Source organism: Oncorhynchus kisutch, linkage group LG7 (assembly GCF_002021735.2).
Source record: "Oncorhynchus kisutch isolate 150728-3 linkage group LG7, Okis_V2, whole genome shotgun sequence".
NCBI classification, from domain to species: domain Eukaryota; kingdom Metazoa; phylum Chordata; class Actinopteri; order Salmoniformes; family Salmonidae; genus Oncorhynchus; species Oncorhynchus kisutch.
Window position 1 is genome coordinate 13233624 of NC_034180.2, and position 71414 is coordinate 13305037.

Sequence of the window (71414 nt, forward strand, 5' to 3'; positions counted from 1 at the left end):
CATTTCACAGAGTAGGCGTTCCCTAATGGAAACTCGCAAATAAAGACTAGAATGCATTCATAGGATCTCACTAGCTCGTGCTTGGCTCTACCCACCTCCTTGCTTGTTCTTCCCACTATGATTAACTTACTCCCATTGGAAATGACAGGATCTGGTCTATCTTGGGATAGTTATAAAAATATTTGGTATTTTATGTAACCATACCAACGGTAACATATCACATTTACATTTACTATGTTACGTCTAGTCTATGAGACCAGTCTGCCTACACAGCTAGTCTATACTTCCATCGCCTGTCATTTGTCTGTCAAATATTTTTATGTTCACCTGTTGCAATACCCCGGTATGGAGCTCATCATGTTCAGAGGGTTGGCTGTAGGTGGAGTTACGGTCAAATATTTGGTGGTCCTGTTCCTCTTCGAATTGGCTTCTATCTTCTCAAAGAACCGAGGGGTTGAATGAGAATGGTATACACTAGGCTATGTGTCAGGCGTTTTACACAGAACAGAAGAAAGTGTATCCCAGTTTGGATTATTTATTCCTTTTTGGATGAATGCGGAGACGCGGTGCGCCCTCGTTGAATGGGAGGGAGGCTGCCTTTACGCACCAAATGAAGTCATGAACCGGCAGAACGATGAAGTCATCGCCTGCACTCTTGCAGCTATAATCTCTGTGCACTGATCGATCGATGTACACACACAGATGAGGGGTTCTCGCCGTCTTGGGAAGTGGGTCATGGAATAATCGGTTCACCTATTTTCTTTGAAAGGCCATATGTGAAAGCTTGGGTTTGAGAGTTAATTTGTCTGTTAAATTGGTATGCTACTGTCGCCTGATAAAAACGTTTGACATGTTGAGATTAGTTTTTGGACACAGATAGTGACAACATTTATTGTAAGAATAGGCTATAGCCTACATTTCCATTTTGCGTGATGCAGATCAAATGTGTGCTGTCAGGTTTGTGTGGTAGCCTACAGTTTTCAATAGACCTAAATCAAGATTGAAACATCAGAAAGATGTGCTCGTTTTGGAATTATATCAAAGTACGGAATAAAACATACTGTAAAACATGCTGCTCTGAGAAATTGGACGTTGTTGTTATTCATGGTGTAGCGGAAAACGAAGCAATTTGAGACATGGATAAGTTTCTGCAGATCGCGCCTCACTCCCTGGGCATAGTGCTGTCTCGGGTTGGCGCCGAGGAGTCGCCGGCGGTAACCGACAAGCTCCAGCAACATCACACGGGCTACGAGATATTTGCCGATTTCAAAGCCGTCAACATGCAGCACTTCTGGAATAAGAAAGTGACCGATGCGATATCGGAGACTTTCTTCCTAGGCTGGATTGACCAGGATGTCCTGCTAATCCAAGGGAAGGAACACCACCTCGAGGGGCTCAGAGAGGGATGGAGGAGGCGGGCCCTCAAACCGCCCGGAGGGTTCGAGATCAAGTGCATCGGTAAGACTGTACTTTAATGAATCTTAAAGGCTACCAGTGATTATCATCATAATACCATCCAGGCAGGTTGTCACTTGTTTGTTTGGTTTATTGAGTAGCTAAAGGTACATTTCAGGTCATCTGAATGAACACTGTGGTGATCCACTCTGCACAATAGGATAGTGCGGCTCAACTTTAATGGATAACAGTAGGCCTTTGTGACTGGGCACACACTGGTTGAATCAACGTTGTTTCCACGTAATTGTAGAATAAGGGTCGAATTGACATCTGTGCCCATTGGGATGTGATCAAATGGAATGTGCAAGACTCATGGCGCCTATGAGGGGTAATTGAGAACCCTGAGGCCAACAGAAGAGGAAAAATACATTTGAATTTATAGCCCTCCCTGTGGTTTGCTTAATTCCCACTTTCCTCACCATTGTTCAGCTAGTATGGGAAATATGTGTGATGGGACTTTGGAGTTTGTCTTGAAATTAGTGGGATATGTTTGTATTTCAGTTAAACAATCAGAGCAGTAGATATGCACAGTGGTGTGTGTGTATATGATGACGTTTGGGGACATGTGAAATTCAACCGCAGTTGTGTCTAGTCGCTCACTCATAAATGCTTTGAAAGTCTGAACAAAATCTGCTTTGTCACAATTGCTCCTAACTCAAATCAGGATTTGGGAAGAGACAAAGTTCAGGACCATGTAAACATCTCTCTCTCTCTTACTCACTCTCTCGACCACATCAACAATTTCAAAGGGATGGGAAAGTTGCCAAACAGTCAAATATTGATTGAGAAAAAGTGGGATATTCTGTGCTTATTTGTCCATGGACGGGATACCATGCCCTCCCTGACCTTACCATCGAAGCAGCAAGCATTGTTAAGCTTTGGAATGTTTCCCTGATAGCTAATAAATATCCACAGACAAATACAGTCTCTAATCTAATGAGGTCTCTATATTAATGCTCATGCAAGTTGCTAGTGCTAATAGTCTTGCTTGGCCGGCGCAGTGCTGAACATACTACGGATGGGGAAGACTGTGTGCTGACCCACCTTTCATCTGACAAAACACAGTCATACTGTATCAGGTTAATGTCTTACTGAGTGCTGGAAGTTGAATTCATATTCACAACAGTCAATAATCACACACACATTGACTTGACTTAAAGGTGAGGAAATAGAGCTTTTGAAATTGAAAACAATGGTTGGCTTTGGATAGCAAAGTTCAGAGTCACAAGTTGGTCTAACCTATTAAGTTTGTTTGGTTGGAGTAAGCTGGTCTAATACTCCCATGTCTGGAGAAACTAAGATGGGGCTTATAATCACTGACAGATTACAGAATTTTCAAAATATTTCTAATTCCAATGGTAAGTCATTCTATTTTGTATGTGGCTCTGTTGGACATTTTCTGATAGTGTTGTGTGTGTGGGCTGTACTTCAGCCCACAATACATATCACATTCAGTACTTTATTCTGCATAAACCTCTCCCATAGATGTGTGGGATGGCCATGGTTACTTAGACTAGTTAGAAGTCTAGGAAAGTTGTTTCTGTTTACTTGGGATACAGTGGGGCAAAAAAGTATTTACTCAGCCACCAATTGTGCAAGTTCTCTCACTTAAAAAGATGAGAGAGGCCTGTAATTTTCATCATAGGTACACTTCAACTATGACAGACAAAATGAGGAAAAAAATCCAGAAAATCTCAACAAGATCTCACCCCGTGGGGTCAAAATGATCACAAGAACGGTGAGCAAAAATCCCAGAACCACACGGGGGGACCTAGTGACCTAGCTGGGACCAAAGTAACAAAGCCTACCATCAGTAACACACTACGCCGCCAGGGACTCAAATCCTGCAGTGCCAGACGTGTCCCCCTGCTTAAGCCAGTACATGTCCAGGCCCGTCTGAAGTTTGCTAGAGAGCATTTGGATGATCCAGAAGAAGATTGGGAGAATGTCATATGGTCAGATGAAACCAAAATCTAACTTTTTGGTAAAAACTCAACTCGTCGTGTTTGGAGGACAAAGAATGCTGAGTTGCATCCAAAGAACACCATACCTACTGTGAAGTGTGGGGGTGGAAACATCATGCTTTGGGGCTGTTTTTCTGCAAAGGGACCAGGACGACTGATCCGTGTAAAGGAAAGAATGAATGGTGCCATGTATCGTGAGATTTTGAGTGAAAACCTCCTTCCATCAGCAAGGGCATTGAAGATGAAACGTGGCTGGGTCTTTCAGCATGACAATGATCCCAAACACACCGCACGGGCAACGAAGGAGTGGCTTCGTAAGAAGCATTTCAAGGTCCTGGAGTCGCCTAGCCAGTCTCCAGATCTCAACCCCATAGAAAATCTTTGGAGGGAGTTGAAAGTCCGTGTTGCCCAGCAACAGCCCCAAAACATCACTGCTCTAGAGGAGATCTGCATGGAGGAATGGGCCAAAATACCAGCAACAGTGTGTGAAAACCTTGTGAAGACTTACAGAAAACGTTTGACCTCTGTCATTGCCAACAAAGGGTATATAACAAAGTATTGAGAAACTTTTGTTATTGACCAAATACTTATTTTCCACCATAATTTGCAAATAAAATAATAAAAAATCCTACAATGTGATTTTCTGGATTTCTTTTCTCATTTTGTCTGTCATAGTTGAAGTGTACCTATGATGAAAATTACAGGCCTCTCTCATCTTTTTAAGTGGGAGAACTTGCACAATTGGTGGCTGACTAAATACTGTTTTGCCCCACTGTACATGTATATCTGAGGTCTGCTTGTTCCTCCCCCTTTCCATTCTGAACACACATAGCATGCTAGTAGATACCTACAGACTTCCAGTCATTGCACTAACGCTAGTTAGCATTGGCTCGCAAAACAGCCTATAACTACCTTCATACTGGACACAGAGATATAAAAATGGTATCCACAACACTCTTGAGAAGTAGATCATTTTTAATCATTGCCAAAATCCTGAAGTATCCCTTTAACGAGGGTTCTCTCACCTGCCAGAGTTTTTGTTTTTGTCAGTTTCTGTTAGGTGCAATTGTGAACAATAGTTGTGTCAGACATCAAATAAATCTAATAGGCCAATAATAATTAGATGCAGATCAAGGATAAATTGTCCTACCGGTGATGTGATTAGATGTCCATGCACTCGACATTTGAAGGCCTGAAAACCAAAGGGTTTAAGTTGATCAAGCCATGTGGGGTGGGCTTGCCATTTGTAGAAGATCGAAAATCACATCAATTATTGTTTTTACATTTTCGCTTTAACCAGACAAAACTTGAAATTTATATTTGATGCCAATTGTTTGTCATATGGTATTTGGCTGATTTATAAATTGCTGTAGGGTTGAGATGTCGTCAGCCCTGAACCATGTCTGGAATTGGTAAGCTACAGAACAACTACAGTGCCTTGCGAAAGTATTCGGCCCCCTTGAACTTTGCAACCTTTTGCCACATTTCAGCCTTCAAACATAAAGATATAAAACTGTATTTTTTTGTGAAGAATCAACAACAAGTGGGACACAATCATGAAGTGGAACGACATTTATTGGATATTTCAAACTTTTTTAACAAATCAAAAACTGAAAAATTGGGCGTGCAAAATTATTCAGCCCCCTTAAGTTAATACTTTGTAGCGCCACCTTTTGCTCCGATTACAGCTGTAAGTCGCTTGGGGTATGTCTCTATCAGTTTTGCACATCGAGAGACAGAATTTTTTTCCCATTCATCCTTGCAAAACAGCTCGAGCTCAGTGAGGTTGGATGGAGAGCATTTGTGAACAGCAGTTTTCAGTTCTTTCCACAGATACTCGATTGGATTCAGGTCTGGACTTTGACTTGGCCATTCTAACACCTGGATATGTTTATTTTTGAACCATTCCATTGTAGATTTTGCTTTATGTTTTGGATCATTGTCTTGTTGGAAGAGAAATCTCCGTCCCAGTCTCAGGTCTTTTGCAGACTCCATCAGGTTTTCTTCCAGAATGGTCCTGTATTTGGCTCCATCCATCTTCCCATCAATTTTAACCATCTTCCCTGTCCCTGCTGAAGAAAAGCAGGCCCAAACCATGATGCTGCCATCACCATGTTTGACAGTGGGGATAGTGTGTTCAGGGTGATGAGCTGTGTTTCTTTTACGCCAAACATAACGTTTTGCATTGTTGCCAAAAAGTTCGATTTTGGTTTCATCTGACCAGAGCACCTTCTTCCACATGTTTGGTGTGTCTCCCAGGTGGCTTGTGGCAAACTTTAAACGACACTTTTTATGGATATCTTTAAGAAATGGCTTTCTTCTTGCCACTCTTCCATAAAGGCCAGATTTGTGCAATATACGACTGATTGTTGTCCTATGGACAGTCTCCCACCTCAGCTGTAGATCTCTGCAGTTCATCCAGAGTGATCATGGGCCTCTTGGCTGCATCTCTGATCAGTCTTCTCCTTGTATGAGCTGAAAGTTTAGAGGGACGGCCAGGTCTTGGTAGATTTGCAGTGGTCTGATACTCCTTCCATTTCAATATTAGCGCTTGCACAGTGCTCCTTGGGATGTTTAAAGCTTGGGAAATATTTTTGTATCCAAATCCGGCTTTACACTTCTTCACAACAGTATCTCAGACCTGCCTGGTGTGTTCCTTGTTCTTCATGATGCTCTCTGCGCTTTTAATGGACCTCTGGGACTATCACAGTGCAGGTGCATTTATACGGAGACTTGATTACACACAGGTGGATTGTATTTATCATCATTAGTCATTTAGCTCAACATTGGATCATTCAGAGATCCTCACTGAACTTCTGGAGAGAGTTTGCTGCACTGAAAGTAAAGGGGCTGAATAATTTTGCACGCCCAATTTTTCAGTTTTTGATTTGTTAAAAAAGTTTGAAATATCCAATAAATGTCGTTCCACTTCATGATTGTGTCCCACTTGTTGTTGATTCTTCACAAAAAAATACAGTTTTATATCTTTATGTTTGAAGCCTGAAATGTGGCAAAAGGTCGCAAAGTTCAAGGGGGCCGAATACTTTCGCAAGGCACTGTAAATACCACCCAAGAGGACATTGTGTTTCTTTGAATGTCAAAGCTCTTGCATGTAATCTGATTTGTCGATTGCAGCATCCGGTAGCAAATGTTTTTTGCTATTATGTGCGTGCATCCGTTGACATGTCATTGTGGTAGTCACTGAGTAACGAGGAGCGTAGTTGATGCAGCTGCTCCATGTGCATACCCGCTGGGTACAGATGTAAATTCAACGTCTATTCCACATTGGTTCAACGTAATTTGATTGAAATTACTTGGAAACAACATTGATTCATCCAGTGTGTGCCCAGTGGGTAGGTACCCTTCGTTTCCGACTCTATTTATCTGGCCCAATTTGACAGAGATAGTGGAAGAATGTTGTCATTGGTTTTCTCAAGGTTAAAACCCACACACAACCGTTGAATTGAGGAAGGAAAGGTGCGTCCCACCTCAGCAGGAAAGCCCCTAGAAGCTGTGACTGTGGGCCCTATTCGATTAAACTTTTTAACTGGTTTCCAGGTCAAGTCAAAAAACAACATCCAAAACAAAATGTGCATTCCTGTACTCAAAGAAACAATGTTTTCAGATTGAAACCAAAAGAAAACTATTGTTAGTGGATTGAAACATGCTTTTTCTCGCTGTGTGGAAAGCCTGTTGTTTTTCAACATTTCAACTGGAAATCTGGTTACAAGTTTAATTGAATGAAAGCCCTTTGTTTCCATTTGCAGGCTTCTAACAGAGGGGCTACGAGAAGTGTCCCATGCAGGAAGGAAAGTCGAGTGTCTGTTCAGGAAAGGAACCATGCTAAACACTGAAGCACTCTCCCCGATGGAAGGAAGAGGAGGGGCCTGGAAGAGAGAATTGGGGGAAACGATAGACATCACAGAAATTATTCTGGCAGTATATCCCAAGTGGTAACAGGAATGACTCTGGCTGTATTTCCAAAAGGGTGACAGGAATTAGTCTGACAGATTTTCCCAAGAGGTGGGTTGGAGCCCCACTGATGCGTTGAGAGGAATTCCTCTCTAGGGTTGCAACTTAAGACTGGGTACCGTCCAGAAACATGCTTAATTATTTTTCCTTTATTTAGCCAGGTAGGCTAGTTGAGAACAAGTTCTCATTTAAAACTGCGACCTGGCCAAGATAAAGCAAAGCAGTTCGACACATGCAACAACACAGAGTTACACATGGAATAAACAAACATACAGTCAATAATACAGTAGAAAAAGCCTATATACAGTGTGCAAATGAGGTAGGATAAGGGACGTAAAGGCAATAAATAGGCCATGGTGACAAAGTAATTACAATATAGCAATTAAACACTGGAATGGTAGATGTGCAGAAGATGAATGTGCAAGTAGAGATACTGGGGTGCAAAGGAGCAAGATAAAAAAATAAATACAGTATGGGGATGAGGTAGTTGGATGGTGTCACACCCTGGCCATAGAGAGGCTTTTTATTCTCTATTTTGGTTAGGCCAGGTTGTGACTAGGGTGGGAGTTCTATGTTCTTTTTTCTATGTTTTTGTATTTCTTTGTTTTTGGCCGGGTATGGATCTCAATCAGGGACAGCTGTCTGTCGTTGTCTCTAATTGAGAACCATACTTAGGCAGCCTGTTTTCCCACTATGGGTTGTGGGTAGTTGTTTTCTGTTTTTATGTCTGCACCAGACAGAACTGTTTCGGTTTTGTTCATTCTCTTTGTTATTTTGTTTTGTGTTAAGTTTAAATAAAAATAACATGAACACTTACCACGCTGCGCTGTGGTCCACACCTTCTTCATACGACGACCGTTACAGATGGGCTATGTACAGGTGCAGTGATCTGTGAGCTGCTCTGACAGCTGGTGCTTAAAGCTAGTGAGGGAGATATGAGTCTCCAGCTTCAGTGATTTTTGCAATTCGTTCCAGTCATTGGCAGCAGAGAACTGGAAGGAAAGGCGGCCAAAAGAAGAATTGGCTTTGGGGGTGACAGTGCCTTGCGAAAGTATTCGGCCCCCTTGAACTTTGCGACCTTTTGCCACATTTCAGGCTTCAAACATAAAGATATAAAACTGTATTTTTTTGTGAAGAATCAACAACAAGTGGGACACAATCATGAAGTGGAACGACATTTATTGGATATTTCAAACTTTTTTAACAAATCAAAAACTGAAAAATTGGGCGTGCAAGATTATTCAGCCCCTTTACTTTCAGTGCAGCAAACTCTCTCCAGAAGTTCAGTGAGGATCTCTGAATGATCCAATGTTGACCTAAATGACTAATGATGATAAATACAATCCACCTGTGTGTAATCAAGTCTCCGTATAAATGCACCTGCACTGTGATAGTCTCAGAGGTCCGTTAAAAGCGCAGAGAGCATCATGAAGAACAAGGAACACACCAGGCAGGTCTGAGATACTGTTGTGAAGAAGTTTAAAGCCGGATTTGGATACAAAAAGATTTCCCAAGCTTTAAACATCCCAAGGAGCACTGTGCAAGCGCTAATATTGAAATGGAAGGAGTATCAGACCACTGCAAATCTACCAAGACCTGGCCGTCCCTCTAAACTTTCAGCTCATACAAGGAGAAGACTGATCAGAGATACAGCCAAGAGGCCCATGATCACTCTGGATGAACTGCAGAGATCTACAGCTGAGGTGGGAGACTCTGTCCATAGGACAACAATCAGTCGTATATTGCACAAATCTGGCCTTTATGGAAGAGTGGCAAGAAGAAAGCCATTTCTTAAAGATATCCATAAAAAGTGTTGTTTAAAGTTTGCCACAAGCCACCTGGGAGACACACCAAACATGTGGAAGAAGGTGCTCTGGTCAGATGAAACCAAAATTGAACTTTTTGGCAACAATGCAAAACGTTATGTTTGGCGTAAAAGCAACACAGCTCATCACCCTGAACACAACATCCCCACTGTCAAACATGGTGGTGGCAGCATCATGGTTTGGGCCTGCTTTTCTTCAGCAGGGACAGGGAAGATGGTTAAAATTGATGGGAAGATGGATGGAGCCAAATACAGGACCATTCTGAAAGAAAACCTGATGGAGTCTGCAAAAGACCTGAGACTGGGACGGAGATTTGTCTTCCAACAAGACAATGATCCAAAACATAAAGCAAAATCTACAATGGAATGGTTCAAAAATAAACATATCCAGGTGTTAGAATGGCCAAGTCAAAGTCCAGACCTGAATCCAATCGAGAATCTGTGGAAAGAACTGAAAACTGCTGTTCACAAATGCTCTCCATCCAACCTCACTGAGCTCGAGCTGTTTTGCAAGGAGGAATGGGAAAAATGTCAGTCTCTCGATGTGCAAAACTGATAGAGACATACCCCAAGCGACTTACAGCTTTAATCGCAGCAAAAGGTGGCGCTACAAAGTATTAACTTAAAGGGGCGTAATAATTTTGCACGCCCAATTTTTCAGGTTTTGATTTGTTAAAAAAGTTTGAAATATCCAATAAATGTCGTTCCACTTCATGATTGTGTCCCACTTGTTGTTGATTCTTCACAAAAAAATACAGTTTTATATCTTTATGTTTGAAGCCTGAAATGTGGCAAAAGGTCGCAAAGTTCAAGGGGGCCGAATACTTTCGCAAGGCACTGTACCTGCTGGAGAGCGTGCTACGGGTGGGTGCTGCTAGGGTGACCAGTGAGCTGAGATAATGCGGGGCTTTACCTAGCAGAGACTTGTAGATGACCTGGAGCCAGTGGGTTTGGTGACGAGTATGAAGCGAGGGCCAGCCAACGAGAGCGTACAGGTCGCAGTGGTGGGTAGTATATGGGGCTTTGGTGACAAAAAGCATGTCACTGTGATAGACTGCATCCAATTTGTTGAGTAGAGTGTTGGAGGCTATTTTGTAAATGACATTGCCGAAGTCGAGGATCGGTAGGATGGTCAGTTTTACGAGGGTATGTTTGGCAGCATGAGTGAAGGAGGCTTTGTTGCGAAGTAGGAAGCTGATTCTTCTATATTTAATTTTGGATTGGAGATGCTTAATGTATGTCTGGAAGGTGAGTTTACAGTCTAACCAGACACCTAGGTATTTGTAGTTGTCCACATATTCTAAGTCAGAACCGTCCAGAGTAGTGATGCTGGACGTGCGGGCAGGTGCGGCCAGCGATCGGTTGAAGAGTATGCATTTAGTTTTACTTGCATTTAAGAGCAGTTGGAGGTCACAGAAGGAGAGTTGTATGGCATTGAAGCTCGTCTGGAGGTTAGTTAGCACAGTGTCCAAAGAGGGGCCAGAGGTATACAGAATGGTGTCGTCTGCGTAGAGGTGGATCAGAGAATCACCCGCAGCAAGAGCGACATCATTGATGTATACAGAGAAGAGAGTCGGCCCGAGAATTTAACCCTGTGGCACCCCCATAGAGACTGCCAGAGGTCCGGACAACAGGTCCTTCGATTTGACACACTGAACTCTATCAGAGAAGTAGTTGGTGAACCAAGCGAGGCAATCATTTGAGAAACCAAGGCTGTTGAGTCAATATGAATGTGGTGATTGACAGAGTCGAAAGCCTTGGCCAGGTCGACTAATACGGCTGCACTCTTATCGATGGCGGTTATGATATCGTTTAGGACCTTGAGGGTGGCTGAGGTGCACCCATGACCAGCTCGGAAACCAGATTGCAAAGCGGAGAAGGTACAGTGGGATTCGAAATGGTCGGTAATCTGTTTGTTAACCTGGCTTTTGAAGACCTTAGAAAGGCAGGGTAGGATAGATATAGGTCTGTAGCAGTTTGGGTCTAGAGTGTCTCCCCCTTTGAAGAGGGGATGACCGCGGCAGCTTTCCAATCTTTGGGAATCTCAGACGATACGAAAGAGAGGTTGAACAGGCTAGTAGTAGGGGTTGCAACAATTTCTTCAGATAATTTTAGAAAGAGAGGGTCCAAATTGTCTAGCCCGGCTGATTTGTAGGGCTCTTTCAGAACATCAGCTATCTGGATTTGGGGGAAGGAGAAATGGGGGAGGCTTAGTCGAGTTGCTGTGGGGGGTGCAGGGCTGTTGACCGGGGTAGGGGTAGCCAGGTGTAAATCATGGCCAGCTGTAGAAGAATGCTTATTGAAATTCTCAATTATAGTGGATTTATCGTGGTGACAGTGTTTCCTAGCCTCAGTGCAGTGGGCAGCTGGGAGGAGATGCTCTTATTCTCAAAGGACTTTACAGTGTCCCAGAACGTTTTTGAGTTTGTACTACAGGATGCAAATTTCTGCTTGAAGAAGCTAGCCTTAGCTTTCCTAACTGCCTGTGTATATTGATTCCTAACTTCCCTGAAAAGTTGCATATCACGGGGGCTATTCAATGCTAATGCAAAACGCCACAGGATGTTTTTGTGCTGGTCAAGGGCAGTCAGGTCTGGAGAGAACCAAGGGCTATTTCTGTTCCTGGTTCTATTTTTTTTGTTGTTGAATGGGGCATGCTTATTTAAGATGGTGATGAAGGCACTTTTAAAGAATAACCAGGCATCCTCTACTGACGAGATGAGGTCAATATCCTTCCAGGATACCCGGGCCAGGTCGATTAGAAAGGCCTGCTCGCTGAAGTGTTTTAGGGAGCGTTTGACAGTGATGAGGGTTGGTCGTTTGACCGCAGACCCATTACGGATGCAGGCAATGAGGCAGTGATCGCTGAGATCTTGGATGAAAACAGCAGAGGTGTATTTGGAGAGCAGGTTGGTTAGGCTATCTATGAGGGTGCCCGTGTTTACAGATTTGGGGTTGTACCTGGTGGGTTTATTGATAATTTGTGTGAGATTGATAGCATCAAGCTTAGATTGTAGGATGGCCGGTGTGTTAAGCATGTCCCGGTTTAGGTCACTTAGCAGCATGAGCTCAGAAGATAGATGGGGGGCAATCAATTCACATATGTTGTCCCGGGCACAGCTGAGAGCAGAGGGTGGTCTATAGCAAGCGGCAACGGTGAGAGACTTGTTTCTGGAAAGGTGGATTTTGAGTCGATAGATTGCAACACCGCCCCCTTTGGTAGTTCTTTCTTGTCGTAAAATGTGATAGTTAGGGATGGAAATTTCAGGGTTTTTGGTGTTCTTCCTAAGCCAGGATTCAGACACGGCTCGGACATCTGGATTGGCAGATTGTGCTAAAGCAGTGAATAAAACAAACTTAGGGAGGAGGCTTCTAATTTTAACATGCATGAAACCAAGGATTTTACGGTTACAGAATTCAACAAATGCAAGCTCCTGGGGAGTAGGAGTGGAGCTAGACACTGCAGGGCCTGGATTAACCTCTACATCAGCAGAGGATCAGAGGAGGAGTAGGATAAGGGTATAGCTAAAGGCTATCAGAACTGGTCGTCTAGTACGTTCGGAACAGAGAGTTAAAGGAGCAGGTTTCTGGGCACCATAGAATAGATTCAAGGCATAATGTACAGCCAAAGGTATGGTAGGATGTGAGACACATTGGAGGTAAATCTAGGCATTGAGTATTGATGAGAGAGATATTGTCTCTAGAGATGTTTAAACCAGGTGATGTCACCGCATATGTGGGAGGTGGAACTCACTGATTGGTTAAGGCATATTGAGCAGGGCTACAGGCTCTACAGTGAAATAAGACAATAATCACTAACCAGGACAGTAATAGACAAGGCATATTGATATTAGAGAGAGGCATGTGTTGCCAAGTGATCATAGGGGTCCAGTGAGTGGTTGGGCTGTCTGGAGACACGGCGGTTCAGACAGCTAGCATGCTAGCAAGCTATGAGGAGGGCCTTAAGAGGGACGTCGCGACGGAGGAAAGTCTGTTTTAGCCTCCGCGTGTGGTGACGTTGATAGACCAGTCGTGATGGATTAGTAGGGTTCCGAGTAGCAGAGGGGTCCAAGTCAAATTGGAAAAATAGGTATAGTGGCCCAAGAAATTGGCCGATGGATCTATTCAGCTAACAGTCTAATATGCTCTAGACAGCTAGCGGGCCGCGGCTAGCAGGCTAGCAGATGGACATTCAGGGGACGTCGCGACTTAGGAGCCAGTTGAGTACCCCCTCTAGCAGATTGCGTCGGTAGTCTAGTCGTGAAGGATCAGCGGGGTTCTGTGCCCCGTACCGGCAGTAGAAGGGATCCGGGTATTGTAGCCCAGGAGTGGCTGATGGGCCTCTTCAGCTAGCCGGGAGATGGGCCTAGCATTGGCTAGCTTCAGGCTAATTGGTGCTTGCTTCGGGACAGAGACATTAGCCAAGAGTAGTCACTCAGATTGCAGCTAGCTAGCTGCGATGATCCAGGTGAAAAGGTTCAGAACTTGCGGTAGGAACCCGGGGATATGGAGAGAAAATAGGTCCGGTATGATTTGGTTTGAATCTGGCGAGAGCTTTCCGAGCTAAAGTTGATGACTGCTAGCAGTGGTTAGCTGACTACTAGCTAGTAGCTAGTGAGCTGGCTAGCTTCTGTTGGGGGATTCTGGTTCCGTGGTAGATAAAAATACTTTAGAAAAAAAACTATCCACACCACATTGGGTGAGGCGGGTTGCAGGAGAGTATTTTGAAGTTGCGGTTTAGAAAAATATTTTTTAAAAGATATGCGAAGAAAAATATATACAAATATATATACTTGGGATACGACAAGACGAGGATGAAGATGTCCGACTGCTACGCCATCTTGGATACTATTTGGTGGTCATGATGGGGGAAAAAAACGTTGAAATATACAGTATATTTTATGAAGGAAACTTTATTTAGCACGGTCTATTTCTACAGATGTGTGTTTACTTGGTGGATCACAATTATATAACAAAAGCTTTGGATGGGTCACACAATGCCAAGCTTTTTGTCGCCTGCTGCTCATTGCTCTATCATTTGTATTTGTATTTAAAAGGAATCCCTGTTAGCTGCTGCCAGCATCTTAAAACACTTACATTACACATAAAACAAAAGATAAAACACTACATCATATAATTTTTTTACACAACTACATGCATATCTACAATACAAAATGTACAATACAAAATGTATAATACCACCATACAACAATATTACAATGTGTGCATATGCGTGTGTCTGCACCTTTGAGTATGTCTCCTCAAAGACCCCACTGTTCCGTAAAGGTGTATTTTTCAGTGGTGGAAAAAGTATGCAATTGTCATACTTAGGGTTTCCCGAGTGGCACAGCGGTCTAAGGCACTGCATCTCAGTGCTAGAAGCGTTACTACAGACACCCTGGTTTGAATTCAGGCTGTATCACAACCGGCCGTGATTGGGAGTCCCATAGGGCGGCACACAATTGGCCCAGTGTCGTCCGGGTTTGGCCGGTGTAGGCTGTCATTGTAAATAAGAATTGTTTCTTAACTGACTTGCTTAGTTAAATAAAGATTCAATATTTTTATTTATTTAAAGTAAATATATCTTAATAGAAAATGACTCAAATAAAAGTGAAAGTCACCCAGTAAAATGCTACTTGAGTAAAAGTATTTGGTTTTAATTATACTATCAAAAGTAAAAAGTATCAAAAGTAAATTCCTTATATAATGCAAAACAGATGGCACAATTTTCTTGTTTTTGAAAAAATGTACAATAAATGTACAATAAGCAAGGGGCACACTCCAACACTCCAACACTTTACAAAGAAAGCTTTTGTGTTTAGTGTGTCCGCCAGATTAGAGGCAGTAGAGATGACCAGGGATGTTCTCTTGATAATGTGTGAATTGGACCCTTATCCTGCTTAGCATTCAAAATGTAACAAGTACTTTTGGGTGTCAGGGAAAATGTATGGAGTAAAAAGTACATTATTTTCTTTAGAAATGTAGTGAAGTAAAAGTTGTCAAAAATATAAATAGTAAAGTACAGATACCCCAAAAAACAACTTAAGTAGTACTTTAAAGTCTTTTAACTTAAGTACTTCACACCACTGGTATTTTTTACCTGTTTTTCTAAATCTGATTATATTGCTTGCATCAGTTACCTGATGTGGAATAGAGTTCAATGTAGTCATGTCTCTATGTAGTACTGTGCACCTGTTCTGGACTTGGGGATTGTGAAGAGACCTCTGGTGGCATGTCTTGTGGGGTATGCATCATTGCTTTCTGGCTGTAAATACATTAGACATCACTCCCAGATCCCTTAGTTACCTCACAAGGGCAACAATCATAACCACATAACTTCATCTAAAGTTACTTTGAAATGATTTGTGCATGCATTTTTTAAAATAATATTCTCAAATTGTGTTTTAAAACAGACATTTAAAGTCAATTGAACACTTGGCTTGAACAAGGATTTGGAGAAAGTACTCAACAGAAAATACAGAGGTTAAATTATTTTTCACAGCTTTAATCCATTGTTATGATGAGCAGGTTACAGATGACTGAAGTTTCGATGTCAAGCTGATGTCTTCCTCAGAGTGACCCAACACTTGCACTCAACTCCTATTTAGAGCCTAATGCCCTATTGAGACACAACTACGTGAAAATAAACATAAGGTTTGGAGAAAATGTGGGCAATTTTACCCTGCGAGGGGCCAATGTGGGTGCAAGCTCCACCTGATTCTACTAAATCTAAGTTTTAATAGAAGACGATGAGCCTTCATGGAAGACAATGATTCATTGGATGATTCATAGAATCAGGTGTGTTACTGCTGGCTAGACCAAAAACCTTCACCCACAGATTGCCCACACCAAATCTATAGCGATCTATACAGTAGTGATGTGTGACATCTTGGAGCAAATGTAATTTCTCAGAGATGTAGTACCTTATGCCTCATGACATGTTGGCTTGCCCCCTGAGGTCAATGTGGAAACTGAGAATTATTTTGAAAATAAAGGTGTTGGAATTATGCTTTTAATTCGTAAGGCCTTCTCAACCCCTAACCTGTTTCTACTTGAACGTTCACTGTAGTTTTGAAAAACAACATTACAGACCTGTAAATAATAGTCTACACCCTGGATGTCTCTGATGTGGAATGGAAAGTGTTCTGTATTTACCCACATTAGAATACTTCCTTCACTATGATAATGCCTGCAAATGGGGATACTCAGAAAACAGGAAGTACTGCATTTGGAAATGTTTTTTAGTACATGTTTAAAAAAAAAATGTGTGTGGATGTTTGTTTGGAATAAAAACGGGCAAAAGTTTATTCGCTTGTCAAGGCAACAAAATGTGTTGAATTGTAATTGTTTTCTGCCCAGGCAACCCACATTGACAAAGCCATAGAGGGAAGTTGATGCTGCAGCTGCACTGACCTCATTGGCTTATATCCAAGTAGCAGTAGCTCTTCAGGTGTGTTTGCACATTGAATTAAGCATAATAAATAGTATTTTGTTTTCTCACACACATACTCTTTTTAATTTCGGCCCAACGGTACATTGGCCCCTAGCCTAATGCTTACCATATTTTGACCTATTGTGTATGTTTCATAGAAGTCTAGATATTCTCCATTGAACATGCTTCTTAGTCCAGGATAAGGCTTAATCTGTGTCCTGTAAACTGGACAGATTAAGCCTAGTTCAGGACTGAAAAGCATTCTGAATGGAGAATCTCTGTCTGGAAAACAGGCCCCCTAGGCTATTCATTTAGCAGTGTGAGATAGCTAGTATTGCATTTTGTTGCTGCAGTCACCTTGCTTAAAACCTGAAGATGATTATCAAGGCCAAGTTTACAATGTTTCTTTTAAGACCTCGTCTAACACTGTACATGTACTTCTGATTCACCAGCTAAGGGGATGACTCAACTAAGGGGATCCCTGCCAGGGTCATGTTCATTAGGGCATAGCCCTGCAACGGAAAATGAAAACAAGAGTTTCTTATTTTTTTTACTGTATTTTTATTTAACTAGGCAAGTCAATATTGGAGAGATTCAGGTAGTAACTTCCTGTTTCACAGTTTTTCCCACTGTTTTGTGCCTACTGAACACCACCCGGGATGTATATATTCACTAGGAATCAAACGGAAGCCGAAGTGCGGAGGGACATAGCTGAATTTGTTCATTAAGAAACAAATTTTTCTTGCAAAACGTTTTTGCTACGGTTTGCTACAGTGTGCACTAATGTATTCACACCTTTGGGTTTGGTCAGCAGCCACCAGGGGGCTCAATACTTGGTTGCATATGAACAGTGGCCCATCTTTTGAGTTCTGTGTGACCAGATGCATATTTAAGTGAAAATACTAGGGACACTGTAAGGTGGACCAACTATCAAAGAGTTGGCCTGACCACCAATCAAAATGTAAACATTGCAAATGCGTCACACTACATTTTCACTTGCAAATAGGGCCCGATCTGTGCTCAATGAATGCCATTTCATAGAAATATAACTTTTTCTTGTGATTTAATAGTCATCTTCTGTTTGCAAACTGTTCAAGTGCTGTAAGACAACAAAAATACAAATAACTTTGGTTATCACCAGGTAAGAGAGTTGTATTAATTTATTAATTCATATTCTTTAAACAACTCTAGAGGTTTACAGTGTTTCCTCAATTGAAATTACGTGAAATTTAACACATTTAACACACAAATTTAACACACACTCACACCAATAGAAAGAGATCCCAAATGCTTTCAAAGTATGTATTTAATAGAATATTGTATGAAAGTACATTCCATATACACAACAAATGCTGTTTCAAATGAGTCATTACATGTAATTCAAATACAGCACATGTGTATTTGATCCATAGCTGGCTCACTGGTATGAAACTGAATTGATCTGAACATTGTTGTACTCTACAATGCCTGTGTTCTGTAGAACTCTACATATTTCCCATACAGCAGCTTCAAAGTGTCAGTTTTTGTATTGCTTTTCCTGTGCGTCTGCTGTGTGCTTGGCTCTGTCTGTGGTCTGTTCCGTGTCTATAGCTCCAACAACAACTCTTGGCTCTTTTTAAGGGATGGCACTTGGTAGCAGCTATGAGATCATCGGACTGGGTTGTCATGGCAACGGGGGCTGTTGCAGCGTGATTGAGAAATAAGATGGCTGGCTTGTTGCGTCTCCCCCTCCTCTCTTCCTCTCCTCTTTTCTCTTTGCTATGAATGAACTTCAGCAAACTTGACACTGTCCCCTCTATCCCCCTCCCTCCCTCATCTCCTCCTTCATCCCTCCTTCATTTCTCCCTCCATCTATACTCATGAGTCAGCAGGCTCTGCAGCAAGCAATGGCCGCCATGCTATAGAGACAATGACTGGGGGCTCCATTGTGAGCTGGCGTTTGCGTTCACACTCAAAAGAGCCCTTTGAGGGGTTTCAACAAAAACAAACATGCTTTAAGGAAGGCTCCGTTTCTGGAGTGGTTGGCTGATCAATGCACAGTCGCAGTGTCAGTCTGTGGAAACGTATTGTCGTTGGCCGTACAGAGGTATGATCTTACTTTGAGACAGTTTGCTACAGCAGGAAAATAATCCTGAAGCAACAGGAAATGTGAATTGTTATATGGATTATTGTAGGGGTTGATACATTTTTCGTTATGGGAAATCAAGTCTGAAACGTCACAAAGTGGAAATTTTAAAACTTTAAACGCCTTTTTAAAACTCATACGCTACAAGTTTGCATTTCCTACAAGAACTGGATGTGAATAAGTACACAGTAGCAATCAAGTTTGGACACCTACTCATTCAAGGGTTTTTCTTTATTTGTACTATTTTCTACATTCTAGAATAATAGTGAAGACATCAACTATGGAATCATATAGTAACCAAAAAACTGTTGTTGTTTTTTTTTTTATTGACTTGCCTCGTTAAATAAAGGTAAAAAAAAATATGAAGGTCACTCAATCCGGAATGTTTCTTCAAGTACAGTCGCAAAATCAATCAAGCGCTATGATGATGAGGACCGACACATGAAAGGAAGAAACAGAGTTACCTCTGCTACAGAGAATAACTTAGAGTTACCAGACTCCGATACTGCAGCCCAAATAAATGCTTCACAGAGTTCAAGTAACAGACACATCTCAACATCAATTGTTCAGAGGAGACCTTCAGGCCTTCATGGTCGAGTTGCTTCAAAGAAATCACTACTAAAGGACACCAATAAAAAGAAGAGACTTGCTTGGGCCAAGAAACAATGGACATTAGACCAGTGGAAATCTGTCCTTTGGTCTGATGAGTCCAAATGTGAGATTTTTGTTTAAAAATCTGCCATGTCTTTGTGAGATGTAGAGTAGGTGAATGGATGATCTTTGCATGTGCGGTTCCCACCGTGAAGCATGGAGGAGGAGGTGTGATGGTTTGTTGCTGGTGACACTGTCTGTGATTTATTTAGAATTCAAGGCACACTGAACGAGCATGGCTACCACAGCATTATGCAGCGATACGCCGTCCCATCTGGTTTGCACTGAGTGGGACAATCATTTGTTTTTCAACAGGACAATGACCCAACACACCTCCAGGCTGTGTAAGGGCTATTTGACCAAGAAGGAGAGTGATGGAGTGCTGCAGCAGATGACCTGGCCTCCACAATCACCCGACCTCAACCCAATTGAGAGGGTTTGGGCTGAGTTGAAAAGCATACAACAAGTGCTCAGCATATGTGGGAACTCCTTCAAGACTGTAGTAAAACAGAAAACTGTTAGCAGAAAACAGGATCCCCTATTATAGTGAATGGAAAAATGTACACTTTGTGTAAATAAAAAAGTGGTTTGAAGATTATCATGGCACCAATAATTGCTTTTAATACACCAAATGTATGTCCCTGAACCTATTATTTTAAAATTGCAAACAGAAAGAGTTATAAGGATAATTTAGTTGCTAGTCAATGAGAGGTGGCAGCACTGAGCTACCCTGCAACGTCACTTACTGGAGCTCAAACTGCACATGTTATTTCTCCATGAGATGCCATCTGAACCGACTTAATTTGGCTTCAATGCCTATTGAGTCTTCAGAAAGGAATGAATGGTGTCACGTGAACGATATCTTTGACCATTCATATATACAGTCATTGGGTCCTACCCTTAAGAAGATCAGATTGGTGAGTATCAAACTTTCCCGACAGGCAAAACTGGTTGTAACAGAGACTTGTTGGATCAGGTTATAGGATCAGGTTATAGGAACAGGTTATATGACGTCCTTTCAACAAGAACCGTTTAAAAACGAAAACGAAAAAATGTGCCATATTTTGCCAGCTGGGTCACCTGTTTGGTTGACTTACAATTCATTCATATCCAAAAGTGTGTTTAAAGTTGGGGCCACAAGATAAATATAATATATCCCTTTATGTACTGTATAACTAGCCAAAATATGGTTTAGTTTACTTACCCACAGCATAAGCGTCGTTGCTAAAGATTAATCTTTTTTCCTTTGAGAGTTATCCTATGTTGTGGACATGCGGGAGGATGCAAATTGGCAAGAGCCAAAAAGGGCAATCTTGGCAGATTTTTATTTACTTTATTTTTATTTTATTTCACCTTTATTTAACCAGGTAGGCTAGTTGAGAACAAGTTCTCATTTGCAACTGCGACCTGGCCAAGATAAAGAATGGCAGTGTGAACAGACAACAACACAGAGTTACACATGGAGTAAAATATAAACAATAAACAAGTCAATAACATATAGAAAAAAAATCTATATACATTGTCTGCAAAAGGCATGAGGAGGTAGGCAATAAATAGGCCATAGGAGTGAATAATTACAATTTAGCAGATTAACACTGGAGTGATAAATGATCAGATGAACATGTACAGGTAGAGATACTGGTGTGCAAAAGAGCAGAAAAGTAAATAAAATAAAAACAGTATGGAGATGAGGTAGGTAAATTGGGTGGGCTATATACCGATGGACTATGTACAGCTGCAGCAATCGGTTAGCTGCTCAGATAACAGATGTTTAAAGTTGGTGAGGGAGATAAAAGTCTCCAACTTCAGAGATTTTTGCGATCAGTGAGATACACCTGCTGGAGCGCGTGCTACGGGTGGATGTTGCCATCGTGACCAGTGAACTGAGATAAGGCGGAGCTTTACCTAGCATAGACTTGTAGGTGACCTGGAGCCAGAGGGTCTGGCGACGAACATGTAGCGAGGGCCAGCCGACTAGAGCGTACAGGTTGCAGTGGTGGGTGGTATAAGGTGCTTTAGTAACAAAACGGATGGCACTATGATAAACTGCATCCAGTTTGCTGAGTAGAGTATTGGAAGCTATTTTGTAGATGACATCGCCGAAGTCGAGGATCGGTAGGATAGTCAGTTTTACTAGGGTAAGTTTTGCAGCGTGAGTGAAGGGGGCTTTGTTGCGAAATAGAAAGCCTATTCTAGATTTGATTTTGGATTGGAGATGTTTGTCTGGAAGGAGAGTTTGCAGTCTAGCCAGACACCTAGGTAGTTATAGATGTCCACATATTCTAGGTCGGAACCATCCAGGGTGGTGATGCTTGTCGGGCGTGCGGGTGTAGGCAGTGAATGGTTGAAAAGCATGCATTGTTTACAAAACAATATCCCAAACAAAACACATTACAAAATTGCAACATTTCTGCAGACATGTCAGACCATAATAAATAATAAATGTACTTTGTATAGTGCTTTTCTTGACATTTATAAAAAAGAATGATGTACAATAAAAACAACATGCATAAAAAATGTATCATAGGTAAACTAACAATATTGTAGACTTGATGCTAAATACAGATTTTTTTTGCTTTTGTGTGTGTGTGTGTGTGTGTGTGTGTGTGTGTGTGTGTGTGTGTGTGTGTGTGTGTGTGTGTGTGTGTGTGTGTGTGTGTGTGTGTGTGTGTGTGTGTGTGTGTGTGTGTGTGTGTGTCCAACAACCACTTAGTTATGTTAGGAAGTTTGCCATCTTTATTCCCAAAACAGTAATTTAAGAACATAAGTGTTTCTCTGACATTTTTGGGAAACTTAACAGAAAATAAAAAATCCAGCCCTAGCAGAGCCCCAAGTCCCATGGGAACGTCCTCTAGGGCGTGTATGTTCGCCCCATCAAAGGCCAGCGGGATTTCACTCTCATGGTGAAATGGATTTCCGCCCATGTTAAATAAAGGACTGGGGAGCGGTGAAATCTGTGTCAACAAAAGTAAGAAAAGATGAATACACATGTTCAGCTGTAGTTTTATATAAGCATGCACACTTATGTTTATGAAGAGACAGATTATTTGTGCATAGTCATACCTTGTCACGGACGTAAGGCCACTTGGGTCATCATTGAAGAGGTAGGGCAAGAGCAGGATCGCTGCTGTGGTCTTGAGTCCTAGTAAAGTAAAGCACTTGCTAATTTTATTACAAAATACATTAGAGAAATGGAAGGAATAAGAGCAAATACCGCTTCTGTATTGTCCTTCAGGGACTGTTAAAATAGCAGGATCAAATCAAATCAAATGTATTTATATAGCCCTTCCTACATCAGCGGATATCTCAAAGTGCTGTACAGACACCCAGCCTAAAACCCCAAACAGCAACCAATGCAGGTGTAGAAGCACGGTGACTAGGAAAAACTCCCTAGAAAGGCCAAAACCTAGGAAGAAACCTAGAGAGGAACCAGGCTATGAGGGGTGGCCAGTCCTCTTCTGGCTGTGCCGGGTGGAGATTATAACAGAACATGGCCAAGATGTTCAAATGTTCATAAATGACCAGCATGGTCAAATAATAATAATCACAGTAGTTGTTGAGGGTACAGCAAGTCAGCACCTCAGGAGTAAATGTCAGTTGGCTTTTCATAGCCGATCATTAAGAGTATCTCTACCACTCCTGCTGTCTTTAGAGAGTTGAAAACAGCAGGTCTGGGACAGGTAGCACGTCCGGTGAACAGGTCAGGATTCCATAGCCGCAGGCAGAACAGTTGAAACTGGAGCAGCAGCACGGCCAGGTGGACTGGGGACAGCAAGGAGTCTTCATGCCAGGTAGTCCTGAGGCATGGTCCTTGTGCTCAGGTTCTCAGAGAGAGAGAAAGAAAGAGAGAAAGAGAGAATTAGAGAGAGCATGCTTAAATTCACACAGGACACCGGATAAGACAGGAGTAGTACTCCAGATATAACAAACTAACCCTAGGCACCCGACACATAAACTACTGCAGCAGAAATACTGGAGGCTGAGACAGGATGGGTCAGGAGACACTGTGGCCCCATTCGATGATACCCCCGGACAGGGCCAAACAGGCAGGATATAACCCCACCCACTTTGCCAAAGCACAGCCCCCACACCACTAGAGGGATATCTTCAACCACCAATTTACCATCCTGAGACAAGGCAGAGTATAGCCCACAAAGGATGATATCCTCACCCCTGCCTCGCCTCTCTACCTCCTTGAATTACATTACACTGAACCCAAACCGGCTGCGCGCGTGTGCTATCAAGTACATTTCTAAGTGACCCCAAAGTTTTGAATGCTAGTGTATATATTAAATAAATATTGAAAGATAAATGGCATCGACATACAATTTAATGCAAAATAGAACATATTGGAGAAAGCACTCGCCAATACAGTATTGCCATACAGTAAAAGTACTGCCATACAGGCCTAATATCAGATTTAAAGCGATCTTTGTACACATTGTTCAATATTTTATACATGTAACATTTCCAAAATGGGATAGTATTGTACATGTAATGTTATGCCCCCTTGTGAGTTAATAGTATTGCATGCTGTAGCAGGCTATATAAAGAGGAAGCCCTCCATTGACCGATTCAGTTCGTTGTAACATCTCGTCTGGACAGGTCACCGTCGTTAGTTAGTTAATGTTACTTAGTTGATTAGCCAGCTAACTTAGGTAGCTAACGTCAACGAAGCTAACATTAGCTAGTTCATTCTCACAAAAGTGAGAACTGCTCTAGATTGGAAATTTACGTTAATGAGTGTAAAGCCATGTTGGCTTTACGGAAACAATATACAATATATGAGACAGAATATAGTTCAGGAAATATGGGGGTTCCTCGATGAACCCCACCTCCTAAGAAGTTATTTGAAGAACTGTTTGGGGCTGTTTTTCATTGCGAAAGAACCCTAAGGTTCTTTGAGGATCTTTGAGGATTTTAGAAGAACTCCAGTTGAACCCATCATTTTATGAGCGCAGTTAGGTCAATCACTCTTAAGGACCACTCCCAGACAGTCCAAGCAAAATTCTTGCTTGCGAAATAGTTTTTTGTTGTTGTGTTTTTTGTTTATTTTTGACCATTTTAATGAGAAAAAAAACAGTAAAGCACATAATTGTTACCCAGAAATGATTTGATATTGAGATAAAAACGTCTGAATGCCATGTGTGCCCCTGACATTTGGAAAGGTAAAACCAAATTCATGCATGTTATTTTGAGTTTGTATTTTTTTTTTTGCATGAATAACATATTGGTTTACAATTGTGATTAAATAGAATCATTGATGCTGAATTAAGTTTATTGCAAGTCATTGCATGTGGTTTTAGTCCTATAATTTTCAGAATAGTCAAGAGTTCACGCTAGGAGTCATGGAGGATGATGCCTGGTAATAGCAATGTTACATTGAATTCGCCCCCCAAAAAGTTTCATCTAATTAGGTGTGTGTGTGTGTGTGTGTGTGTGTGTGTGTGTGTGTGTGTGTGTGTGTGTGTGTGTGTGTGTGTGTGTGTGTGTGTGTGTGTGTGTGTGTGTGTGTGTGTGTGTGTGTGTGTGTGTGTGTGTAGGAGCCTCTGTGATCTCATTAGTTCATCTCTGCCATAGCCCATATTAATTATTAACATCCTTGAAATACAAAAAAATGTCAATTTTGAGGGGAAAGGGATTAAAGACCTTTGGCTTTGTACATACTCAAGTTGTACAACTGATGTACAACACGTCTGGCACAACTGTTGTGATACAACAGAGTTTGTCTGATCTAATTACACAAGTGTTGTGGAGACACTGCACAATGGTTGCGTAAACATTTTGTGTGTAGACAAACTCTCCATTGTATCACAAAAATGTCAGTTGTACCTCAGTTGTTCAACCTGAGTGTGTATGGGGTCTTTGTGGGTGGGGGGAAGCTGCGTATCCTCATGCCTCTAATCCCTATCACCTCAAAGACACAAACCTCAGAGTTAAGGACTGACTGGTCTACCAAGTATTGTTGTTGAACTACGACATTTATTAAACACAAAAGTAGGCTAGATAAATGTAGATAAGGTCTTACTGTATGATCAAGATGGGACCCCTTTAAGTTGTCTTCAGTGTCACTTACGAGTGGGAATAGGGGAAAGAAGTCCTAAGCATGACTTTAGAAGGAATGTTCTGTGTAAGCCAAGTAAAACTATATGCATTTTTGAATAGAAATAAGAAATATGAAATTGCTGTGAATATGGATGAAGCAAATCCTTGATGGTGTTTCTGTTGTATTTTTTAATACCATTCATTGTTATACAGTGGTGATATAGAGGTGCTAACAATTTTAGCACTTTCTCTGTCAATCTAGTAGCAGAGCTTTCATAGGCTGGGCCAGAAGCTGGGGGTGGAGCCAAGCTTTGGGGGTTGTTCAGTTTGCATGTAATGCAGGACAGTTCTTCAATTAGCATGGGACATGTCTCAAGAGGGGATGAGAGGGAGAGGGTCTCATGCTTATCCTGCCCCCTTTCCTGCAGTGGCGCTGCACAGCTGAGAGAGAGAGAGTTAGAGAGGCAGCTGAGAGAAAGAGAGTTAGAGAGGGAGGGAGAGAACGAGAGAGGGGTTGGTTAAAAAACACATTCAACCAGAGGATTTCTCTTCATTAGTCCCTTTATCCAACTGGAATAAATTGCTTGCAGGACACATGTGGTTGCTGCATCTTTGTGTGTGTGAATGTTGTTATTTTCTTTCTTCTCCGCTATACGTCTGTCCTCGGTCTCTCACTCGCTCTCTCTACCCCTCCCATCATCTCAGTCACCCAGACACAGACACACGCACAATCTCGCGCAGTGGGCAGGCACGCGCGCGCACACACACACACTCTTTCTTGAGGTTCTGGGAGCAGCGGCAGCTGCGGTGGTTGGCGTTGAAATACATTGGCCGTTGACTGGAGTTAGCTGCAGCTCTGTTGGTTGAATGAATGGATGATATAACGAGCCTTTTAGGATTGGATTCTCGTATTGGATTTTCACGAGAGAGGAGGATATCTATTCTGGGATTTGTTTTATTTATATGCGCTCCATTCTATGCGCCTTTTTTTCTCTCCCCACCCTTTCCAGGTGTGGTGTCGTCGAGGACGAGCGGGTCTTGCGCGGTGGATTTGGCCTCCGCTACACTCTGCAATCTGTAGAGTTTTTCAGTGGAGGTCAGGGTAAAGGGCGCTATTATTTCTCTTTTTTTTCCCTCAAAGGGGGGCTCTTTTGTTTTCCGCCTATAGCTCCCATGGTGAATTGAGCTATTGTCGGAGAACAGCCTCTACAGCTAAACTGCCGATTCTCTACCCATCTATTCCCTCTCCACCCCCTCCCCCAATTCCCCCCCCCTCCCCCAATTCCCCTCCACCCCAAAAAAACTACATTCACCTGAACCAACCCCCTCCAACCTTCCTTTCCCACACCTCCATCTCTCCTCGCCATCCTCCCTCCTTGCTTCCCATGCCCCATTTTCTTCATCCTTACCCCTGCCACCCCCTCCCCTTCCGCAGCATAGCGGCTACGTAATGCGCCTCCCGACGCATGCGAACAGGGATGCTACAAATGGTGGTTCGGACTGATCGCTGACATAAAAAAAAGGGTGATGCCTGGCGCAACCACCACCGCCGCAATGGATCAGCCCGGGAAAACGCAGCAGATGCCAATCCACCGCAGTCTGGATTGAGAGGCGGCTGTAGTAGCTTGCCTGTGGATGTGAATGACTAAACGTGTGTGTGTGTGTGTGTATGCAAGCGTGCACGCTGGTCCTCCGTCATGTCTCTCGCCTGATCCATTGCACGGGGCGACCCTGCTGATGTGGGGGAGGCACTAAGCCTCAGGTTGGCCTCCCCCCGAACCCAGTAGTAGCCCCCGTAGCAGGCCGCTTGCCCCTGGGGTCACTATGAAGAATACCCGCAGCACCAACCTGCGGCGGGCCTGGCCCAGTTCGGACCTGTCCGAGCGGCTGCCGGAGCGCACCCGCTCCCGGAGCGAGAAGGACTTCCGTCTCCAGCAGAAACACCACCACACTCCCCCCCCTCCACCCCACATCTCACCAGGCCCCCCCCAGGGCTACCAAATGCCAGGTGAGTCTGACAGCAACCCCCACCACAACCACTACCATCCCTAACTCACCATTTTCTCCGATGTTGGCAAGCGTGTGTAAAGTTGTACGCGAGGGTTAGTAACGTCTTGGTTTCTTCCAAGACAACATGATACCAAGTCAACTAGGGGGTATCTATTGATATGGAATATGTGAGAACAAAGGGTAGTTTGTGAGTGTCTGTGTTCTGTAATGTGATTTTTAAAATTTATTTTTAAGTTGAAGTAACATAGTTAAAGGGTAAAGACAATATTGGAATTGAATAGTCCCAGGCAAGGATATTGCATCATGGCGGTTGATTATTTATAAATTAGAACGTTAATATTAGTATTTAGTACAACCAAGGGCTGAAAAGGGAAGCAATGGGATGTTGTTGGAGCTAAATCTTTGAACCCCCTCTTTCCCCTTGATTCATGGGTTGAGCCGTAAGGGATCTGCATATCCATATGTCATGCATGTTTCTGTGAGATGCTTGTCCATCTAGTATTGTTGTGTGAAGTGTCAGATAGGACTGTGATTTGGGGTATAAGTGAAAATGTAGTTTATGGTCTCTGTTTTTAATGACACCGTGGTACATTTTAAAGGGACATTTCAGCTAAATTGCATATTTAGATGTTTTGTTTCCTTACCTTAAAAGCAGTCTATGTACAAGGATTTACGATCCACATGTTGCTTTTGTTTATCCTCCCCCGTTTAGCATATTTTAAATTTAATATAGAAGTCATCCCAAAGTAATTTAAAACCAAATCATTGTTGTGCAATACAATTCATTTTTGAGATGTTTTGGCATGAAATATAAAATATTCTAAACGGGGAGTTTGATTTTCATTGGCGTGACTTGTTTAAGTTGTAATGTTTCATCACAGACTAACTAGCTACATGATCTTCTTGCTTGACAAGCTAGCTAATTTATTAGCCAACATCAGCGACCTATACTGAACAAAAATAAAAACACAACATGTGAAGTGTTGGTCCAATGTTTCATGAGCTGAATTAAAAGATCCCAGAAATGTTCCAAAAAGCTTATTTCTCTCAAATGTTCTGCACAAATGTGTTTACATCCCTGTTAGTGAGCATATCTCATTTGCCAAGATAATCCATGCACCTAACAGGTGTAGCATATCAAAAGGCTGATTAAACAACATGTGCTGGGGACAATAAAAGGCCACTCTAAAATGTGCAGTTTTGTCACACAACACAATGCCACAGATGTCTCAAGTTTTGAGGAAGCGTGCAATTGGCATGCTGACTGCATGAATGTCCACCAGAGCTGTTGCCAGAGAATTGAATGCTCATTTCTCTACCATAAGCTGCCTCTAATGTTGTTTTAGAGAATTTGGCAGTATGTCCAAACAGCCCCACAACCTCAGACCACATGTAATCACGCCAGCCCAAGAACTCCACATCCGGCTTCTTCACCTTCGGGATCGTCTGAGACCAGCCACCTGGACAGCTGATGAAACTGTGGGTTTGTACAATCAAATAATTTCTGCAGGGATTTCTAAGGGAAGCTCATCTGCGTGTTCATCGTCCTTACCAGAGTCTTGACCTGGCTGCAGTTTGGCATCGTAACCGACTTCAGTGGGCAAATGTTCACCTTCGATGGCCACTGGCACGTTGCAGATGAATCAAGGATGAATCCTGGTTTCAACTATACTGGGGAGATGGCAGACAGCATGTATGGCATCGTGTGGGTGAGCAGTTCGCTGATATCAACGTTGTGAACAGAGTGCCCCGTGTTGCTGTGGGATTATGGTATGAGCAGGCATGAACTACGAACTACGAACAACAAACAAAATAGCATTTTATCGATGTCAGTTTGAATGCACAGATACCGTGACGAGATCCTGAGGCCCATTGTCATGCCATTCATCCGCCGCCATCACATGTTTCAACATGATAATTTATGGCCTAATGTCGTAAGGATCTGTACACAATTCCTGGAAGCTGAAAATGTTCCACTTTTCCATGGCCTGCATACTCCCCAGACATGTCATCCATTGAACATGTTTGGGATGCTCTGGATTAATGACAACTGGAACCTGTATGAATACTTCGCTCCTACCGTCCTTGAAGTAATCACAGATCTGAATTGGTTGGATCTGTGAAAGTAATAGGATGGCACCTTATTTACGTATTTGTGTGTACTTTTAGAAAACAAGGAAGTAAGGATGCATTTCTAAAATATTCAAACAAGTTTCTGGTGGTTCCTGTCCTCTAAGCAAAATATAGTTGACAATACAATAAAAGTCATCTATGTCTGACATTTAAGTCACGTTCATTTTCAGTGTGAAAGTTTTAAATATGTATTTTACAGACGTTATAATGACAACTCGGCCAGACTTTCTATTGACATCCAGTTTAAGAATGAAGTGAACGTTTTAAAATTTCGACATTAGAGAGATTCAATTATGGAATTTGAATTATTGCACTTAAAAGCTTTTGAACTGACAGTGATCATGTTCAATGGGTCAAGTCAAGGCCAGTCCATTTGGGACTAAATGGACCAAACATAGACAACTATTTTTGGGCCAAATCAAGGCCAACCCATAAATCAACAACCCAATAAAGGCCAGGGTGGACCAACCTCATTTCAACCAATAATCAATGTCCATGGACGTCCTGTGTCAGTCTGTACTCACTTGGTGGGTGGAGATGGGTGATCTGTAGAAACAGAAAGCCAAACCAGCAATTAGGTAGGTGAATGTTTTAGGGATCAACTACGAATCTCATTGGATTGTTCTTGAATAATTAATGACATGTAACGGGATGAATTTGAATAAGTGACATATGATAATCAACCTTTACTCACAGAACTTTCATAAGACTTACATTTGTAGAGAAGAATATCTTTGACAGGGTTTCTCACCCCTGTCAACTGATTGTTGTTAGCTGATTGTTGTTCCACATCGATGGAACAGTAGTGGAGAGGGTAGCAAGTTTTAAGTTCCTCGGCATACACATCACAGACAAACTGAATTGGTCCACTCACACAGACAGCATCGTGAGGAAGGCGCAGCAGCGCCTCTTCAACCTCAGGAGGCTGAAGAAATTCGGCTTGTCACCAAAAGCACTCACAAACTTCTACAGATGCACAATCGAGAGCATCCTGGCGGGCTGTATCACCGCCTGGTATGGCAACTGCACCGCCCTCAACCGTAAGGCTCTCCAGAGGGTAGTGAGGTCTGCACAACGCATCACCGGGGGCAAACTACCTGCCCTCCAGGACACCTACACCACCCGATGCTACAGGAAGGCCATAAAGATCATCAAGGACATCAACCACCCGAGCCACTGCCTGTTCACCCCGCTGTCATCCAGAAGGCGAGGTCAGTACAGGTGCATCAAAGCTGGGACCGAGAGACTGAAAAACAGCTTCTATCTCAAGGCCATCAGACTGTTAAACAGCCACCACTAACATTGAGTGGCTACTGCCAACACACTGTCAATGCCACTGACTCTACTCCAGCCACTTTAATCATGGGAATTGATGGGAAATGATGTAAATATATCACTAGCCACTTTAAACAATGCTACCTTATATAATGTTACTTACCCTACCTTATTCATTATTCATATGCATACGTAGATACTGTACTCTATATCATCGACTGCATCCTTATGTAATACATGTATCACTAGCCAATTTAACTATGCCACTTGGTTTACATACTCATCTCATATGTATATACTGTACTCGATATCATCTACTGTATCTTGCCTATGCTGCTCTGTACCATCACTCATTCATATATCCTTATGTACATATTCTTTATCCCCTTACATTGTGTATAAGACAGTAGTTTTTTTTGGAATTGTTAGTTAGATTACTTGTTCGTTATTACTGCATTGTCGGAACTAGAAGCACAAGCATTTCGCTACACTCGCATTAACATCTGCTAACCATGTGTATGTGACAAATACATTTGATTTGATTTGATTTGATTCAGAATTTGAAAAGTCCACAAAATCATAGAGGAAATAAGAACTATACTAGCCCCTTTTTAGTTGTAGAAAGAGGCCTACCTTTCACACCAAAATCTGGGTCATAACTATGTCACCTCTAACCCAGAATTTTGTGTGGCCTAGTTGACCCAATTCATACTAGCCTCAGCTGCCAGGTTTCGCTCATGTTGTTCTTAAAAGCCTGGGGAAGTTTATATTGAAGAGTAGGTATGAGTGGTGCGCTGCTTGCTTGTTGCTGCTGGCTGATTGGTTGTGAATAGATGTAATTTTTCAAAAACAACCACCATCCATTCTTCAGAACTGCAAATTATCCTGAGCTATTATTTAGAAAATTAACATCTCAGCAATTGTTTTGGTTGCAATTTCACTACCCCACGTCGGCACTAGAGAATATTATTGACTATTTGGTTTCCAATCTTCCGCCTGGTTCACCCTCTAATCCTCTGACTGACAATAACTTTCAGAGGCTTTCAGTCCAAAGGTATCGCTCTCTGTGGCTGACCTGAGGAAAACTCTAAAAAGAGTGGATACTGGGGCCTCCCAGGTGGCGCAGTGGACTAAGGCACTGCATCGCAGTGTGCCATCAGAGCCCAGGCTCTGACGCAGCCGTCCGCGACCGGGTGGTCCATGGGGCAGCACACAATTGGCCTAGCGTTGTCCGGGTTAGATGGGGGTTTGGCCGGGAGGGATATCCCTGTCTCATCACACACTAGTGACTCCTGTGGCAGGCCGGGCGCAGTGCACACTGACCAGGTCGCTAGGCGTACGTGTTTCCGCCGACACATGGTGTGGCTGGCTTCCGGGTTGGATGCGCGCTGTGTTAAGAAGCAGTGTGGCTTGGTTGGGTTGTGTTTCGGGGGATGCATGGCTCTTAACCTTCGTCTCTCCCGAGCCCGTACGGGAGTTCTAGCAATGAGACAAGACAAGACAGTAAAGACTAACAATTGGAAACCATGAAATAGGGGAGAAAAAGGGGGTAATTTGTCAAATATATTTTAGTATTTTAAGTGAATACTTAAATGCCCAGATGGCATCCGAGTGTGTGCTGACCAGACCAAATCCAACTTCAACCGGCTGTAGTCCCCACTTGCTTCAGGGAGACCGCCATCATCCCAGTGCCCAAATTACTATTGCCCCGTCGCACTCACCCCTGGCATCATGAAGTGCTTCGAGAGGCTGGTCAGGGCCTACATCAAGGCCAGCATGCCAGGTACACTGGACCAAATCCAATTTGCTTAGCGCTCAAACAGATCCAATGTAAATAGTCCGGGTGGCCATTTGATAAATTGTTCAGCATAAGGGCCCCAAGCCATAAGACGGCTTGGGGGTAGAAGTTGTTAAGGGGCGGTATGTGAATTGGAGTGGTCTAGGGTATCCGGGAGGATGCTGTTGATGTGAGCCATGACCAGCCTTTCAAAGCACTTCATGGCTACCAATGTGAGTGCTACGGGGCTGTAATCATTTTGGCAGGTTATCTTCGCTTCCTTGGGAAGAGGGACTATGATGGTTTGCTTGACCGAGTATTACAGACTCGGTCAGGGAGAGGTTGAAAATGTCAGTGAAGACACTTGCCAGTTGGTTCGCGCATGCTTTGAGTACACATCCTGGTAATCCGTCTGGCCCTGCTGCTTTGTGAATGTTGACCTGTTTAAAGGTCTTGCTCACATCGGCTACCGAGAGCGTTATCACACAGTCGTACAGAACAGCTAGTGCTCTCGTGCATGCTTCAGTGTTGCTTGCCTCGAAGTGAGCATAAAAGGCATTTAGCTCGTCTGGTAGGCCTGCGTCACTGGGCAGCTCGTGCCTGGTTTCCCTTTTGTAATCCGCTTCTGGATGAGCATTTTCTTGTTTGCTTATGGCCTTATAGAGTTGGTTGAGTGCGGTCGTAGTTCCAGCATCGGTTTGTGGTGGTAAATAGACGGCTACGAACAATATAGATGAGAACTCTCTTGGTAGATGTGGTCTACAGCCTATCATAAGGTACTAGGCTAGCTTTGGTGTACCAAGACATTTCTAAGTGACCCCAAACTTTTGAACGGTAGTGTACATATTTAGCACATGTTATTGTGGGAAATGAGTAAAACAGTATGTAACATTATTAAAGTGACTAGTGGTCCATGTCTATGTACATCGGGCAGCAGGCTCTAAGGTACAGGGTTAAGCAGACGGCTAGTAATATCATGTTATGCTGTGGATGGTTTTGGGGGAATTATGTAGCATATCAATCCATACATTTTAACACAAGTTCTCAGCCATAAACAAGCATCGCGGACTGCAGCACCTGCTTGACCCCCTGTGTTTCTCCACCCTCCACCGATGGGCCCCTAGTGGTCAAAGCATACCTTTCTATGGTTGCGTTTCAATACCCCTCTCCATAAGTGTGCACTTCTACACTCCCCATCATGGATCTAAAAGCATTGGACTGGTGAAGGAATAGGCTGGATAGAGTTCCACTATTGTTCTCACACCAGACCACTCCTTTTTAAATCATTGAGGAGACACTTAAGATGGGGACACTTAAGATGAGGCAAGGTACTTTAGATGGCCATGCTGGGTATAATACATAGAGGCCATAAAATAACAACAATCTGAAACTATTCGATGATAAATATTAAAATACATTGCCCTCAAAGTATTCACACCCCTTCACTTTTTTTCACATTTAGTTGTGTTACAGCCTGAATTTGAAATCGATTACATTGAGATTGTGTGTCACTAACCTACACACTATACCCCATAATGTCAAAGTGCAATTATGTTTTAAAATGTTTTTATAAATCCATTAAAAATGAAAAGCTGAAATGTCTTGAGTGAATAAGTATTCAACCCCTTTGGTATGGAAGCCTAAAAGTTCACATTTACTTAACATGTCACATATTAAGTTGCATGGACTTACTCTGTGTGCAATAATTGTATTTAAAGAGAATAGAGCTTTAGGCAAAATCCTAAAGGAAAATCTGGTTCAGTCTGCTTTCCAACAGACATTGGGAGACAAATTCACCTTTCAGCAGGACAATAACTGAAATCAAAAGGCCAAATATACACTGAAATTGCTTACCAAGATGACAGTTTGACTTAAATCGGCTTGAAAATCTATTACAAGACTTGAAAATGGCTGTGAAGAGCTTGAAGAATTTAACAAATAATAATGTGCAAATATTTCACAATCCAGGTGGGAAATCCTTAAAGACTTACCCAGAAAGAGTCACAGCTGTAATTGCTGCCAAAGGTGAATCTAATATGTATTGACTCTGGGGTGTGAATACTTATGTAAATATAAATATTTTATACATTTTTAATTCAGGCTGTAACACAATAAAATGTTGAATAAGTCAAGGGGTATAAATACTTTCTGAAGGCACTGTAAGCAATGCAGAAGCAGATGTGCTTGTAATCTAACATTTGACTGTCTGTTTATCTTTGTGAAGTAGAGCTGGGCCCGGTTTCCCAAAAGCATCTGAAGGCTAAATGTTATTTCTGGCTCAATTCTTGGCTAGGACCGTGTGGACCTGGGCCCCAGCTGCATTTGAGGCGTGGGTAGAGAAATGAGGCCATGGTAGTGCTGTGGTGTTAACCAGCCCTCTCTGTAGTAATATGTATAGAGGAGAGGGAGGAGGCTGCGTGAGTAAGCCCTTGTTCCCCGCCTCCAGTCAGCTGTTTGAGTTGTAGAAAATCAGTCAGCCACTAAGATGACGCCTCTTAAGCCTCTGGAACTGGTACTGTATATCTCTTTCTCTCTTTCTCTCTTATTCACTTCGGGCCAAATCCTAATTACAGTTACGTGCAACTCGAACTCTCATTCAAATATTGAAGTTACAGTACATCAATAAACAATTTGTTGTCTCGCTCCACATTCATGTACTGAACTAGGCTAAACATAATCACCCTCATTCTGGCCATCCCAGATGCTGACGTCACTGACTAACCTCTGTAGGATTTCCTCAGGATGATTGTATAAAAGGGTAGCAGAGGTGAGCTTGACAGATGGAAGCACTAATAGCTCTCTCTTCTCTGCATTCTTCAAAAATGGACTGTATACATGCAGCGGAGTTGTCATTGTTGATGTTCTTAGTAATGACAATGCAAGAACCCAGTTGTTACTGTACAAATTACGTTGTTTTGCTTTTATGAGAAGCTGTAAATTCTATATGGCATCTGAAAAATGAAGGAAATTTGTGGGAGAAATGTGACAGGTGAATAATAGAAACACTGGTGTCCTGCCCGGCAAGAATAAATGAATGAACGTCAAGCTTATAACTGCCCTGTTTTAGTCATTGGAACTGTAATAGCATCAATTACCAGGTTTCCAACCATTTCTTGTGGATGAATTACCTGAAGCATGAAAAAATAGGCTATGAAACAGGAAATGCTGGTACAATTTTATAAATGTCGACAATTTGTTCATGCGACATGGTGGGGTCTTTTTGGTCCTTGGGAATTTAACAGAAAAATACATTTGTATGCGCACTACATCATCACGCACAGCCCGTATTGCTTAATGCAGATTTTTTAAATATTCAGCCTGAAGATCTGTCGCCAATTGGATGGAAATTCAGCTAATATGGTGAAAATAGTTTTGTTCTTCCAGTTTTCGTCACTAGCTAGTTTTCCACCCACAAAAAGATATGTGCATTTACCAGCAGTGGTGTGTTTCCATCAAACTGGCTTGTTGCGAATAGCAAGCTGTGTGTAATGAATAAATACTTTAAAAAAAATACTTTGTCCTATAACTTTTCATTTATTGAATAAAAACAGAAGTTTTGTATTTCTATCCCATGTTGTATTCTGTCAATGGTTTTGCCACAAAAAGCCTTGCGATAAATGGCAAATTTGCCAATGCACATGCACTCTTGCCAATAGCTCGCAAATATAGTGCAGAGGGTACATTTTGAGATTGTGGATAACAGAAACATAATATTTATTTTTCAATTGGCAGACAAACACAAATTAAGCATACAAATTAAGACCCTTGATTATTTATTGGAAATTAGTATCAAGCTCATCACCGTGCACTTTCATCACCATGTAAAGTTCATCATCATTTATTTAATCTGTAGCCTAATAAACTGCATTCTTTTCCAAGTCATAGTCAGTGGACCACATAGCATCACGTGACTGTAGTTTACTTGACAGTTATTCTATTCTATCAACAATACTCGCCTGATCTATTTCACTGACAAAAAAATCATTATTTCCTGTTGAATGTATATTGTTTTGTCGACATTTAGGGAAGTTTACTGACAATGTGTTTCCGTCAGGCCTATAGTGATTTAAAAAATCTTTTTTATCCGACACGTACTTGACTCGCATAAAAATGGTTGAATGGAAACATGGTTATAGTCACATAAGCATTTGGTCCATTACCAATATATAATTGGGCTGCTGATACTGAGCAACACCAAGGATAAATAGTATTTATTGGTACACTATATATAACAAACATTAGGAACACCTTGCTAATATTGAGTTGCATCCCTCCATTTTGCCCTCAGAACACCCTCAATTTGTCAAAACCGTTCCATAGGGATGCTGGCCCATTTTGACTTCAATGCTTCCCCCAGTTGTATTTATTTGTATTTATTAGGGATCCCCATTAGCTTCTACCAAGGCAGCAGCTACTGTTCCTGGGGTCCAAACACATTAAGGCACTTATATCACACACAAAACAAAATAGAAAACAGTACATAAAAATACATTATTACACCACTATATATCTATAATACAAAATGTATAATACCACCATACAACAATATTACAATATACATGTGTGTAGAGTGCGTGTGCTAGCGTTTGTGTGCATATGCCTGTGTCTGTACCCGTGCGTGTGTGTGTCTCTTCACAGTACCCACTGTTCCATAAGGTGTATTTTTATCTGTTTTTAAATCTGATTCTATTTCTTGCATCAGTTACCTCATGTGGAATAGAGTTCCATGTAGTCATGGCTCTATGTAGTACTGTGTGCCTCCCATAGTCTGTTCTGGACTTGAAGAGACCTCTGGTGTCTTGTCTTGTGGGATATGCATGGGGATCTGTGCTGTGTGCTAGTAGTTGTCTAGTTGACTTCAATATTTTGTCTTGCCCATTCACCCTCTGAATGGCAAACATACACAATTCATGTCTCAATTGTCTCAAGGCTTAAAAACCCTTCTTTAACCTGTCTCCTTCCCTTCACCCTTTATTTGGCTCCGAGTGGCGCAGTGGTCTAAGACACTGCATCATAGTGCAAGCGATCACTGCAGCACCTGGTTTGAATCCAGGCTGCATCACATCTTGGGAGTCCTGTAGGGCGGCGCACAATTGACCCAGTGTCGTCCGGGTTTGGCCGGGGTAGGCCTTCATTGTAAATAAGAATCTGTTCTTAACTGACTTGCCTAGTTAAATTCTTTTTATTTTACCTTTTATTTAACTAGGCAAGTCAGTTAAGAACAAATTCTTATTTACAATGACGGCCTACCCTGGCCAAACCCTAACGACGCTGTGCCAATTGTGTGCCACCCTATGGGACTCCCAATCACGGCCGGTTGTGATACAGCCTGGAATCGAACCAGGGTCTGTAGTGACATATCTACCACTGAGCTGCAGTGCCTTAGACAACTGCTTGAGAGAATGTGTGTGCATTACCGGTGGAGAGCTTTGAAAACTGGTGAATTTGAACTTGATTGTGATTGGTTACACCTCCCTTGTCTTTGCGAGGACTAGTTCACTTAGAACCGGGCTCAGAGTATTCACGCTTGGGTTTCTGAAGGCTCATGCTTTTTAATATGGTGGGATCTGGCTAAATGTGTGGTGAGAGAAGGCATGGATATTTTATAGGGGAGAGTGGAGCTCAATTTATCCCAATCTCCCTTACAGATGATCATCTTTGTGCCTCTTTAATTGACATGACTTAAAAATGATAGCGCTATTATAACCATATGAAGCGATACTAGTTCTGGGAGGAGACTGCTGAGCTTTGCTACCATTCAGATTCGGTCAGTTACTGAATCCCGGGGCTATATTATGTAGGAGTGCTGATCAGTTTTGCCTTTTAAATCATAGTGATTATAAGATTATTATGGACAGGAGGGACCTGATTCTAGATCAGCACTCCTACTCTGAGACCCACAGTTCATTCACTGACTAGTCTGTTTCTCCCTACTGCAGGTGATGTGTCTCCCATCAGCATGTCTCCTATCAGCCAGTCCCAGTTCATCCCACTGGGGGAGATCCTGTGTCTGGCTATCTCAGCAATGAACTCTGCTCGCAAGCCCGTCAGCCAGGAGGCGCTGATGGAACACCTCGCCACCTGCTTCCCAGGTACAGTAGCTACAGTGTGAAATTTATAGCGTTTATTACTAATTACTAAGTCTATGGGTATGTTGAGGCTGTGTTGATTAGGCACAAAATGGAATAAACAAACTGAAATTGGGAGGAACTGCCTTGCCTTCTCCAATAAGTAACGTTCATTTTCATTTTCTATTGTGAAACATTTTTAAACACTTTCTGTTGCGTGCCCTAATTAAACACAACCCCTGCAACCCCTTAAAAAAAAAACACACACACACACACACACACACACACACACACACACACACACACACACACACAATGTCCTTATGGTAGTGTATGCATTCATGGCCCATTTGATAGTTGTCGAGAGGCAGTTTGTTAAAGGCATTCAAAATCCCTGTCCCCTTCACTCATTCCAGGGTTCCACGCTGCAGCAGCGTTATATACTGAGCAAAAATATAAACGCAATATGCAACAATTTCAAAGGCTTTACGGAGTTACAGTCCATATAAGGAAATCAGTTCATTTAAATAAATAAATTAGGCACTAATATATGGATTTCACATGACCTGAGAATACAGATATGCATCTGTTGGTCACAGGTACCTTAAAGAAAAAAAAGGTGGAAGTATGGATCAGAAAACCAGTCAGTATCTGGAGTAGAGTTGATCAGGCTGTTGATTGTGGCCTGTGGAATGTTCTCTCACTCCTCTTCAATGGCTGTGTGAAGTTTCTGTATATTGGCGGGAACTGTTGTGCACGTCATTCCAAAGCATTCCAAACATGCTCAATTGGTGACATGTCGGGTGAGTATGCAGGCCATGGGACTTTTTCAGTTTCCAGGAATTGTATATAGATCCTATATAGATACATTATCATGCTGAAACATGAGGTGACGGCGGCGGATGAATGACACGACAATAGGCCTCAGAATCTCATCACGGTATCTCTGTGATTGAAATGTATTTGTCACATGCGCCGAATACAACAGGTGTAGACCTTACAGTGAAATGCTTACTTACGAGCCCCTGACCATCAATGCAGTTTTAAGAAAAATACCTACAGAAAATAAGAAATAAAATAATAAATAATTAAAGAGCAGCAGTAAGATGACAATAGCGAGGCTATATACAAGGGGTACTGGTACAGAGTCAATGTGCGGGGGCACCGGTTGGTCAAGGTAATTGAGGTAATATGTACATGTAGGTAGAGATATTAAAGTGACTATGCATAGATAATAACAGAGTAGCAATACAAATAGTCTGGGTAGCCATTTGATTAGTTTAGATGTTCTTATGGCTTGGGGGTAGAAGCTGTTCAGAAGCCTCTTGGACCTAGACTTGGCGCTCCGGTACCGCTTGCCATACAGTAGCAGAGAGAACAGTCTATGACTAGGGTGGCTGGAGTCTTTGACAATTTTAGGGCCTTCCCCTGACACCGCCTGGGATAGAGGTCCTGGATGGCAGGAATCTTGGCCCCAGTGATGTACTGTGTCATACGCACCACCCTCTGTATTGCTTTGCGGTTGGAGGCCGAGCAGTTGCTGTACAAGGCAGTAATGCAACCCGTCAGGATGCTCTCGATGGTGCAGCTGTAGAACCTTTTGAGGATCTGAAGACCCATGCCAAATCTTTTCTGGGGGGAATAGGTTTTGTCATGCCCTCTTCACGACTCTCACGTGGAGAGGTATACGCCAACTAAAAACCACTTAGCACCTAGAGTGATGGAGTAGTAACTATTACCCATGAAAAATGAGTGATGTTTGCGAGAACAGTGGCAGTGATAGCGATAGAGAAGGAGCAGCTTCCAACAAAGACATTATTGATAAAAAGGGTTCAACTGTCTCAGATATTTGGAAGTGGTTTGGCTTTTTGAAGTCCGACAAAGAGCAGAGCAATGTTCGGCGCAATTTGTGCCGTAGACAGGTGGCTACCAAGTCTGGTAATACGACAAACCCTTTTCACCTTTTTGAAGCAAAATCACTATTTGGAACATGCAGAAAGTTTGTTTATGCAACGGTATTGATAAACGCCACTCAAGCACCAGCCAATCGAGGGATGTTCTGACAACACTGACAGCGTTTATGCCCTATGAGCAAACATCAAAAAGTCACAAAGACATCACCAAATGCTATTATACATTGCATTGCTAAGGACATGCTACCAATTAACACAGTCGAAAAGGAACGTTTCAAGAGGCTTTTCAATTTAATTGAATCGCCGAATGTAGGTAAAAAGTTGAGGAACAGCTCAAGACAGATTTGACGTATTTTGCTACTACCACCGATCTGTGGTCTAGTCACCCGCCAGAGCCTTATATTAGCCTCACTATCCACTATGTTGACAAAGAGTGGAATCTTCAAAATAAATGCCTTCAAACATCATACTTTCCCGAAGACCATATGGGTGAAGCTACAGCAGAGGGGCTCATTGACGCTCTCGCCTCCTGGGGACTTAGTCAAGACAGACAGGTCTGCATAACAGCGGATAGTGGTGCGAATGAAGGCCGCTTAAATCAACTAATGGACCGGACTGCAATGTTATGGACATCGTCTGCGCTTGGCCATTGGTAAGTAACCTTGTCAATTGTGTATATTGTATATATATTTTTTAATCTACTGATTCAAGTTAATATTACATTTGTACATAATTAAAAGGGATTATTGTGATTTTAACATTGTATTAAAATGTCTTGATTTCTCTTAAAGAGAGTGGGTAGAGACAAACGGGTGGATCGAGCAATTGGAGTGTGTAAGAAAGTGGTAGGTGCCTTTTCCTATTCGGGGAAAAAGAAGAGAGACCTGGCAGTTGCTCAAAAAGAACACAGCCTACCCCAGCACGAGTTGGTGACAGAGTCGCCTACCAGGCGGAGATCACGTCAAAAGATGGTGCAAAGAGTACTGGAGCAGGAGAAAGCCATTTCACAGGTTTTGCACAGTGACAAGAAGACATTTTGCTCCCACCTATATGGATATAGATGTTCTGGAGTCCATCAACCAGGCATTGACCCCACTCCTAGAATTCACAGATGCTCTGTCTGGTGAGTCTTATGTCAGTGTGTCTTACTTGAAGCCAGTACTACACCTGTTCAATACAGAGGTCATGAAACCTGATGATGGTGAAACAGAGCTCACCCAAACCATCAAAACAATAGTCATGGAGATAGTCCATGAATGAGACATATGATGACCTAACCACATATGACCTCCTGGACATAGACTCGTTGGTCGACCCTCGGTTTAAAACACATAACATCAAAGAGGAGGAGGTGGGCCACATAAAAGCAAGAGCTGTCTCAGAGATGGTCAATGAGGGACATGAAAACCCAAGCCCAGCACAGGGAGATGTTGCTGCTGCTTCACCACAACTGCCAGCTAAAAAGTGAAAGTCACTGGGCATTTTTTCAAAAAGCTTTCTTACTACAGGTCTTACTGAAATCCAGCTTGTAGAAAAGGAACTCAGTTGCTACCGTCAGTCTCCTGATGCTGACAGTGAATCCAGTCCACTGGACTGGTGGAAGATCCATCAAATAAACCGAAGTATTAAAGCCTTCGGTTTGTTCAGGCAGGCTTGAGTCTGAAGCAGAAATGATCCTTTTAAACATTGTTTGATTAAAATTGTGATAATTATCATTAAAGCTAGAGACAGTAGACATACTTTTTCTTGCTTGTAACTTGTAAGACAACTACCCCAACATAAATGACAATGTGCTATTTAGGCTAACAGTTATAATGCAGATTGACTTTCGCTATTTTTTTACTTTTTTTTTATTTCTTGCTCATGACTTGTAAGGCTTCACAGCTTAATTAAAAAAAAATGAATGTTATCTGTGAGTTCTGCTTCTGACAATAAATAAGAAACATTAAAGCCTTTGGTTTGTTTAGGCATTCTTGAGTCTGTAGCAGATATGCACCTTTTTAAACATTTGATTAACATTGTGATACTTATTGTTATCGAATGGGAAAAAATTATATAAATAATTTAAAACATTCAGTGTGACTGAAGTATGTTTTGAGTTGAATGATGTAATGATTAGAAAGTTGTAGGCCATTATTTGGGTAGAGAAATATGATGACAGCTCTAGTGATGATAGCGCTTTTAAAATAATTTTTGTGATTATTGAAGAACTATGTAGGATACAGTGCATTCAGAAAGTTTTCAGACCCCTTGACTACTTCTAAATTGGATTAAGTAGAGTTTTTTTTACCCCTCAACAATCTACACACATTAACCCATAATGAAAAATGTTAGAAATGTTTGCAAATTAAATATCACATTTGCATGAGTATTCAGACCTTTTACTCAGTACTTTGTTGAAGCACCTTTGGCAGCGATGACAGCCTCGAGTCTTCTTGGGTGTGACTCTATTTGGGGAGTTTCTCCCATTCTTCTTTGCAGATACTCTCAAGCACTGTCAGGTTGGAGGGGGAGGGTCGCTGCACAGCTATTTTCAGGTCTCTCCAGAGATGTTCGATCGGGTTCATGTCCGGGCTCTGGATGGGCCACTCAAGGACATTCAGAGACTTGTCCCGAAGCAACTCCTGTGTAGTCTTGGTTGTGTGCTTAGGATCGTTGTCCTGTTGGAAGATAAACCTTCATCCCAATCTGAGGTCCTGAGCGCTCTGGATCAGGTTTTCATCAAGGAACTCTCTGTACATTGCTCTGTTCATCTTTCCCTCGATCCTGACTAGTCTCCCAATCCCTGCCACTGAAAAACATCCTCACAGCTTGATGCTGCCATCACCATGCTTCACCTGGTGCCAGGTTTCCTCCAGGTGTGATGCTTGGCATTCAGGCCAAGGAGTTCAATCTTGGTTTCATCAGACCACAGAATCTTGTTTCTCATGGTCTGAGAGTCCTTTAGGGGCCTTTTGGAAAACTCCAAGCAGGCTGTCATGTGCCTTTTACTGAGGAGTGGCTTCCGTCTGGCCACTCTACCATAAAGGCCTGATTGGTGGAGTGCTGCAGAGATGGTTGTCCTTCTGGAAGGTTCACCCATCTCCACAGAGGAACACTGGAGCTCTTTCAGAGTGACCATCGGGTTCTTGGTCACCTCCCTGACCAAGGCCCTTCTCCCCCGATTGCTCAGTTTGGCCGGGCAGTCAACTCTAGGAAGAGTCTTGGTGGTTCCAAACGTCTTCCATTTAAGAATGATGGAGGCCACTGTGTTCTTGGGGACCTTCAATGCTGCAGACATTTTTTGGAATACTTCCACAGATCTGTGCCTTGACACAATCCTGTTTCGCAGCTCGACGGATAATTGCTTCAAGCTCATGGCTTGGTTTTTGCTCTGACATGCACTGTCAACTGTGGGACCTTATACAGACAGGTGTGTGCCTTTCCAAATCATGTCCAATCAACTGAATTTACCACAGATGGACACCAATCAAGTTGTAGTAACATCTCAAGGATGATCAATGGAAACAGGATGCACCGGAGATACATTTTGAATACATATGTAAAAAAATATATATTCTAAAAACCTGTTTTTGCTTTGTCATTATGGGATATTGTGTGTTGATTAATGATTAAAAATATTTAATCCATTTTAGAATAAGGCTGTAAAGTAACAAAATGTGGGGAAAGTCAATGGGTCTGAATACTTTCCGAACTGTGTATGTAGACCTACTGATAGCTAGCTTCTGGCTAAAAGTACATTTCCTGAAGAAAATGTGGTGTGTGTGTGTGGTGCCAGCTTCTTTTGAAGTATGTGTGGTTTCGAAATATGTTATAGTCGTGGTAGTGTCTGCAGTAGTAATGATGGTGACTGATTATAGTTGGAAAACGTAGGTAGATGAAAAGATAGGATAGCTTGAACATATGAACGTTGGTTTGGTGTATCTCGCTTGAACTGTTCAAGAGTTACTGGTGGTGATTTATTTTATAGAAATGTATGCAAATGTATAAAGTTATAGTTGATACAACTTTTTAAAGAATGTGAAATTAGGATAGCCTGAACATGTGAAAGATGGTGGTTGTGTCTACAAGTGGTTTTTATTATTTATTTAACTAGTCAAGACAGTTTAGAAAGAAATTGTGCGCCGCCCAATGGGACTCCAATCACGTCTGGTTGTGATACAGCCTGGAATTGAACCAGGGTCTGTAGTGATACCTCTAGCACTGAGATGCCGTGCCTTACACCGCTGCACCACTCGGGAGCCCCCTGAGTGACTGGTTATATTTGAAAAAGTAGATAGATGAAAAGATTGATTGAATGATTTGATTGGTTTATAGGATAGGACAGCCTGAACATTGGGTTGGTGTCTCTAGCTTGAACTATTCAAGAGTTACAATTATTGTTGTTGGGTATTATATGCTAATGTATTCTCATTTAAGTAGTAATAATTTATAGTGGAGACCAGAGCTAGTGCGAACCAGAGCTAGCTAGCTATGCCCAGGACCAGAGCTGGGGTCAGAGCTAGTGCAGACCAGATCGGTAGTTGTGGTCAGTAGTTATGTAGTTGTGTTGCAGGTACTTTGGACCATACAGTATAGACATGGTCAGTACTTGTGTGGTTGTGGTCAGCATTTGTGCTTTTGTGGTCATTAGTTGTGCGGTTCAGTAGTTTTGTGATCAGTAGTTGTGTGGTTGTAGTCAGTAGTTGTGTAGTTCATTGGCTGTGGTCAGTAGTTGTGGTCAGTCGTTTGGTAAGTACAGTTGAAGTCAGAAGTTTACATACACTTAGAGTCATTAAAACTTGTTTTTCAACCACTCCACAAATTTCTTGTTAATGAACAAACTATAGTTTTGGCAAGTTGGTTAGGACATCTACTTTGTGCATGACACAAGTAATTTTTCCAACAGTTGTTTACAGACAGATTATTTCACTTATAATTAACTGTTTCACAATTCCAGTCGGTCAGAAGATTACATACACTAAGTTGACTGTGCCTTTAAACAGCTTGGAAAATTCCAGAAAATGATGTCATGGCTTTAGAAGCTTCTGATAGGCTAATTGACATAATTTGAGTCAATTGGAGGTGTACCTGTTGATGTATTTCAAGGCCTACCTTCAAACTCAGTACCTCTTTGCTTGACATCATGGGAAAATCAAATCAGCCAGGAACTCAGAAAAAGAATTGTAGACCTCCACAAGTCTGGTTCATCCTTGGGAGCAATTTCCAAACGCCTAAAGGTACCACGTTCATCTGTACGAACAATAGTACACAAGTATAAACACCATGGGACCACACAGCCGTCATACTTCTCAGGAAGGAGAGGCATTCTGACTCCTAGAGATGAATGTACTTTGGTGCGAAAAGTTCAAATCAATCACAGAACATCAGCAAAGGACCTTGTAAAGATGCTGGAGGAAAAAGGTACAAAATTATCTATATCCACAGTAAAACTAGTCCTATGTTGACATTACCTCAGGCCCCTCAGGCTGCTCAGCAAGGAAGAAGCCTCTGCTCCAAAACAGCCATAAATAATCCAGACTACGGATTGCAACCGCACACGGGGACAAAGATCGTTCTTTTTGGAGAAATGTCCTCTGGTCTGATGAAACAATTATAGAACTGTTTGGCCATAATGACCATTGTTATGTTTGGAGTGAAAAGGGAGAGGCTAGCAAGCCGAAGAATACCATCCCAACCATGAAGCACAGGGGGTGGCAGCATCATGTTGTGGGGGTGCTGGTGCATTTCCCAAAATAGATGGCATGATGAGGAAGGACAATTATGTGGATATCTCAAGACATCAGTCAGGAAGTCAAAGCTTGGTCCAAATGGACAATGACCCCAAGCATACTTCCAAAGTTGTGGCAAAATGGCATAAGGACAACAAAGTCAAGGTATTGGAGTGGCCATCACAAAGCCCTGACCTCAAGCCTATGGAAAATGTATGGGCAGACCTGAAAAAGCATGTGCGAGCAAGGAGGCCTACAAACCTGACTCAGTTACACCAGCTCTGTCAGGAGGAATGGGCCAAAATTCACCCAACTTATTGTTGGAAGCTTGTGGAAAGTTACCTGTCACGTTTGACCCAAGTTAAACAATTTAAAGGCAATTCTACCAAATACTAATTGAGTGTATGTAAACTTCTGACCCACTGTGAATGTGATTAAAGAAATAATGTGGTTGTGGTCAGTAGTTTTGTGGTTGTGGTCAGTAGTTGTGTGGTTGTGGACAGCAGTTGTGGTCAGTGGTTTGGTAAGTAGCTGTGTATTCAGTAGTTGTTTGGTTGTGGTCAGTTGTAGTCAGTAGTTTTGTGGTGTGTCTGTAGTTGTAGTCAGCATTTGTGGTTGTGGTCAGTAGTTATTTGGTTGTGTGGTCAGTAATTTAGTGGTTGTTGTCAGGAGTTGTTGTCAGGAGTTATGGTCTGTAGTTGTGTTTTTTGTGGTCAGTAGCTGTGGGCATTATTTGTGTGGTTGTGGGTAGTAGTTTAGGTCAGTAGTTGTGGTCATTACGTTTTGGGCAGTAGTTTTTGTAAATAGTTGTGGTTGTAGTTAGGGTCAGTAGTTGTGTAGTCAGTAATTGTGTGGTTGTGGTTCAGTAGTTAAGTGATTGTGGTCAGTTGTGGTCTGTAGTTTTAGTTATTAGATGTGGGCAGTAGCTGTGGTCAGTAGTTGTGTGGTCATGGTCAGTTTGTGGTCAGGAGTTGTGTTCAGTAGTTGTGTAGTCAGTAATTGTGTGGCTGTAGTCAATAGTTGTGGTGAGTAGTTGTCAGTAGTTTTGTGGTCAGTAGTTTAGTGATTGGTCAGTAGTTTAGTGATTGGTCAGTATTTGGTCGGGAGTTGTGTGGTTGTGGTCAAGAGTTAGTCTGTAGGTGTGTTGTGGTCAGTAGTTGTAGGTAGTAGTGGTGGTCGGGAGTTATGCTCAGTAGTTGCAGTAAGTAGTTGTGTGGTTCAGTAGTTGTGTGGTCAGTAGTTGGTTGCTGTCAGTAGTTGTGTGATTGTGGACAGTGATTGTGGTCAGTAGTTTTGGTCATTAGTTGTGTAGTTGTGGTCAGTAGTTGTGTGGTTGTGGTCAGCAGGTGTGTTCAGTAGTTGTGTGGCTGTGGTCAGTAGTTGTGTGGTCAGTAGTTGTGTTCAGTGTCTAAACTACTTTTGTTGTCTTTGAAAACTGAAAGAAGTGCAATGAGAAGTGATGGGTGAAATATCTAGAGTGAATGGTGGCAATTGTTATCTGTTTGCAGCTGTGCAGCTGTTGTTGGTAAGCAATGAATCTGCTAGCTTCTGACATGACTTACTGCATCCATAAAGAGAGAGGTTGATGGGTTACAGCTCTATCTATTGATTGGTAGAAGCTATTCCTTATCCACTTTCCAATTTGAATAGCTTTTTTGGAAAGTGGTCAACATTTCAGTTATTTATAAAAAAGTTACAAAAGCTGTTGATGCGGTTACTAAAACAGTGGTAACTTTTTATCAGAATATTTTTGTTCATCATTCAGATTTGAAAAGCAGAGAAGTAGAGGAAGATTTCATATGCTCTAACTTTTTGTCTAAGTTATTGGCCAAGTGGTCAAAGTAGAGGATTTGTGTCAAAAGTTGCATTTACAGTGTGTTGGAAGTGATGATGTCACAATGGGGCCTTTAGAATTATGAGGAATTGCCATGAAAGTGGTTGGAGGACAAAAATAAGAACAATAAAAATGTATAACTTAAAAAGTATAAAATATATCAATAAATTGTAGGTAAGCACACTATTCCTGACCAATCTACACATTTTAAAGTTTGAAATTATTTTCTACCTTAAATGGTGTAAGAGGAGAAGCGACCTAAATAATAATGGTAAAAAGTATGACGAAGATTTAAAGTTGAGACTTTCGCTTTGCAAGTCCCACCTAAAAATACTTCACTCTTGAAATGTAAGTCATAGAACTTTGGTTTTTAACTGTAAAACTGTTCTTTCCCCCCATCTGTGTTTCCCTCAGGTGTTCCGACACCGAGCTCGGAAATTCTGCGACACACCCTAAACATGCTGGTGCGAGAGAGGAAAATCTACCCAACACCCGAGGGCTACTTCATTGTCACTCCCCAGGCCTACTTTATCACCCCCAACCTCATCCGATCCAACAGCAAGTGGTACCACCTGGACGACCGGCAGCAACAACAACAGCAGCAGCAGTGCACCTCCCCACAGTCGGGCACCATCACGCCCTCCACCCCGGGCTGCACGAGGGAGAGGCCCAACCAGAAGAACCACGGTGACTCCTACAACACATACCGCGATGATACACCCATTCCTCATGCCCCGGCTTACCAGAGGAAGTCTCCCAAGGAGCCTCGGGGAGAGCCCCCCTCCTACCCTGAGCCCCCTCCGGCTCCCGTTCAGACGTCACAGTTGCAAGAGCCTCTGATGGACAAGAGCAAGAGCAATGCCCCCTTCCCCTACAAGACTGACACGCTGACCAAAAAAAAGGAGGGCATTGGTGGTGGCAGCAGTGCCGAGAAGCAATCAAAGAAATTTGGGCTGAAACTGTTCAGGCTGAGCTTCAAGAAAGACAAGCTGAGGCAGCTGGCCACGTTCTCAGCCCAGTTCCCCCCAGAGGAATGGCCCCTCCGCGATGAGGACGCGCCTGCCATCACCATCCCCCGCACTGTGGAGATGGAGATCATCCGGCGGATCAACCCAGACCTGACGGTGGAGAATGTGGCGCGCCACACGGCCGTGATGAAGAGGCTGGAGGAGGAGCGTGCCCAGAGGAGAAAAGCAGGCAGCTCGGCTGAGCACAGTGCACGTAGCCGGAGGAGTCGTGGTCACCGTCGGGTGCCGCACGGCAAGTCCCGTTCACACAGCAAGGCTCGCGTCTCCCGGGGTGGCCCATCCGACAGTTCCAACCTGGACATGGCCATGGTGGACAGGGATTACAGCCGCTTCTTCAGCCACTCTCTGGTGCGCTCCCCTCGTGAGGCCATGTACACATTGGAGCGCAAACGAAGCGGCGGGACTTACATAGTCCACAGTAACCCCAACATCACAGAGTCCCACTTCCCCGTCACCCCAGAGTGGGACGTGTCCGGAGAGTTGGCGAAAAGGAGGACAGAGATGCCTTTCCCCGAGCCCTCGCGTGGGACATCCAGCGGGAGAGTGCACCGAAGCCACAGTCAAACTCAAGAAGGAAGGAAGTCGCGCGACGAGATGCCCGATCAGGCTAAGGAGAGGTCCCGCTCCATGGATAACGCTTTGAGCCCTCTGGGCGGAATGAGCACCTCTTTGGGGATGTCAGAGGATTATGAGCGGAGTCCCGACGAGCGGAGTCATTACTACACAGATGATGGGACTTTGCGGGCCTCCCAGAAGTCGTCCCACTACTCAAGGATCATGTTCTCGGCTGCCAAGTTCAACTCTGAAATGTATGTGCCTGATTTGGGGAAGGGGAGCTTAGGGAAGGGGAGCTTGGACGAGTCTAGGATCCGAAGCCCACTGGAAAGGAACAAGAGCAGAGACAGCTTGCCGGCCTACAGTGATCTGAAGGGACTCTCGCCCAAGCCCTCGGCGGACGACTACTTCCAGTGCAATACGTCGAACGAAACAATCCTTACCGCCCCTTCACCTCTGTTGAAAGCAGACCACGACACGTTAACCTCGTCTGAGGGAATCCGGAAGGGCACTCCGGCTGATCGCCACACCCCTCACCTTACCTCTCCCCTCACAATGGAATACAAAGAGGACTCTTTGGCAAAGGGACAAAACGGCTCAAAACGGCCAACACCAAGCCAGACCCCAGAGCCCATGCCTAATGGACGTTTGATACAACACCAACACAACGCAGACCCTGGAGGGGGAGGCGGTGGTGGTGGTGGGGCAGACAAGAGGAAGGAGATCTTCAGCAAGGACACTTTGTTCAAGCCTCCACACAACGCGTTGACTGCAGGCTACGTGGAGGGCACCTACACCAAGTCGGGCACCCTGCGAAAGACCCCACACATCAAATCAGCCGATGTTCTTGACAATCTAGAGGCCCAGCAGCCTTCGAATTCAGCAGCTTCCCCCACTTCCGCCCTGGGCCTCCAGGGCTCCGAGCCAGTGGTCCCGTCAGCCTCCGAGGCCGCCTTTGACTACTACAATGTGTCGGACGATGACGAGGAGGAGGAGGAGGTGGTGGAGGAGGCCTCACGGGAGGAGTTAGTGGCGGCAGAGGTCAAAGGGCACAGGGAGGGTGAAGTCGGAACCATGCAGTGGCTTCTGGAGCGGGAGAAGGAGCGTGATCTGCAGCGCAAGTTTGAGACTAACCTCACGCTGCTCAGCCCCAAGGAGACAGAGAACAGTAGCAGCCAGAAGTCAGCACACTCGGCACGTCTGGATAGCATGGACAGCAGCAGTGTGACTGTAGACAGTGGATTCAACTCCCCAAGGTAAGCTGAACCTAGTTTGTCCACTACAGCAACCAGAGGGTTATGACCAAATAATACACATAGAAAGTGGATATCATCACAGTCTGTCAAATGTAAACAGCTGGAGACACCTTGTAATTTTTGGAGGTAAGTTTCGTACACCCCGCTGCGGATTTGAGATCAAATGTTTTATATGAGGCGACATTACAAAATGTAACCTTTTATTCGAGGGTATTTTCATACATATCTGTTTTCCCTCCATTTGAAGGTGTCGTGAGTTTTTGGACAAATTCACTTATAGTGTATTCAATTTACTATACAAACGCATTGGAAGGCACTTGTTGATCTCAAATACAACATGCTGAAGGATAGAGCCAAATTAAAAGTTTTAGCTTTACTGTCCAAATAAATACGTATGTTTTTGACACAACATTTATTATTATTTTTTTTATATATATTTTTATTGGACATATAAAGAAATACAAATGACAAATTGAACAGATACGTCCTTTTATCTCTACTTTTTGAAACACCTTCCTCCCTTTAACAACAAAAGCAGCATACATTTTTAATTTTTTTTTTATTTCACCTTTATTTAACCAGGTAGGCAAGTTGAGAACAAGTTCTCATTTGCAACTGCGACCTGGCCAAGATAAAGCGTAGCAATTCGACACATACAACTACAGAGTTACACATGGAATAAACAAAACATACAGTCAATAATACAGTAGAACAAAAGAAAACAAAAAGTCTATATACAATGAGTGCAAATGAGGTAAGTTAAGGAAATAAATAGGCCATGGTGGCGAAGTAATTACAATATAGCAATTAAACACTGGAATGGTAGATGCTTCTAGATCCGACAGTGCAGCAGTATCTAACAGGTAATATCTTAATGAAGTTGAAGGTCGTTTCATGAGCCAATGCTAACTAGCATTAGCGCAATGACTGGAAGTTTATGTGTATCTGCAAGCTCACAGAGACATCCCCCCCCCCAAAATTGTCACAGGCCTACACACAATACACCATAATGTCAAAGTGGAATAGTTTTTAAATTTTTACAAATTGGTTAAAAAAATAAAAGCTGAAATGTCTCGAGTCAATAAGTATTCAAACCCTTTGTTATGGCAAGTCTAAATAAATGCAGGAGTAAAAATTAGCTTAAAACCTCTTTTGGGCTGCAATCCCGTTAACGGGATGATATGACAACAGCCAGTAAAAGTGCAGGGCGCCAAATTCAAAACAACAGAAATCTCATAATTAAAATTCCTCAAACATACATGTATCTTATACCGTTTTAAAGGTAGTCTTGTTGTTAATCCCACCACAGTGTCCGATTTCAAATATGCTTTTCAGCGAAAGCACCACACACGATTATGTTAGGTCACCACCAAACCACAATAAAAACAGCCATTTTTCTAGCCAAAGAGAGGAGTCACAAAAAGCACAAATAGAGATAAAATGAATCACTAACCTTTGATGATCTTCATCAGATGACACTCATAGGACTTCATGTTACACAATTCAGTAGGTATGTTTTGTTTGATAAAGTTCATATTTATATTTAAAAAAATCTGAGTTTACATAGGCGCGTTACATTCACTAGTTCCAAAAACATCAAGTGATTTTGCATAGCCACATCGATTCAACAGAAATACTCATCATAAATGTAGATGATATAATACAAGTTATACACATGGAATTATAGATATACTTCTCCTTAATGTAACCGCTGTGTCAGATTTAAAAACTTTACGGAAAAAGCAAACCATGCAATAATCAGACGGCGCTCGGAACAATAGTCAAAATAGCCCCCATTTTGGAGTCAACATAAACCATAAATTACATGATAAATATTCCCTTACCTTTTGATATTCATCAGAATGCACTCCCAGGAATCCCAGGTCCACAATAAATGCTTGATTTGTTCGATAATGTCCAATTAGCTACTTTTGTTTGCGCGTTTGGTACAAAATCTTCAGAAAGTTGTATTACAGTTTGAAGAAACATTTCAAAGTAAGTACAGAATCAATCATTAGGATGTTTTTTATCGTAAATCTTCAATAAAGTTCCAACCAGAGAATTCCTTTGTGTCTTGAGGAGGAACGGAACACAGAAAGATATCATGCGGTATGCGCGTGACCTGGAACTGGCTCTCTGCCAGAAGTCTGATTCAAATTTCTATAGACCGTTGACATCTAGTGGAAGCCCTAGGAATGAGTCTTCATTCATATCGCAATGGGATTTCAATAGGGAATGGTTTGAAAATATACCAACCTCCGATTTCTCACTTCCTGTTTGGATTTCTTCTCAGGTTCTTGCCTGCCATATGAGTTCTGTTATACTCACAGACATCATTCAAACAGTTTCAGAAACTTCAGGGTGTTTTCTGTCCAATACTAATAATAATATGCATATATTAGCAACTGAGACTGAGGAGCAGGCTGTTTACTCTGGGCACCTCTGGGCACCTTTCATCCAAGCTACTCAATAGTGCCCCTGCAGCCATAAGAAGTTTAACAAGTCACAAAATAAGTTGTATGGACTCTTATGTGCATTAATAGTGGTTAACATGATTTTTGAATGTCTACCTCATCTACAATTATCTGTAAGGTCCCTGAAACACAGATTCAACAAGAAAGAGCAGGGAGGTCTTCCAATGCCTTGCAAAGAAGGGCACCTGATAGATGGGTAAAAAAATAAAATTTTGAATATCCCTTTTGAGCATAGTGTAGTTATAAATTACACTTTGGATGGTGTGTCAATACATCCAGTCACTACAAATGTACAGGTGACTCAGTTGCTGGAGAGGAAGGAAACCGCTCAGGGATTTCATCATGAGGCCGATGGTGACTTTAAAACAGTTACAGAGTTTAAAGGCTGTGATAGGAGAAACTGACGATGGAACAACAATATTGTAGTTACTCTACAATACCAAGGTAATTGACAGAGTGAATAGAAAACCTGTACAAAATAAAAAATATTCCAATATGCATTCGCTGTTTGCAATTATGCACTAAAGTAATATTGCAAAAACTGTTGCAAAGCAATGACATTTTTGTCCTGAATACTAAGTGTTATGCTTGGGGGAAATCCATTACAACACGTTACTGAGTACCACTCCATATTTTCAAGCATAGTGGTGGCTGCATCATATTATGGGTATGCTTGTAATTGTTAAGGACTGGGTAGTTTTTCAGGATAAAAAAAGAAACGGAATGGCGCTAAGCACAGGCAAAATCCTAGAGGAAAACCTGGCTCAGTCTGCTTTCCACCAGACACTGGGAGATAAATTCACCTTTCAGCAGGACAATAACCTAAAACACAAGGCCAAATTTACACTGTAGCTTACCAAGAAGCCAGTGAATGTTCCTGAGTGGCTGAGTTAGTTTTGATTTAGATCTGCTTGAGAATCTATGGCAAGACCTGAAAATTGCTGAATTGCAATGATCAATTTGACAGAGCTTGAAGATTTTTGAAAATAATAATGGGCAAATGTTGCATAATCCAGGTATTCAAAGCTCTCCGAGACACCCAGAAAGACTCACAACTGTAATCGCTACCAAAGGTGATTCTAACATGTTTGTTAGTGTTTTATTTTTCATTCATCTTTTACAATTTTTCTTCCACTTTGACATTAGAGTATTTTGGTATAGATCCTTCACAAAAAAATGATAATTAAATCCATTTTAATCCCACTTTGTAACACAACAAAATGTGGACAAAGTCAAGATGTGTGAATACTTTAGAGGTTAATGCTAACCAGCAGTGTTGAGCAGAATTTTATGTTTTACACTTGTTGATTTCTATTCCTTTGCTTCTACTGGTATGTAGTGACATTTAGTGGTAGTTGCAGATGGCAATGTTACAGTGCCGCTGGTCGCCCCAGGTACATTTGTTATTGTTTTGTTGACTAAATGGAGAAGAAGAGCATCCAAATGGAGGTGAGCATCATGGTAAAAACAATTGCTGCACATATTCGCTGTTCTATCTCACATGCAATGACGTCTGAGGGAAAACTGTGTTGTTGTAATATCTGACATGGACATGGCACTTTCACCATTGAGGATTACAGCTTTAATAATTTACATAAAGCAGATGTGAGCATTAATCTAAATTGTGTTTTGAGTCCTGTTGATCATGATACCAAATTGAAACATAAAACTTCAATGTGTCTGTTAATGTAGCTTATCCCCCAAAAAACTGATTTTAATTTGACCAGATATACACCCTGATTGAAGCCTCTACACTTTGGCTGTAGTCTCTGCTGCTTTGTCCTGTTGTTTGGAACTCTTCCTTATGGATGTGGCACTAATTAATGTATTATGTCAGGGGTGTCAAACTCAATCACCTCCAAGGGCCATATTGAAAAAACACAAATTCACAGTCCAGACATAACCTATATGCCCCTTTATATAATGTCCATTAAAAAAAGTACATTGAATTCTGTATATAGCATTTTAACAGAACAAAAGATAGAAAAAATATTTGTCCAGCCTTTGCTGCTATGCTTGCAGATGTGCATAATATGCTACGACACTAATCAAAAACTATTTAAAAACGGAAAATAACAAAAATGTAGTTTGGTTGTTGTAGCATTTAAACTTTAAACATGTTTTACATTTGTCTTGCTGCATGGATCACCAGTTCGGTTGAATGCAGCATTGCTGTATGGCAGTGGTGGAAAAAGTACTCAATTGTCATACTTGAGTCAAAGTAAAGATACCTTAATAAAAAATGACTCAAGTAGAGGTGAAAGTCACCCAGTAAAATACTACTTGAATAAATGTCTAAAAGTATTTGGTTTTAAATATACTTAAGTATCAAAAGTACATGGAATTGCTAAAATGTACTCAAGTATCAAAAGTTAAAGTTAAATTAGAAATCATTTCAACTTCCTGATATTAAGCAAACCAGATGGCATATTTAAAAAAACATTTTTTTTTTGCCAGGTGCACACTCCAACACTCAGACATAATTTACAAACGAAGCATTTGTGTTTAGTGAGTCTGCCAGATCAGAGGCAGTAGGGATGACAAGGGATGTTCCATTTTCCTGTCAAAATGTAACGAGTACTTTTGGGTGTAAGGGAAAATATATTATTTTCTTTAGGAATGTGGTGAAGTAAAAGGAGCCAAAAATATAAATAGTAAAGTACAGATACCCCCCAAAACTACATATAAGTAGTACTTTATAGTATTTTTACTTAGGTACTTTACACCCCTGCTGTATGGTGCCCTGGAAATGTATTGTAGTTGAGTAGCGAGCCTCGGCTACTGCGCAGATGTTGCCGTAATAGGGCTACGTTTACCCTTTGTATGATGTTTTGTTGCAGGTTTAGTTTTTTGGTTATTCATTGTCAAGCTTTAAAAACCAAAGCCAGACTGCAACATTTTAGTAGACTATGTGTCTGTGCACTTTCCCTCCGATACACTCTATAAACGGGACACACTTAAGCAGCGCAATTTGGGTTCGTATCAGGTTGTAATTTCATAAACTGTTAACTCATCATACTCACTTGTGTCCTAATTTATACTGACGTGTGTAACTTTTTGTCAACCAATATGACACTTTCTGTAGTACAGCAATAACAACACGCTTAAACTTTCGGGCCGGTAGAAGACTCAATCAGTGCCATTAAGGAGAACAATTGGGAATTCTGCAAATGTTTAGTGATGATATGATACAGCACACTGGCTGGCTCGTAGGTGTCTGTGGGTCTGGAAGGAGGTGTGTGTGTGGGTCAAGGAAGAAAAGTGTGTGGCAATGCACTGCCATTGGTGCACAGCACGTTGGCTGTGCCAAAATGAATTGATAACCCAAATCATTGCCCAGGCCAGATAGAAATGTGTCACGGGCTGGATCTGGCCAGCGGGCCTTGTGTTTGACACACAGGGATTGAGAGTCAAATTTCAAGTGTACAAATTACCTTGAAAGAAGTCTTTGGAAAAGGAGAGACTGCAATCCATGCTTTGGTTTATATAAACTAGCCACCAACCGCTAATATTATTCTAACCAAAACACAATGTCCCCAAGTTAGCATGGTTTAAATTGCATGCCCAAATCCTCCCCAAGTAACTTTCAACTAAGTCATAAAGCTACACAATCACATTTTTGGTTAGAAAATGAAAAGCTGTTGGTGGCAGTGGCTAGTTTAAGTCTCTGTTGTCCCCATGCTCTAATTCTCTTTCTGTCCTCTCCTTCTCTTTACTCCACGGATGTGTCTCCGTCTCACTGTCGTGACAGGACACGTGAAAGCCTGGCTTCCAACACGTCGAGCATCATGGAGAGCAATAGACGACAGAATCCAGCATTGAGTCCGGGCCACATGGGCACCACCAGCATCGGTCCGCCTTTCAGCTTTCGCACCATCCCAGAACCCCCCCATACCGCACAGCCTGAGAAACTGCAGAAGTCTTCAACCTGCCTGGCATCCATCACCAGCGTCTGACCTGACATACAGACAGACAAACATCAAGGCCTGAAATGGAGGACATGGATTATTAAGGTTATGGTAGGGACCATTGGGGGTAATAGGGGGGGTGGAGAAGGCAGAAGTTGGGTCACGTTGTGCCCCCACCTTCTCCTCACCCATCCACACACACATGTCCACCCTCCCTCACCAAACCCCCAGAAAATCCAACTACTACTGGGACTGTTAACCACACAGGCATGGCTTCCAGAGACTGTTCCCACAGCTTCAAAACTTCACTGCAAAAAAACAAACAAACAAAATGACAACCACAAAATAAAGAAACTATCCTGACCTTGATTCATTTTGTCTCCCATTGCAAGAGAGCCAATCAGGAATTATCTTGATTTGGATTATATCGACTTTAATTTAGTTTTTGGGACAGATTTCCAGATTCCTCAATGTTGGTATTAGAGAAATGTAGTCACATTTTGGAAAATCTATACTTTTACGTGTTATTTCCAATCCATGTCCAATGAAATGTTTTCTATCAAGAATTATAAATAATTTATCAGGAGAATTATCTTATTTGTATGTTGATGTTGATGCACAGTATTAAAAATAATGAAGGAAGAGATAAGGAGGTGGAAAGGCAAAATGTCAGAGGTTCCAATTTGTGTAGTGCAAAGCAAAATAGGCTATTGTAGTTCTATCCATACAGTATCATTTATTCATAAGTACAATAATGTATACTCTCAACTTTTTTTATATTTAAGTGACTGAAACGAAATCATTCAAATGAATAATGACAATTTAGTAAGGGAAACGGTTGTTTTACATTGTTAGTTGAATTATTAAGTTTCCATCCTGGAGCACTAATGTGCCTTTTCTGTGGTATTTATGACTAAATAAAAAAAATATTGAAAAAATTCTTTATCCAACACATAATCTCAGGTCATAAGAATTTATTATCTTGAACACACGCACACACACACTCTGTGATCTTGTTGGTGGTGTGTGAGGAGTTTGCCTTGCTGATCAGTGGCTCTCTGAGTGTTGTAATTGGTTTGAAAGGACTTGACTTTTCTGTTTGTTTCAGATGTGTTTGCCTTTTCACTACATGTTTGCCAGAGTGTGCATAGATGGACCATAAAATGGTTGCAGCGGGTGCAAAGTGTAACTATATATCCCAGGGGTATAGGACAGACAAACACCTTGTTTCCCTTAACATGTTTATCACTATCATTGCCAGAGCCATCAAGGCATTTATACAACTTATGTCTGCGGTATTTCTCCTTAAGTGTTGTTTTATGAAATTGACCAGCTACTAAATTGTCTTGCAAATTGCTAAATCTCACAAAAATATTAGAGCATGCGGAATAGCGATGGCTACCTTGCAAGAGAATAGTGAAGAGTTATTGCAGTCCTGCCTCTTTATTCACAATATTGTTTGTATCACAATACTGTAAGTATCGTGTTTTGGGAATTAGTTTTTCTTGTACAGGTGCTAAGATTTCTATATGAAACGCTCTATTCAATCCTTAATGCTGAAGATCTGCTTTTTAGCATGATTGACAATTAAAGGCAATGGTTTGAAAGGACTTTACTTTTCTGTAAATTGTCCTGAAACAAGTATCAAAGCTACATTAGGGGTTAAGTTAATTACCCCACACATGCAGAATTGCAATGTGCATTATTGAAGGAATTTAAATATTTATGGTGCCCATAAAACACAGTAAATTTATCAATCTTGCCTGATAGTGGTTAATTAATGAATTACACATCCAATTGTACAATTGTATTCACTTTTACTTTGAAACTCTTTTTTCGAAGTTATGCAGTCTCCTCCCAGTGGTCAAAAATGTTGGTTGAAATGTGATTAAAGTTATGTCATATAACCTGATTACAACCAGTTAAAGATATATTTTTCTTAACATCAAGATGCCTGGGAAAGACTGCATAACCGGAATACGAGGTAAAGGCGTCTTTTTATGGTAGCTAAAGAAAACTATAAAAACATAATTTTACAATCATTAGCTAATGACATCACAAATTATGACATCACAAAATCACAAAATGTGAACTTGACCTCAGTACAACCAGTTTAGCCCGCTGAGACGATTGTAAGGCTAGAAGATTTAATTTTTGTCATGACAAAAATGTGTTCATTATAAAACAAGTGACATATCAATATGCCCATGAATGTCATACATCACAAAGGCTATGTCAACCACTAATCAATGTCTGGTAACTTTAGGCCAATGGATGATCAGGATCACACTTGATAAAAGATTATGTGAAATCCTAGAATATTATCGAGATAAAAACAGTGAGACGGAGTGGAGACAAAGGGAAAGATTAAATAATGGATAATGTAGATTAATCAGTATAATCATAGATTTTGTTCACAGCCACCATACAAAACTAGCTTGCTTATTCAAGCCAGTTGCTGTGGCCATAGTTAGTTAGTTTTGTTTTTCTGACGTGTCTTTAGTATGATGTCTGCTATCAGAAATGGGACGGGAACAATTTCTGGCCTTTTGGTAGCCTGTTTGATTGACAGGAGTCTTCCTTAGTCTATACTCATGTATTGATAGTCTTGCTCACCAAAGGCAGGATGCAACATTTAGGAAGTTATAGATAATGAGGGTTGTTTGTAAAAGTTTATAACTGCTTACAAATAAATGTTGTGATGGGAGCAACAATCAGAAAATGTTTAAACATTACCTACATCATTTAGGATGATTAGCCCTGAAGGGCATCTTATCTAACTAAAACATTAAGGTGAAACTGCTGGTAACTTGTCTAAAGACATTTATTTCATGGCTTAATAAGCTATACTAGCCAAAGTTCATGAGATAATTATACTGTATGTCCTTTTATTTAAATTATTTTTAAAGAAGGGAATGCAATGCCACGTTCAAAGTTAGACATTTAGCAATGAAAATACATTTACAATAGCCTATAACTAGAGAAAATCTACAAGTGATGCTTTTGGATTGTTGAAAATCTTTGAAATCAGTAAGAAAGCCAGATATGGGTTCAAATACCATTTGAAATCTCTCAAATACTTTGAGCTTTTGCATTAGCCTGCCTGGTGTGCCAGGAGGGTGCCTGGTGTGCCAGGAGGGTGCCGTTTGCACTTTTGGGACTTTTGCAAACTCAATCAAGCACAACTAAGGTATTTGAAATTATTTTATCCTAGGTCTGAAGAACCTGGACCTCATGATTAGATTTCTTTCAGTGAATGTGTGCCTCGAGTGATTTGACTATAGCCGGTTGACAAATGTTACGGTACTCCATTTTGGGGTAAAGCTTTGCTTTTGGCCAAGGCATATTAGAGAGCTATACTGTACATCTGGCAAGTGAAGCTAATAAAGTACCTGCTAAAGGAAAGTCATGGGCGCAAGGATGACTGGATCCAGATTCCTACATTATTTTCACCTACAATGACAAAAACAAGTATGTGAACCCTTTGGATTTCTGCATAAATTTGACATAGAATTTTATCTGATCTTCATCTAAGTCACAACAATAGACAAACACAGTGTTCTTAAACTAATAACACACAAATGATTGTATTTTTCTATATTGAATACATAATTTAAACATTCGAAGTGTAGGTTGGAAAAAGTATGTGAACCCCTAGGCTAATGACTTCTCCAAAAGCTGGAGTCAGGAGTCAACTAACCTGGAGTCGAATCAATGAGACGAGATTGGAGATTTTGGTTAGAGCTGCCCTGCCCCATAAAAAACACTCACAAAATTTGAGTTTGCTATTCAGAAGCATTGCCTGATGTGAACCATGCCTCAACCAGAAGAGATCTCAGAAGACCTAAGATTAAGAATTGTTTCCTTGCATGAAGCTGGAAAGGGTTACAAAAGTATCTCTAAAAGTCAGTCCACGGTAAGACAATTTGTCTATAAATGGAGAAATTTCAGCACTGTTGCTACTCCCTAGGAGTGGCCGTCCTGCAAAGATGACTGCAATAACACAGCGCAGAATGCTCAATGAGGTTACAGTTTCTCAGTCGCTTTGGTGCATTTTTCACATCATCCCTAACATGTGCAAAATAATAAGTGCATTTCTCAGAACAATTTGTACAAACTGCAATATACAATAGATATGTTTCTAAAGCTAGTCAGTCACAAAAAATCCTTAGTACATCTCTCAAAAGTAAATATTCATGCCAATGATCATGTCAGTGTCATCAGAATGATAAGTCATTGTTCACAAACAAGGTCGTCAAAATGTTTAGGCATGTTGTCAATGTAACTGTGTACTTTGACAGTATTACCTGATGTAAACTTAGGCTACAGTTTGGATGACAGTTTCTGTATTGAAAATGCACAAGGCTGCACTTCTATGGCATATCAATTTCAACAGTACTATTTACTTATTACTGTATGTGGGTTATTGATTGAAATAGACTGGACAACCCAAGGGGCACAAAGGGGAAAAAAGCTAAATTAGAAAGAACCACCCCTAAAGCACAACTTTGCATGCAGCACTGTTGTGCTGTCTCTACACATCCAGACGTTCCTGTCTGTCGGCCCACATATTCTCATCCACATCACACCGGATATTTTCCCTTCCAATGCAATGTGGAAAGAATATTTTGGAATGCCTTATCCATCCTCTGCAGGCGTCTACTGTGATGACCCTGCTGGCTGCAAGGGATGCAGCATGTGAGGACATCTGTGTGTGTGGCTGACGATCGTACACCTCCATGCTGAAAATAACTCCTCAATTGGGTTAAGGAATGATGAATAAGGTGGGAGGAATTCTATGAGCATCATCGGGTCTATTAGCATCCTCCCCGTTGGCCTGGCAAATCCACAGTAGCTCTGTGACCGATGATATTCCGACCCCGCCTTCTGCATTTGGTCAGGTTGAAGCCAGCCTCATCCACATATACAAAGTTGTGAGAGGGTTCACTTGATTCCAACTCCATTATACGCTATATCCCAGAACACACAGTTGAATTTCTTTTGGTAAGGAAGAGTGACATAAAATGTACATATATTGCATGTTCCTTCCACAGCAATGGAAATGTGTGCAGTTTATGCTTACTGTACTATGTATCACTATAAAATGTTGCTGTAAAGTAGTTACATAGATATATGTTTTACCTGTACATACTGGTACCGTAGCTCCTTAACTTTGTCCTCATTCCTTTGGAATGGTACACGGTACAGCTGTTTCATACTCATCTGGTTTCTATGCAGCACCCTGTCGATGGTTGAGATGCTAACCGTATGGATGTTTTCAAAGACATTGTTGTCTTCTATAATGGTCCTTTGTATTTCCCTGAGTCTCATGGCATTGTTTTCTAGGACCATGGTGCAAATAGCCTCCTCCTGTTGAGGTGTGAAAAGGCGTCCTCTGCCACCGGTTTGAGGTAATCTTGCAGTCCTATGTGGGGAAAAATCTAGTGATGCATCGCACACTTTCACATAAGACAAAAACTATGCGAACACACATTTTACTGTAAAACATACAGGTAGGTGCATGTAAGGTGCAGTATGTATCTATATAGAGTATATTTCTGTATGCTGTGAAATACAAGTGGACTACTGTAATATGAAGCATTGTAGGAAATATACAGTATACTGCTTATATACAGTGCCTTGTGAAAGTATTCGGCCCCCTTGAACTTTGCGACCTTTTGCCACATTTCAGGCTTCAAAAATAAAGATATAAAACTGTATTTTTTTGTGAAGAATCAACAACAAGTGGGACACAATCATGAAGTGGAACGACATTTATTGGATATTTCAAACATTTTAACAAATCAAAAACTGAAAAATTGGGCGTGTAAAATTATTCAGCCCCCTTAAGTAAATACTTTGTAGCGCCACCTTTTGCTGCGATTACAGCTGTAAGTCGCTTGGGGTTTGTCTCTATCAGTTTTGCACATCGAGAGACTGAATTTTTTTCCCATTCCTCCTTGCAAAACAGCTCAAGCTCAGTGAGGTTGGATGGAGAGCATTTGTGAACAGCAGTTTTCAGTTCTTTCCACAGATTCTCGATTGGATTCAGGTCTGGACTTTGACTTGGCCATTCTAACACCTGGATATGTTTATTTTTGAACCATTCCATTGTAGATTTTACTTTATGTTTTGAATCATTGTCTTGTTGGAAGACAAATCTCCGTCCCAGTCTCAGGTCTTTTGCAGACTCCATCAGGTTTTCTTCCAGAATGGTCCTGTATTTGGCTCCATCCAACTTCCCATCAATTTTAACCATCTTCCCTGTCCCTGCTGAAGAAAAGCAGGCCCAAACCATGATGCTGCCACCACCATGTTTGACAGTGGGGATGGTGTGTTCAGGGTGATGAGCTGTGTTGCTTTTACGCCAAACATAACGTTTTGCATTGTTGCCAAAAAGTTCAATTTTGGTTTCATCTGACCAGAGCACTTTCTTCCACATGTTTGGTGTGTCTCCCAGGTGGCTTGTGGCAAACTTTAAACAACACTTTTTATGGATATCTTTAAGAAATTGCTTTCTTCTTGCCACTCTTCCATAAAGGCCAGATTTGTGCAATATACGACTGATTGGTGTCCTATGGACAGAGTCTCCCACCTCAGCTGTAGATCTCTGCAGTTCAGAGTGATCATGGGCCTCTTGGCTGCATCTCTGATCAGTCTTCTCCTTGTATGAGCTGAAAGTTTAGAGGGACGGCCAGGTCTTGGTAGATTTGCAGTGGTCTGATATTCCTTCCATTTCAATATTATCACTTGCACAGTGCTCCTTGGGATGTTTAAAGCTTGGGAAATCTTTTTGTATCCAAATCCGGCTTCAAACTTCTTCCCAACAGTATCTCGGACCTGCCTGGTGTGTTCCTTGTTCTTCATGATGCTCTCTGCGCTTTTAACGGACCTCTGAGACTATCACAGTGCAGGTGCATTTATACGGAGACTTGATTACACACAGGTGGATTGTATTTATCATCATTAGTCATTTAGGTCAACATTGGATCATTCAGAGATCCTCACTGAACTTCTGGAGAGAGTTTGCTGCACTGAAAGTAAAGGGGCTGAATAATTTTGCACGCCCAATTTTTCAGTTTTTGATTTGTTAAAAAAGTTTGAAATATCCAATAAATGGCGTTCCACTTCATGATTGTGTCACACTTGTTGTTGATTCTTCACAAAAAAATACAGTTTTACATCTTTATGTTTGAAGCCTGAAATGTGGCAAAAGGTTGCAAAGTTCAAGGGGGCCGAAATACTTTCGCAAGGCACTGTACAGTAACAGTGCACTGTTCATTGGTGGACATACCTGTTCTCTCTTCGAAACATTTGAACTATTGAGGGCACGGTTGATCTCCCAATATTCGGCTGCACCCTTCGACCTGCCTCAGCCATTGTAAGGCCATGATTGACAACATAGTCTACAATAGTGGCCCTTATGTCATCAGATTTGCGCCTATGTCCTCTTCTGCCTCTTCCTCTGTTTTGCCTTCCACCACGCATCCTTGCTCCTCTTCTTCGTCCTCTTGGCTGTTGACCCTGTTCGTTTCCTGGTCCATCCATTATTGGAAAATTGCAACTCTGTGTTGTGGTCTGTCTATATATGCTTGCCAATTGATTCTTCATGAGATGCACCTTTGAGCAATTTAGACAACTGGTTGATTGTTGGTTGAACTAACACTTACATTCCTTCATGAGTGAGGGTCAATTTCACCTGCACGATTCATCAATTCACGTTTTTGTACAAAAGGTCTAATAGAAATGTGTAAAGCTATGCTTGACAGTTTATGACAAATAGTTCAACAATTTTGCATGTAATGGCTTATGGAAGGAACAAATTTCTAGATGTTTTGAGGGGTCAAAATATTCTGTAGACAGATGAAACTAAAGTTGTGTTGTTTGGAAGGAACACACAACACTATGTGTGGAGAAAAAAAGGCACAGCATACCAACATCAAAACCTACGGTGGAGAGAGCATCATGGTTTGGGGCTGCTTTGCTGCCTCAGGGCCTGGAGAGCTTGCTATCATCGACGGAAAAATGTATTCCCAAGTTTATCAAGACATTTTGCAGGAGAATGTAAGGCTATCTGTCCACAAGCTCAACAGAAGTTAGGTGATGCAACAGGACAACAACCCAAAAGACAGTAAATCAGTAAATCAACAACAGAATGGCCTGAACAGAAGAAAATATGCCTTCTGGAGTGGCCCAGTCAGTCCTGACCTCAACCCGATTGAGCATGACCTCAAAAGAGCGGTTCACACTAGACATCCCAAGAATATTGTGGAACTGAAGCAGTTTTGTAAAGAGGAATGGTCCAAAATTCCTCCTGACCGTTGTGCAGGTCTGATCCGCAACTACAGAAAACGTTTGGTTGAAGTTATTGCTGCCAAAAGAGGGTCAACCTGTTATTAAATCCAAGGGTTCACATACTTTTTCCAACCTGCACTGTGAATGCTTACACAGTGTGTTCAATAAAGACATGAAAAATATAATTGTTTGTGTGTTATTAGTTTAAGCAGACTGTGTTATTGTTGTGACTTAGATGAAGATCCGATCAAATTGTATGACAAATTTTTGCAGAACTCCAGGTATTCTAAAGGCTTCACATACTTTTTCTTCCCACTGTAGTAATTAGAAATGTAACCTTTATTTAACTAGGCAAGTCAGTTAAAAACAAATTCTTATTTACAAATGACAGCCTACACCGGCCAAACCTGGACAATGCTGGGCCAATTGTGCGCTGCCCTATGGGACTCCCAATCACGGCCGGTTGTGATACAGCCTGGATCGTAGTAAGAAAAGTCTTCAGTTCAATTCAAACCACGTAACACTTTAAAGCTCATTTAAAGGCAACACTCCAAGGAAATGTATAATATTGTTCGACAACAACTCATTAGTGACACATTACCAAATAGTTCACTGACGGTGTCGCAGGATTCATGAATATGTCAATAAGAAGTTAATTGTAATGAACCTTTACTTACTCAACAATAGAGTTGAAGGTAGTAAGAGGGACAAAGGAGTTAGGTTACATGACAGGCTTGTTACATGAGTAAGTTGGGAAATCAAATGCATTTACTTACACTAAAGCCACTTACAACAGCCATTTTTTCATAGTTAGTGGACCATTTGTTAATCCAGCTATAATGTAGCTGCTACATTATTATGGTCAAGCATTCTTCTGAAGTGTGACCTAATCCTTCATCAGTGATAAATTAGACAAGTTTAGTGCACCTCTGCTTTACCGTCCTCATTTGCAGACCTGGACTTTTGTGCACTGTCACTAAACTATTACGTTTTAGTAGACAAAATAGGACCACAACACTTCCTCCAATGAAAACATTATATGGAAATGATATTGATAACATCAACCACTTATTTTACTGTACAGACTGAACATCATAAAACTGACTACATTTTTATGTTGTTTCACCCTTGCATTGAAGTATGCTGCCTTAATATAAACACCCCTGTGAATAATTGGCACAAACATTAGACAACTGCAGAAGATATGGCCGTATGTATCTAAATGTGCATATTGGGAAGAGTGATGATGATTACGATGGGACAAAGAGGAATTCTGCTTTCAGACATTGCAGTGTGGGTCATCCTCTACTGCACTTCTTCTATGATGTTTGTTTGTTCATTTGTTTATCTCCAATGTTTCAGTACAAAGCAATGAACTTGTATCGAGTGACCACATATAACGACATCAATATCGAACTTTGTAAATGACAGACATTTCAATAAAACCTCCCACTACAGCGTATGGATCATTCACTCTCTGATGATCCAAAGTTGTGTTTTGAATGCATTTTAGGGGCATATTCCCCCGTTTCAACTGCGCAGCTATTGCTGCTCAAATTAGTATGATACAGTATGTTACGTTTGATAGGTTTAAGAGTGTTTATGTTTGTTGGTATCAAACCTTGGGTTGCACGGGCCTATTGCAACTTTCTGCCCTGTTTCTGTGTTGTACATATAACTGGTCTGGAGAGGGTGGGAGAACATGAGAGGCAGAGAGCTCCGAGGGGTCACCCATGAGTCAACAGGAGGAAGACAATTATCAATAAAAATTTCTTATGTTTGGTAGGGTTACAGAAGACAGAAAGTTACTTAAGTCAAAAATGAAAGGAGGGTGGTTGAATGGATGTATTACGCAAATGTCTAACAAACCGAAGGTTGAGTGATCGAATCTCGTCATGGACAATTTGAGCTAATTAGCAACTTTGCAAGTAGGTACTACTTGTTGCTACTTTTGAACTACGTTGATTGCAAGTTCATATCCCCGAGCTGACAAGGTACAAATCTGTCGTTCTGCCTGTCAGGGATTTCCTCCTCTTCTTCCGAAGAGGAGAGGCGCAAAGGATCAGAGGACCAATATGCGGCGTGGTAAGTGTCCATGGTTCTTTTAATATGTAAATGTACACATGAACACTACAAAACAATAAACATGGAAAACCTAAACAGTCCTATCTGGTGCAAAGACAGAGACAGGAACAATCACCCACGAACACACAGTGAAACCCAAGCTACCTAAGTATGATTCTCAATCAGAGACAACTAATGACGCCTGCCTCTGATTGAGAACCATACTAGGCCGAAACATAGAAATACCCCAAAACATAGAAAAACAAACATAGACTGCCCACCCAACTCACGCCCTGACCATACTAAATAATGACAAAACAAAGGAAATAAAGGTCAGAACGTGACACTGCCCCTGAACAGGCAATTAACCCACTGTTCCTAGGCCGTCATTGAAAATAAGAATTTGTTCTTAACTGACTTGCCTAGTTAAATTAAAAAAATAAAGGTAAAATAACCCTAAACTTAACCACTAGCCTAACTAACATTTACCACCTATCTAACGTTAGCGATAGCCACCTAGCTAACATTAGCCAGAACAAATTGGAATTTGTAACATATTGTACGAATTGCAATTCGTAACATATCATACAAATTGTTATTCGCAAACATACCTTACAGAATAGATGATGGACGTCTACACATTAAACCATACCATGAAAAACGTAACATATTCTTAAAAGGAGTGTTGGCAAATTTACGTACATAATAATATGAAATGTTCTGAGACCAGGCTGGTTGGTGGATGAAGCTGACATCTCCAATTTACGGTTGAAGTCGGAAGTTTTCATACACTTATGTTGGAGTCATTAAAACTCGTTTTTCAACCACTCCACAAATTTCTGGTTAACAAACTATAGTTTTGCCAAGTTGGTTAGGACATCTACTTTCTGCATGACACAAGTAATTTTTCCAACAATTGTTTACAGACAGATTATTTCACTTACAATTCACTGCATCACAATTCCAGTGGGTCAGAAGTTTACATACACTAAGTTGACTGTGCCTCTAAACAGCTTGGAAAATTCCAGAAAATTATGTCATGGCTTTCGAAGCTTCTGTTAGGCTAATTGACATAATTTGAGTCAATTGGAGGTGTACCTGTGGATGTATTTCAAGGCCTACCTTCAAACTCAGTGCCTCTTTGCTTGACATCATGGGGAAATCAAAATAAATCAGCCAAAACCTCAGCAAAGAAATTGTAGACCTCCACAAGTCGGGTTCATCCTTAGGAGCAATTTCCAAACGCCTGAAGGTACCATGTTCACTTGCACAAACAATAGTACGCACGTATAAACACCATGGGACCACGCCGTCATACCGCTCAGGAAGGACGCGTTCTGTCTCCTAAAGATGAATGTACTTTGGTGCGAAAAGTGCAAATCAATCCAAGAACAACAGCACAGAACCTTGTGAAGATGCTGGAGGAAATAGGTACAAAAGTGTATAAATACAGTGCCTTGCGAAAGTATTCGGCCCCCTTGAACTTTGCGACCTTTTGCCACATTTCAGGCTTCAAACATAAAGATATAAAACTGTATTTTTTTGTGAAGAATCAACAACAAGTGGGACACAATCATGAAGTGGAACAACATTTATTGGATATTTCAAACTTTTTTAACAAATCAAAAACTGAAAAATTGGGCGTGCAAAATTATTTTGGACAATGACCCCAAATGGACAATGACCCCAAGCATACTTGCAAAGTTGTGGCAAAATGGCTTAAGGACAACAAAGTCAAGGTATTGGAGTGGTCATCACAAAGCCCTGACCTCAATCCTACAGAAAATTTGTGGGCAGAACAGAAAATGCATGTGCGTACAAGGAGGGCTACAAACCTGACTCAGTTACACCAGCTCTGTCAGACGGAATATGCCAAAATTCAAGCTTGTGGAAGGCTACCCGAAACATTTGACCCAAGTTAAACAATTTAAAGGTAATGCAACCAAATACTAATTGAGTGTATGTAAACTCCTGACTCACCGGGAATGTGATGAAAGAAATGAAAGCTGAAATAAATAATTCTCTCTACTATTATTCTGATATTTCACATTATTAAAATAAAGTGGTGATCCTAACAGACCTAAGACAGGGAAATTTTAGTAGGGTTAAATGTCAGGAATTGTTAAAACTGAGTTTAAATGTATTTGGCTAAGGTGTATGTAAACTTCCGACTTCAACTGTATGGAATTTATGAAACCAACTCATGAAGTGGCACTCCTGAAGGTTGACATAGCTTTATTGGGATGTGTTTGTGTCGTTATGACCAGGGGTTGGGTGAGAAATTGATTCATTCATTTTGAACTTGAAGATCTTGCCCCTGTCATTGACTTCCATTGTTTTTTGGTTAGCAGCAGCTAGTTAAAGTGATTGAACAGGATCTTAAAGATGTGTTATAAACGTTTTGTGTAATTTCAGCCTGTAGTTTTGAAAGTAGCGCTCATAACATATCATACGAATTGAAGGATTTTTGTTTTTGCATCCCATACAGTACTATGACCAAAAGTATGTGGACACCTGCTCGTCAAATATCGCATTCTAAAATGATGACTATTAATATGGAGTTGGTTCCCCTTTACTGCTATAATAGCCTCCACTCTTCTGGGAAGGCTTTCCACTAGATGGAACATTGCTGTGGGGACTTGCTTCCATTCAGTCAGTCACAAGAGCATTAGTGAGGTTGAGCACCGATGTTGGACAATTAGGCCTGTCAGTCGACGTTCCAATTCATCCCAAAGGTGTTCGATGGGGTTGAGATCAGGGCTCTGTGCAGGCCAGTCAAGTTCCTCCACACCAATCACCATTTCTGTAGTGAGTAGTGAGTGTTGCAACTCACTAACGCTTCAGCACTCGGCAGTCCCGTTCTGTGAACTTGTGTGGCCTACCACCTCGCGGTTGAGCCGTTGTTGCTCCTAAATGTTTCTACTTCACAATGACAGCACTTACAGTTGACCGGCACAGCTCTAGCAGGGCAGAAATTTGCGGTGGTGCCACGTTCAATGTCACAGTTCTTCAGTATGGCCATTCTACTGCCAATGTCTGCCTATCTATGGAGATTGTATGGCTGTGTGCTCGATTTCTATACACCTGTCAGCTACAAGTGTGGCTGAAATAGTTTGAAGGGGTGCCAACATACTTTTGTGTATGTAGTGCATGTTAGAATTCCCATTCATACAATATGTTACAAAAAATAGAGGTAAGTCCTAGAAAAGTACAGATATGAAGTGAAGGTCCAACAACGCACTTTCCTAGAAGGCCTATTGATGTTACTTGTAATATACACCTCGATTAGGCTGATAGAAATCCTTATTATTTTGATAACTTATTTTCAATTGAGCTTCATTATTTCTATATAGCCTACACTTTCTCTTTCTGAACTTCTAACGTGAGTGGGGTGGGTGTGGCTTTGTGACAATGATCACAAGAGCAGCTGCTTAACGATTTGACAGGTCCAATGCAGTTCCATCTCCGACACTGCCAAAACATCAGCTATGCATGTGGGTGTCGGCTATCGCCAGATAACGCTCTCGCTTGATCTGATTGAATCTAGGCCTAATTTTAAAAGTTAACATTTGGAAACAGTGGCCAGGTAAACAAAACCAAAGCATGGATTGCTGTCATACCTTGCTGTCATACCTTGTCCATAG

General features: G+C 41.7%; 2 protein-coding genes across 2 annotated transcripts; both read left to right on the forward strand.

Moving 5' to 3' along the window:
* Window positions 1–378: 378 nt before the first annotated feature.
* Window positions 379–7619, forward strand: LOC109894208 (storkhead-box protein 1). The gene is made up of 2 exons (XM_020487499.2): window positions 379–1458; window positions 7187–7619. The coding sequence occupies exons 1-2, from the start codon at window positions 1137–1139 to the stop codon at window positions 7192–7194; spliced, it is 330 nt and encodes a 109-aa protein (XP_020343088.1). The 5' UTR covers window positions 379–1136; the 3' UTR covers window positions 7195–7619.
* Window positions 7620–25954: 18335 nt separating this feature from the next.
* On the forward strand, window positions 25955–59173 carry LOC109894206 (storkhead-box protein 2-like). Its single transcript, XM_020487498.2, has 4 exons — window positions 25955–27477; window positions 38604–38756; window positions 48605–51029; window positions 57255–59173. The coding sequence occupies exons 1-4, from the start codon at window positions 27294–27296 to the stop codon at window positions 57457–57459; spliced, it is 2967 nt and encodes a 988-aa protein (XP_020343087.1). The 5' UTR covers window positions 25955–27293; the 3' UTR covers window positions 57460–59173.
* The last annotated feature ends 12241 nt before the right edge of the window (window positions 59174–71414 follow it).

Coding starts and splice junctions, on each gene's coding strand:
- LOC109894206 (XM_020487498.2), top strand. CDS start 27,294: ATGAAGAATACCCGCAGCACCAACCTGCGGCGGGCCTGGCCCAGTTCG. Junction 27,478..38,603: donor CCAGGGCTACCAAATGCCAG/GTGAGTCTGACA, acceptor TCCCTACTGCAG/GTGATGTGTCTCCCATCAGC. Junction 51,030..57,254: donor AGTGGATTCAACTCCCCAAG/GTAAGCTGAACC, acceptor CTGTCGTGACAG/GACACGTGAAAGCCTGGCTT.
- LOC109894208 (XM_020487499.2), top strand. CDS start 1,137: ATGGATAAGTTTCTGCAGATCGCGCCTCACTCCCTGGGCATAGTGCTG.